Source organism: Nicotiana sylvestris, chromosome 2 (genome assembly GCF_000393655.2).
Source record: "Nicotiana sylvestris chromosome 2, ASM39365v2, whole genome shotgun sequence".
NCBI classification, from domain to species: domain Eukaryota; kingdom Viridiplantae; phylum Streptophyta; class Magnoliopsida; order Solanales; family Solanaceae; genus Nicotiana; species Nicotiana sylvestris.
Genome location: NC_091058.1, coordinates 157,977,217 through 158,049,305, shown reverse-complemented (window position 1 = coordinate 158,049,305; position 72,089 = coordinate 157,977,217). Strand labels below are relative to the sequence as shown.

Here is a 72,089-nt window from a genome sequence, read left to right as displayed (position 1 = left end):
TTCTTTGCCCTTAGGCATATGTAGGCTTTGTTTTCCTCTCGTTAAGAACTTTTTGAAATAATTTTCCTGATCCGTCGTCAGTTTGGGAAGAACCTTGATTTCAAGTCATTTGCAGCGATGTTCGAGCACCTCGAAAGGTTTAGCTCGTAGGCTGAGTAGCTCAAAGCCTTGTGATTTGGAGTTGACATGGTTGAATCTCTTTTGCCTATCGAGAGTAGCCTGTTTAACCGGTTCTTTTCAAAGTATATTCGAAGTAATGACTTGTGATTTTATAGCGATGGTCGGGCATCCCTGAGTCGCATTAATTCGACTGGTACAGCCGTATGACCGTAGTCATTTGTGTTTGGCCAGAGCCATTTTTGATCCCGAGTGTAGTAGTTTAGGCATCTATATCAAGGGTATGCCCTTTCGGGAGTCTTACAAATGCGACATATAGCCTAAACTTTGGGATTGAGTTTATTCATGTAGTAAGGTCTTACAACAATTCCATGCCTTTGGAGGTCTTACAGTATTTTCACGCCTGTTGAGGTCTTACAGTATTTTCACGCCTGTTGAGGTCTTACAGTATTTTCATGCCTGTTGAGGTCTTACAGGTGCAGTTGTTGATACTCGATGCGAGTTTTTATTTGAGTCCGAGTCGGCCGCTTGGGGTCTTACGGCTCCTAGTTTTTTAATGAATGGTGATCGGTGACAGTCTCCAAGTAATCGAGCTTGCTTAGGCCTGGGGGCCGTTACTCATGAGCTCGGAATTGCCTCATTGAGGGCTTATATTTTTTGGAGATTCCGACACTGGGGTCATGTGCTTTCTGAGTTTACGATGCCAGTCTCCGAGTGTTCGGGACATTTTTCCTTTTCGGAGATGCTTCGTAATTTCCGTGTTGCCTTGTTAAGGGCTTATAAGCATGGAGTTCCGACCCTGAGGCCATGTGGGTGCCGAGTTATTGATGCTAGTCTCCGTGTATTCCGGAGCATTCTTGGCGGAGGGATCCTTGCTGTGAAAATGCTGAACTTCCTTTGGAGCACGGGATGTTTTGGCGAAAGATATTCTTTAATAGTTTGGCATAAGTACATGTTGTTTTGTTGTCGTGAGCCCGGCACATCATTTCCTATTAGAACCTTGTTCGTCGTTCCCTGGTTCTTCTGAGTTGCCTCTCAATGGGGCACCCTCCGGTGTTCGGGGTCGATTGCAAAGGAAGCCTTGTAAGCTAGCTGGATCCTCCTTAGGTATCACATGGATATTGCCTCGTTAAAACCCTTGCCGGCGAAACCCTCTTTAGGACGAAAGTTGGGCCAAAGGGAAAGAGTACAACGGATGTCATTAAAGCCTTGAGATCTCCCGGTTGGATTAACACTTTCGACCGCCCTGACCGAACGCCTGCATATGGGTTAGTATAAAATAATGAAAGAGGGAGGTGGTCTTACCTTATCATGGGGTGCGTAGGCGATGTTCCAAGGCCCCATGCATCCCTATTGTTTGTAGCGAGGACTCGGTACGGTCCTCCGTTGTGTTTAATCGGGCTTAGCCGAAGACGTAGTTTGGCTATACTTTGACTCTTTCGAGGGTGGAGATATTGGTGTTGGCTCTACATTACATAACACTAGCACTTCCCCTATCGCGTGTTGCTCCCCATAGACGATTTTAATTCCATCCTTTGCTGGGGATTTCATCGTTTGGTGAAGAGGGGATGGTACTGCTCTCATGCGGTGTGCCCACGGTCATCCGAATAAGGCGTTATACCTCATGTCTCCTTTGATGACAAGGAATTTGGCGTTTCGGTCCGCGCCGGCCATTCTGACTGAGGGGATAGTCTTTCCTCTTGTTATTTTGATCATCGTGCTGAATCCGTCAAGGATTCGAGAGGCGTGCACGAGTCGGTCTAGTAGTCTGACTGCTCTATTACTCTCGATCTAATAATGTTGGTTGAGCTACATGGATTCACAAGCGCATGTTTTATTCGAAGTGAATGAATGAAGAAAGAAGTTACCAGTTCGTTGTTATGAAGCTGGGGTAGAGTTTTGGAGTCTTCCCTGCTGAATGTGAGGGCACCTTTGGGTACGTATCCCCAGGTTTGTTTTTCTCCGGTGACGGATATTTTTGTCCTCCTTTTCACGAGTTCCAGGGGAGTATCGACGCTCCCCCAATATCATGATAGCATGTCATAGCCCATTTGATTCGTCCTTTTTGGCCGCCTTTCTTTCTTGGATCTGAACTTGAGCAACGTTGAAGTTGTATTCCGATAGGCGAGGTTCCCCCGCTGACCTTGTGTATCCATCGAATCTGGCTATGTTGATGAGCCTTCGAGGATATTGTCCTCAATCCATTCTCCGACCGTTGCAAGGTAGGTTGCATCTTGTGGCATTCCTCCTATCTTCGATGTACTGCGGGTATCTTTCTTTGTTTGGTTTTGGTTCCTTTGCCAGGAGCCTGCTTGGGTATATTGAGCCCGAGAGGGATCCCAACTGGTCATCCTCGGCCCTAATTTTCGACTGGTACCGATTGTGGACGTTCGATCGGGTCACGGCTAGATACTCGATCAAGTTCTATTTTAATTGTTTTGAAGCCACCGAGTTTCGTTCGTTCAGACCTTGGGTGAAAACCTGCACTGCCAGTCATCGGAGACTAGCGATATCTCCATTCGCTCCATTTGAAAGCAAGACATGAATTCCCGCAATGTTTCATTCTCTTTTTGCTTAATTTTGAAAATGTTAGATTCCTTGTTGCTACTTTGAGGGCACCGGCGTGCGCCTTTGCAGAGGGGTTTGCTAGCATGTCGAATGAATCTACGGAGTTAGGAGCCAAGTTGTGACACCACACCGCAATCCCTTTCGAGAGTGTTTCCCCAAACTTTTATTTCAATACGGACTCGATCTCATCGCTCTTTGTGCCGTTGCCTTTTGTTGCGCAAGTGTAGGCAGTAACGCGTTCATCGGGGTCTGATGTCCCGTTGTACTTTGGGAGTTCCGGCATTCTGAATTTCTTAGGAGTAGGTTTCGGAGCCGCTTCCTCTGGGAATGGTTGTTGTGCGAACTTCTTCTAATCTACACCCTTCAGGACCGGGGGTGCGCCCGGGATTTGGCCGACCCTGAAGTTATAGATTTCGACCTTCTTGTCTTTGGCTGCTATTATTTTCTTGCTCGACTCGATCCTTTTGGTGAGGTCCTCCAGCATTTTTACAATTATAGGACCGACTACTGATCCGTCGTTGCTCGATCTCTCCGGTACCTGTTCGACCGGAAGAGTAGTCTCTGGTGCTACTATGCTGGGAGTCTTTGGTGGCTTTGCAACTGAATGATATCCAACTGTTGTGCCTGCAACATTTCAAAAATAACATGAAGGCTAACTTCCCGTTCCTCTCGAGCTGGGGTTTTTTGGGCTTCCTGTTGGCCGCCATGTTGTATGCTCATGTCGGCGTGCGAGGTTTCGTCGACCTGTCGTGCGTCTTGCGAACCCGCATCCACTGGAATTGGTCCAGGTGCATTATCGGGGTCCTGTGGTGGTGCACCAACAATTGGAACAACCACACCATTTTCTCCGTGTTCTTCAAGGTGGTCGTTCACAACTCTGTTCAGCGAGCCATACGTTTTGACCTGAAATCAAAGATCTTGGACAAGAAAAAGCCTGAAAGACAACTTGAGTTGTGTAACGAAACCAGCACGAAAATAATCACTATTATTTTTAGCCCCACGGTGGGTGCCAAACTGTTTACCGTGAAAATGGTAATAACAATTAAATTTGTTGATGGGACTCTAAAAATACGTGATCTATTTTTATACTAGTTGTTAGAGCAGTTGATGCTAGATACGTGAAGATAGAAGATGAAAAGCGAGCTATAATCGAACCGAGAGGTTAGTTACTCTGGCTTCGAACTGACCGATGAGGGGCCTCGAGGTTGATGCCTGGTCTCAGGCTCGAGCTATCGGGGATAATCGAGAAGAGACTAACAATTGGAATATAGTTAAAGGAGGCTCTTTATGGTCAATATCAAGCAATAAATGAAGAACAAGTATGAAAGCATTAAATGAAAGTAGTGGTCTCGAGCGAGCAAATTAGAGAGAAAAGAGAGAATTGTTATTGATCTTGTGTAGAAAGGTTAGAGAAACAGTCGAGGCTTTAAAAATTAATAAGGATCCCCTTTATATAGGAGGGGAATCCCGTCATAGTATAAAATACATTAATTTTAAAGGCATGGAGATGGGACGTCTAGATGTGACACCTTGATATAGGCTCCGGGTAGATCGGCTTTGTTAGACTTAGCCGTGTGCCTCGGGAATCCCCTATTTTGCTCTAGCCTAGATCAATATTCTCTTCAAGACGGGCCTCGACGAGCTTCGAGGGAGGGAACTCGGTCACAGCTCCGTGTCCTCGAGGCATTCCTCTGAAATGACTTAATAGCAAGAAATTGGACCCTCTAATTTTGCCGCATACAATGCACCATCTATAGTTGCTACTATACGGGATATAATCCACATATTTATAGCAGGGTTGGCTCCAGAGTTGACCGAGGCGTGTGCCACGCTGCATTGCAGGATAGTATGGATATCTTCAGGATTTAGGCATTTGCCCAGAGTATAGAAAGGGGTAGGCTTCGATAGTAGGGTGCGGAGAGGACTGAGTCAGGGTAGCGTAAGAGGATGAGATTTGCCAGATCTCAGGAGCAGTCTTAGGGTAGTTACAGGCCCCAGTACTTCGAACAGCCACCTAGACCTCCACCAGCTCAGCTATAGGGTTACAGGTATGACCGCTATACTCAGTTAGGACCAGGTGAAAGCTCTCAAGCGTTAGGGTTGCAGCAACAACGAGGTTCGGGGCAGACATGGCCATTCCCGTCGTGGTGTGCTCTCTCCGATAGAGGACACTTGGGCCGAGCCGGTTCTGATACTTGTTATACATGTGGACGTCAAGGGCATATGATGTGAGATTGCCCAAATATAGATTATGGGGGTATGGCGCGACCATCAAATTCAGCAACAGGATCAGCTATGTCCATGCATCCTTCAGGGCGCGAGTGTCAGTCTTCGGCTGGTAGAGCTCGAGGCAGAGGTAGAGGGTCCAGTTCAGGTGGTAGCCAGAATTGTATCTATGCGCTATCAGGTCGACAGGACCAAGAGTCCTCACCAGATGTTGTGACAGGTATGTTGACCATTTGTTCTCACGATGTTTATGCCTTGATACACCCAGGATCTACTTTATCATGTATTACCCCATTTATCGCGAGGAAAATTGGTATAGTGCATGAAATACTAAGTGATCCTTTTACGGTATTTACACCGGTCGGAGAATTGATAATCGCTAGATGCATTTACCGAGGTTGTACGGTATCAGTTTGTGGCCGTCAGACCTCAACTGACCTAGTTGAGCTAGAGATGTTGGAGTTTGATGCTATCATGGGTATGGACTGGTTGGCAGCTTATTAGGCCACAGTTGATTGTCGAGCAAAGATAGCCAGATTTCATTTTTCGGGTGAGCCAGTCCTTGAATGGGTAGGTAATACAGCGACACTTAGAGGTAGGTTTATTTCCTATCTGAATGTGAGGAAATGATCGCAAAAGGGTGAATTTATCATATTGTGCGAGTTAAAGATGCGAATGCTGAGATACCTACACTTCAGTCTATTCTAGTAGTCAAATAGTACGCGGATGTATTTCAAGATGAACTTTCAGGTATTCCTCTAGAGCGAGAGATTGATTTTGGCATTGATTTGCTTCCGGGAACGCAACCAATATCCATCCCCTGCCGAATTAAAGGAGTTGAAAGAGCAGTTAAAAGATTTACTGGAGAAAGGTTTCATCAAACCCAGTACCTCACCTTGGGGTGCACCAGTATTGTTTGTACGGAAGAAAGACGACTCGCTAAGGATGTGTATTGATTATAGGCAACTGAACAAGGTAACTATTAAGAATAATTATCCACTTCCAAGGATAGATGACTTGTTTGATCAGTTGTAGGGAGCTAGATGCTTTTCAAAGATAGATTTGAGGTCGGGGTACCACCGAGTCAGAGTTCAGGAGAAAGATATTCCCAAGACAGCCTTCAGGACCCGATATGACCACTTCGAGTTCATTGTCTTGTCCTTCGGGTTAACGAATGCACCTCTCATATTTATGGACTTGATGAACAACCTATTTTATCCATATTTAGATCTGTTCGTGATAGTCTTTATTGACAATATTCTGGTTCATTCACGTTCAAAGGATGAGCATGTGGACCACCTGCGAGCGGTACTCCAAACCCTCCATGATAATAAATTGTATGCTAAGTTTTCTAAGTGTGAGTTCTGGTTGAATTATGTACCATTCTTGGGGCATATTGTATCCGATGGAGGTATAAAGGTAGACACTCAGAAGATTGAGGCTGTGAAATCCTGGTCTAGACTTACCACTCCGACAGAGATTTGTAGCTTTCTAGGCTTAGCAGGATACTATCGAAGGTTCATAGAGCGTTTTTGTTCTCTTTCAACACCATTAACAAAGCTGACGCAGAAAGCGACTAAGTTTCTGTGGACGAAGGCTTGCGAGCGGAGTTTCCAAGAGCTTAAAAACACGTTGACTTCAGCACTAGTTCTAGCACTTCCAGAGGGTCCAGATGGTTATGCCATGTATTTTGATGCCTCGGGTATCGGGTTAGGATGTGTCCTGATGCAACATGGGAAAGTAATTGCGTATGCTTCAAGCAGTTAAGGAAGCATGAGCGAAATTATCCGACCCACGACCTCGAATTAGCTGCGGTTGTCCATGCAGTTAAGATATGTCGGCATTATTTATATGGTGTTCATGTTGATATATTCATTGATCATAAAATCCTGCAATATATTTTCAAGCAAAAAGAGTTGAATTTGCGATAGAGGCGATGGCTTGAGTTATTAAAAGATTAGGATGTTAAAATTCTCTACCATCCAAGGAAAGCTAATGTTGTAGTAGATGCCTTAAGTCGTTGATCTATGGGTAGCTTAGCACATGTAGAGGATGAAAAAAACAATTAACCAGAGAGATTCATCAATTAGCTTGTTTGGGGATTCGGTTAGTAGACTCTGGCAATGGAGGAGTTGTACTCCAAAATACTGCAAAATCATCTCTCATAGCTGAAGTAAAGGAGAGGCAGTACGAGGACCCACAGTTGGTCGAGTTGAGAGAGCGGGTTCCACAGCAGAAGAAGTCGTTGTTAGAACTCAAAGGAGATGGAGTTATCAGATACAGGGGTCGTTTGTGTGTTCCATATGTAGCAGGGCTACGAGACAGGATTATGTTAGAGGCACATTATTCGTGGTACTCCATTCACCCTAGGTCAACGAAGATGTATCATGACATTAAGGATGTGTATTGATGGAACGATATGAAGAAGAAAATTGCTGAGTATGTCGCTCAATGCCCTAGTTTCCAACAGGTGAAGATAGAGCATCAGAAGCCCGAAGGGTTACTGCAAACTATAGAGATCCCGGCATGGAAATGGGAGGCGATAAACATGGAATTTATCACGGGTTTACTTCGTTCTCATCGTAAGTTCAATTCCATATGGGTGATAGTCGATAGGCTCACGAAATCAGCTCACTTCCTACTGGTCAGATCTACATATACAGCAGAAGATTATGCAAAAATAATATATTAAGGAGATAGTGCAAAGTATCTATTATTCTGACCGTGGGGCCCAGTTTACAGCACATTTTTGGAGGTCATTTCAGAAAGTTCTAGGGACTCAGGTGAATCTCAGCACAGTTTTTCATCCACAAACTGATGGACAAGCTGAGCGCACAATTCAGACGCTCGAGGATATGTTGCGAGCATGTGTGCTGGATTTTAAAAGAAGTTGGGATGAACATCTACCTCTTATCGAGTTTGCTAATAACAGTTACCACTCCAGTATCCAGATGGCTCCGTACAAAGCTTTGTATGGGCGTAAGTGCAGATCTTCTATAAGGTGGTTTGACGTTGGAGAATCTATATTACATGAGCCAGACCTAGTTCAGTAGGCCATAGAAAAAGTAAAACTCATTCGGGAGCGACTGCTGACAGCTCAGAGTCGTCAGATGTCATATTCTGACATGCGGCGACGAGATTTAGAGTTCGGGGTTAATGACTGGATATTCTTAAATGTGTCACCTATGAAAGGTGTAATGAGGTTTGGCAAGAAAGGCAAGCTTAGCCCGCAGTATATTGGGCCTTATAGGATCATTCGGAGAGTGGGCCAAGTAGCTTATAAGTTATAATTGCCCTAGAAATTGGAGTTTGTTCATCTAGTTTTTCACATATCTATGTTATAAAAGTGCATTTGTGATCCTACCCGAGTGGTGCCCACGGATGATGTACAGATTATAAAGAAATTGTCATACGAGGAAATTCCGGTTGCCATCCTAGACCGAAAAATCCGCAAGCTACAAAATAAGGAGATAGCATCTGTAAAGGTTTTATGGAGAAGTAATGTCACGACCCAAACCGATGGGCCACGATGGGTGCCTGAGTCCTACCTTTCAAACACCCCTAAGCATGTGTCTAAGATATGAACCTGAATAACATCTACTGAATTACGAAAATAACATACATGTAGGAAATATGTCAACAAGGCATATGTACGTATACATGTAGAATACAGTGAGCGAGCCGGAAAGGCTACTATAGACAACTATACATCCAAAACTGAAAGCCAACAAGGCCACATACAACCCAACTAGACATACTGTCTACAGACCTCTAATAGAAACATAATTGTACAAAAACGGAACTGAGCCACATCATACTCATATATATATATATATATATATATATATATATATATATATATATATATATATATATACACATACATATATACATACATACAAGCGTATAGTACCAAAATCAAAATTAGCTCCGGATCAAGTGGAGCATGCTATCTCTCGCTGATCAGGAATCCTAAGAAAGGGGGCCGTTAGCTTGCCTACCTGCACCTGCGAGCATGAAACGCAGGCCCCATAAAATAGGGTGTCAGTACGAAAAATGTACTGAGTATGTAAGGCATGATAATTAGTACGTAAAAGACATAGATGAAATATGGAATAAAGAAATACATCTTTAAATCTGAATAACTTTGTAAGTTCTGAAACATTTATAATGTCATGCGTGTGCGTATAAATGTTGTGTCATGCATAGGTATGGGTGTACATAATATCATTAAGCCACTGAGGGCATCCCATCATATCATCTCGACCTCTGTGGGCAACATCATCAACATATACCAGCTGATCAGGTGGTGGTGCGTATATAACGTTGTAACCTTTTCCCATATCCCATATACATATATTTACATATATACACGTATATAACGTCATCTGGTCATGGGTCGATGCACATGTATAAATGGGTTAAATGCATGAAAAATACATAAAAGTCTCAATATTCCTTTTGGATAAAAAATTTCAGCTGTGTATTATTCTCAGACCCATGAATAGAAGATAATTGAGGAATTATGAATATAGACACCCCTAGTATTTCTATGAATAGAGTAATTTATGAAAACTGTGCATTTGCTCGTTTCTTCAATATAATTTGAACCATGCCAAAAAAAAGAAGGGATGGCCTTAACATACTTGGAGTAGGGAAAACTCTGTATAATATTCCGTTGAAAACCTTCGTGGATTGAACTTAGAACCCAAAAATCGGATTAAGCTTCTGCGTTTTGAAATTGATGAACTAAATTAGCTTCTGCTTCTTTGAAATCACTTGAACGAAATTGCTTCAGGCTTTATGAAGCTTTTTGGAATGAGAATTAGGCTTCCAAGGTTTCCTTTTCCCTAAGATTCATGGGTGTTAGTTATCTTTGAGTTGCTTTTTCCCATTTTTGAAGGAAAGTACGTAAGGTTCTTATTATAGACTTTATTAAGTCTCATGACTTTGTCTCTTACAATATTAAGACCTTGTTCCTACATGGCCATATAAGGAAATGTGACTCTTAGTCACTTCTTTCTTATGTGGTCAGCTTCCATGTTTTGGGTAGTGATAGTTATAAATCTTTATTCACTTATTAATTAACTAGGTAATGTCCTGTTACCCGGTAATTAATCAATTACCCACATAATTTAAAAATTATCTCAAATTGCTTAAAATTCAAAATATTTTTAATATACTTCATTTATACTTCATACATTATAAATATCATATTATCGCGGCCATATGGTACCTTGTATGGTACTAGTCCATAATTATTGGGGTATCGCTCCACCCGTATTTTATTCCAAATTGGCCACTTTCAATGAAACTCATTTCTTTTAATTCGTGTATCATTTATCCTTCATGACACTTCTTTATCGCTTGTTATAAATAGGGTAAATACAGATGATATCATTCCCGAATCTACGTTCATTAACTGAAGACCAAACTTTTAACGTACGAAAATGCGAGATGTAACATCCTCCCCCTCCAGAAACATTCATCCTCGAATGTTTAACCTTCCGGGATCTATATAACCTTGGAAGAGTCGCCCTTGGTAACAATAATACAACCAACTCTTCCTATAGAAACTTAATAATTCAACACCACATAGGACCACGACCATTAATAACGACAATGGCCTCACATGACCAATGACTATAACTATCACTAGAATCCATACGCGTACCTTAAGGTTATGACGTCTCAGTCGGATCCTTCTCTTGAGGAGGAAATAAATAGGGATATCTAGACTTCATGTCTCCCTCAGCCTCCTAAGTCACTTCTTCCACATTGTTGTTTCTTCAAAGTACTTTCACCGAAGCTATGTCTTTAGTTCTCGATCTCTGAATCTGTCCGTCTAATATAGCAATGGGAGTTTCTTCATATGATGGCTACTCTATGACCTGAATGTCTTCAACTAACACAATTCTGGAAGGATCTCCGATACATTTATGGAGCATAGACACATGAAAGACTGGATGTACAGACTCCAAGTTCGAAGGCAAGTCTAATTCATATACTACCTGGCTTACTTTGCGTATGATCCTTTATGGTCCCATGTATTGAGGGCTAAGTTTTCCTTTCTTTCTGAACCTTATAACACTTTCCATCGATGATAGCTTTTTGGAATACCCAATCGTCCACCTGAAATTCCAAGTCTTAAATTATCCGCATAAGCCTTCTGACGGTCTTGAGCTGCCAATAGACTTTCCTGTATAAGCTTAATTTTCTTGATTGCCTGCTGTACCAATTCTGGTCCTACTAACGTAGTTTCCCCAATATCAAACCACCCTATAGGCGACCTATACTTTCGTCCATAAAGAGCTTCGCATTGAGCCATCTGAATACTAGAATGGTAACTATTATTATATACGAACTCAATAAGCGGCAGATGATCATCCCAGCTACCTGTGAAGTCTATTACACAAGCTCGTAACATATCCTCCAATGTTTGAATAGTACGCTCAGCCTGCCCGTCTACATGGGGATGAAATGTTGTACTAAGACTTACTTTGAGTCCCCAATCCTTTTTGGAAGGACCACCAGAAGTTAGCTGTAAATTAAGCTCCTCTATCCGAGATAGTAGATACAGGGACACCATGCAATTGTACTATTTTTTAATATAAAACCTTGCATAATCCTCTGAGGAATATGTAGTCCTAACATGCAAAAAATGGGCTGACTTTGTAAGCCTATAAACAATCACCCATATCGAATCGAACTTATGCTGGGTATAGGTAAGCCTACGATGAAATCCATATTGATTACTTCCCATTTCCAAGTCGGAATCTACATAGCCTACAATAATCCACCGGGTTTTTTATGCTCAATCTTATCCTGCTGATAGTTAGGACACTGAGTAGCAAACTCCGTTATATCCTTTTTCATTCTGTTCCACTAATATACTCCCCTGATATCATGATACATCATTGTCGCTCCTAGATGGATAGAATAATGAGAATAGTGAGTTTCTCACATAACCTGTTGATGCAGCCCTGCATCATTAGGGACACATAATCGTTCTCGATATCTAAGGGCCCCATCTTCTGTAATCTCAAACGATGACTTCTCTTTCTGAGGGGTGGTATCCCTATAATGAACTAACACAAGATAGTCGTGCTGGCGTTCCTTTACTTTAGTTACTAAAGAGGATGTTGTCGTATCCTGAATAGTAATTCCAATATCACCTGAGTCCAGTAACCGAACTCCAAGACTAGCTAGCTGGTGGACCTCATGGGCTATTCTCCCCCTTTTTTCTAGCTATAAATATGACAGCCTACCCATAGATCTACGGCTGAGGGCGTCGACTACTATGTTCGCTTTCCTCGGATGGCATGAAATATCAACGTTATAATCTTTAAGTAGCTACAACCATCTTCTTTGACGTAAATTCAATTCTTTATTTTTTTCTTGAAGATATAATGGGGACTCTTATGATCCACATAGATACCAACATGAATGCCATACAAGTAGTGCCTCCACATCTTTAGTGCATGAATCACTAGGGCTAACTCTAAATCGTGGGTCAGGTAGTTCTTCCCGTGCTTTCTTAGTTATCTAGAAGCATAAGCTACAACCTTACCATGTTGTATCAGCACACGACCCAATTCAATGCCTGAAGCATCACAATAGATAACATAACCACCGGTTCCTTCCGGGAGCAGTAGAACCAGTGTTAAAGTTAATTTGTCCTTCAATGCCTGGAAACTCCGTTCACAAGGATTGGTACATTGAAAGTTAGTTCCCTTCTGAGTTAACTTACATGGGTATCCTAGTCTTTTACAATTTAGTAAATTCCCCTCTTAGGAGGCCCAAAATTCATCCTTTATCCATCACAATTACGCCATTATCCCACTATTAGGGCAGCATTTCATCTATTCTAAACGTTACTAGTCTTAGACTCCTTTGAGTTCATTTGGGCTATACTGAGCCTACTATAACTTAGAGGAATCATCAGCTCTCTTATGAACTTATTCCCAAGGACTTACCCATTCTCGTTACCTTTTCACTCATCTTTTCTTATCCTTCCTCCTGTCTTCCTAAAACCTTGTCGCTCTACCATACTTTAGCTTGCGACCTACACATATCTATTTATACTTATTCGCAACCTTTATTCAACTTACTTGCATCATAAATTTCCTTATGTTATTCTGGAACATTAAGCGAGACACCATATACTATTTTGGTTGAAGGTGCTTAGAAGAGAAGAAAATTCCGTTACAAGTTTCCTGTAATAACCTGCCGAACGGAGAAGCTACGAACCTCTGTCGGTGTTGTGGGTCTAGGCGGAGTCTTCACTGCCTCAGTCTCTTGTGTATACACCCGGGTGTCTTCACCTGAAACAATATGCCTAAGGAAAGCTACAGAGTTCAACCAGAATTCACATTTAGGGAATTTTGCATACAACTTTCCCTTTTTGTAAAACTCTGGGTACAATACGCAAGTGATCTGCACACTCAGCCTCTGAACAAGAATACACAAACATATCATCGATAAATATAATTATGAACAGATCTAAAAAAAGGTCTGAACACACGGTTCATCAAGTCCATGAATACTGCTGGGAATTGGTCAGACCGAACGACATAACCCGAAACTCAAAGTGCCCATATCTAGTCCTGAATGTTGTCTTCAGAATATCTTCCTCCTTAACCCTTACCTGATGGTACATGGACCTCGGGTCTATCTTTGAAAAACACTTGTCACCTTGCAACTGATCAAATAAATCATCAATTCTCAGAAGTGGGTACTTATTCTTGATATCCACCTTATTCAGATGCCTATAATCAATATATATTCTTAAGGAATAATATTTATTTCTCACAAACAACACAGGTGCTCCCCAAGGTGACGTATTAGGCCTGATAAAACCTTTTCCAAGTAAGTCCTTTAATTATTCTTTTAACTCTTTCAGCTTTGCGGGGGCCAGTCTATAGGGAGGAATAGATATTGGGTGAGCATCTGGTAGTAGGTCAATAGCAAACTCAATTTCTCGCTCTGGCGGGAGACCCTAAAGTTCATTAGGAAAAATATCAGGAAACTCATTAACCCCAGGGAAGGACTGAATGGGTAACTCTAATTCCACATCCCAAACCCGAACTAAGTGATAAATATAGTCCTTTATGATCACTTCTTTGCCTTGAGATAGGAGATAAATTTACCTCTTGGTGATGCCGTATACCTTCCTATTCTAAAACAGGCTCTCCTGAGGACTGAAATCAAACCATCCTTGACCTACACTTGATGTTAGCATAACAAAAAGCCAACCAATCCATACCTATTATAATATTAAGTTCTACCCAACCTAACACCACATACCTTATCCTTGTTTATTATCAAATCTATCACGGGTCGTTACGACGACATCCATATATATAAGTAACAATATTAAGACATAACTTGCATAACTAATTTAGAAAAAGGTTTATATACATATGGGTCGACTAGACCATAGGCATATCATACCCAAAACTATATACAGGATACTGTCTGCAAAACCTCTAAGTAGTCATAACCATAATATATACAAGTCGGGATGGGGCTCCTTACATCCTCATAAAACAACCTAATACATTTAGAACCCTGACTTGGTAATATTCCAAGAAGAGGTGCAACTCACCAACCAAAAACTGACACTTGGAGGAAGTCTATAGTAGAGGGTCCTTGCCTCGTCCTATATAAGAACCTCGATCAGACACACTTCGAAGTGGAATCTTCATGTCCTTATCAGTTACCTTCCTCCTCTTTGCCCGACTACTATCTTCTTCCTTTGCGTATCCCATAATATATACCAACAACCTAATATATTTAGAACCATGACTTGGTAATATTCCAAGAAGAGGTGCAACTCACCAACAAAAACTAACACTTGGAGGAATTCCATAGTAGAGGGTCATTGCCTCGTCCTATATAAGAACCTCGATCGGACACACTTCGAAGCGGAATCTTCATGTCCTTATCAGTTACCTTCCTCCTCTTGGCCCAACTACTATTTTCTTCCTTTTTGTATCCCATAATATATACCAATGAACCTTGATTGACGGACTCCCAAGACTGTGGAATATCCGGAACCTTAGAAGAGCTGGTGTCCTCAAATACCTTGACATAGTTTTTAGCTTGAGGGAATCCCAATTGCACCAATCCATGCACTACTCCCCTCATACCTTGATCAACGGGTTATGAAACTAAGGGCCTTGGTAAGGTCGGATCTCCTCTCACCCCATCTACTACCGGAGTGGTCGAAACAGCTCGAACGGATGACTCATATGGATCCTCGGATGGATCCTCCTCAATAGAACCCATGATCTCTGATGTGTTTGAATCCATAGTATAACTTATCTCTCTTTCTAACACCTTCGTAGCCTTCTGACCCATGCTAGCCGCTGTAGTCTTTGGAGGCATCGCTAAAAACGTAACACATCCTTAGAAACATGAATGCTTATATCGCACGATCTATAATAAGAAGAGAGGATAAAATCCTATATGTCCTGTAGCCTCATGTCTATAAGGGTGGTGCAAAACATACCCATAAACAAGACTCTACTAGACACGGTCTATAGATAACCCTAGGACAGAACTGCTCTGATACCACTTTTATCATGATCCAATTTGATGGACCGTGACGGGTGCCTAAGTCCTACCTGTCAAACAACCCTAAGCATGCGTCTAAGATATGAGTCTTAATAATATTTGCTGAATTACAAAAGTAAAATACATGTAGGAAACCTGCCAACAAGGCACATATAAGTATACATGCAAAATACAGTGAGCGAGCCGGCAAGGCTGATATAGACAACTATACATCCAAAACTGGAAGCCAACAAGGCCACATACAACCCAACTAGATATACTGTCTACAGACCTCTAATAGAAGTATAACAGTACAAAGATGGGATTGAGCCACGTCTTACATATATATGTATATATATATATATATATACAAACGTATCATACCAAAATCAAAAGTAGCTCCTGATCAAGTGGAGCACGCTAACTCTCGCTGATCAGGAATCCTATGAAGGGGGACCATCAGCTTGCCTACCTGCACCTGCGGGCATGAAACGTAGGCCTCGTAAAATAGGGCATCAGTGCGAAAAATGTACTGAGTATGTAAGGCATGAAAATTAGTACGTAAAAGACATAGATGAAACATGAAATAAAGAAACACATTTTTAAATCCGAAAATTTTTGTAAGTTCTGAAACATTTATAATGTCATGCACGTGCATATAAATGTCGTGTCATGGGTGTACATAATATCATTAAGCCACTGAGGGCATCCCATCATATCGTCTCGGCCACTATGGGTAACATCATCAATATATACCGGCTGATCAGGTGGTGGTGCATATATAATGCCGTAACTTTTTCCCATATCACATATACATATATTTACATATATACGTGTATATAACGTCATCTGGTCATGGGTCGATGCACATGTATAAATGGGTGAAATGCATGAAAAATACATAAAAGTCTCAATATTCCTTTTGGATAAATTTTTTCAACTACGTATTATTCTGAGACCCATGAACAGAAGATAATAATAATTCACATGGGGAATTAAGAATATAGACACCCCGAGTATTTCTACGAATAGAGTAATTTATGAAAACTATGCATTTGCTCGTTTCTTCAATATAATTTGAACCATGCCAAAAACAAAAGAAGGGATGGCCTTAACATACCTGGAGTAGGGAAAACTTCAGATAATATTCCATTAAAAACCTTCGTGGATTGAACTTAGAACCCAAAAATTGGATTAAGCTTCTGCGTTTTGAAATAGTGAACGAAATCAGCTTCTGCTTCTTTGAAATCACTTGAACGAAATTGCTTCTGGCTTTACGAAGCTTTTTGGAATGAGAATTAGGCTTCCAAGGCTTCCTTTTCCCTAAGATTCATGGGTGTTGTTTATCTTGAATTGCTTTTTCCCCTTTTTGAAGGAAAGTACGCAAGGTTCTTATTAGAGACTTTATTAAGTCTCATGACTTTGTCTCTTACAATATTAAGACCTTGTTCCTAGATGGCCACATAAGGAAATGTGACTTTTAGTCACTTCTTTCTTATGTGGTCAGCTTCCACGTTTTGGGTGGTGATAGTTATAAATCTTTATCCACTTATTAGTTAACTAGGTAATATTCTGTTACCCGGTAATTAATCAATTACCCATATAATTTAAAAATTATCTCAAATTACTTAAAATTCTATTTATTTTTAATATACTTCATATATACTTTATACATTATAAATATCATATTATCACGGCCATATGGTACTTTTTAGGTACTAGTCCATAATTATCAGGTAGTATCGCTCAACCCGTATTTTATCCCAAATTGGCCTCTTTCAACGAAACTCGTTTTCTTTAATTTGTGTACCCTTTATCTGTAACGACCCGACCGATCATTTTGAGCTTTTGCACTTTGATCGTCAGCTCTCGGGCATGACTTGCCCCGTGTGGTGACTTATGACTTATGTAAATCATTGGTTTTGGTTTCAGGTTAATCAAAATGAATTTTGAAGAACAATTCTCAGTTTGTACCTTGAAATCTAAAAGGTTTGAGCAAGATTTGACTTGTTTGTATATGATCTCGGATCGGAATTTTTATGATTTGGTTAGTTCTTTTGGGTGATTTGGGACTTAGGAGCATGATCAGAATGCATTTTGGAAGTTCGTGGAAGGTTTAGGCTTGAATTGGCGAAATTGAGATTTCGGCATTTTCCGATTGATAGGTGAGATTTTTATATAGAGGTCAGAATGAAATTCCGAGAGTTTTAGTAGCTTGGCTGTGTCATTTGGGATATGTGTGTAAAATTTCAGGTCACTCGGACGAGGTTTGGTTGGGTTTTTTATCAAAAGCGTATTTCGAAAGATTTTAGAAACTTAGGCTTGAATCCGATGTGCTTTGGGTGATTTCATGTTTTTTAAGGTATTTTGAAGAATGGTACAAGTTTGAATAAGGTTTTGGGATATGCCAATGCCTTTGGTTGAGGTCCCGGGGGCCTCGAGTGAGTTTCGGGTGGTTAAACAGATCAAATTTGCATATTAAAAGTTGTAGGATTTGGTTTCAGTTCTGTTGCAGGTTTTTCTTCATCACGATCGTGTGAGGAGGTTCGCGATCACGTAGAGTTGTCTCAGGGGGCATCCAGGTTGTTCTTCACATTCGCGTAGATAAGGTTGTGATTGCATTTGTGTATGTTTCTGTGAATTGCGATCGCGTGGTCTCATTCGCGATCGCATAGTTGTAAGGCTTTGGGCTTCGCATTCGCGTCAGGATATACACGATCGCGTAGAGTGAATTATGGGTTGTGCTTCGCGATCGCGATGGGTTTTCCACGATCGTGATTAAGTAAAAATGAGAGCTTGGCAGAATGTTTTAAAAGCCCATTTCCACGAATTTGAGGCTAAGTTCCTCCATTGTTGGTCAATTTTTTAAGCTTTTTGAAGAGGATTGAAGAGGGATTCAAAGGGAATCACCTGGAGGTAAGATTCTTGGACTAAAAGCTCGATTATTATATGAATTCCTCCTAGAAAATCATGAAAACTAAGCCTAAAATTGAAGAACTAGGGCTTGAGAAATTGGACTTTTGATTTGGGATTTGAAGGACCATTTGGGGTCGGATTTGAGAACTTTTGATATGTATGAACTCGTGGGGAGATAAGGAATCTATTGATGTGAAAATTTCTGAGTTTTGAGAAGTGGGCCCGGGGCTCGGGTTTTGGTAATTTCGGGATTTGTGCCCTTTATTGGTTGTTTTCGCTTGGGCTTCATTCCCTTAGCATATTTTTGACATATTCATTCTAATTTTGGATAGATTCGACGTGCATGGAGGCCGAATTGAGGGGTAAAGGCATCGCGAGCTAGAGATTTAGCCGGTTCGAGGTGAGTAATGATTGTAAATAATGCTCTGAGGGTTTGAAACCCCGGATTGCACATCGTAGTGCTATATTGAGGTGAGGCACATGCTTGATGAAGAGCGTGGGGTCGTGCACTAATTGGGGATTATGACTTGGTCTGTCCCGATTGATGATTTTACCGCGTATTTGATTGAAAACTATTTTCTATCATTATTATTTGGGCTGAATTCAATATTTGGGCCTAGTGCCAGCTATTTGAACCCTTCGGGGATTTTTGTTGATATTTCCTCACTGTTTTGACTTTATACTTGAACTCAGTCATATTATTCTACACTGTTTTCAAAACTCAGCCAAGTTTATTTTGCTTTAACACTTGAAATGATATTTCAAATAATATTTTGGGTTGAGCATCATGTTTTACTATTGGCCGAGTGGCTTTTGTGATTTTTGACTGAGTAAGGTCGAGGGCCTGTATTGTGAGGATACTTTTGGGTCGGGCTGCATTCCGCAGCAGTGACATACTGATTTGATTATGAGGCCGAGGGCCTGAGATATGTACGCCACGAGGTGGCTTGTTGATATTGATATGAGGTCGAGAGCCTGTTTATGATGCCATGAGGTGGCTTGATATTGCGTTTGGGCCGTAAGGGGCCCCTCCCGGAGTCTGTACACCCCCAGGGGTACCCATTGTGATGTGATATATAGTCTAAGGGGCTGATACTGTTCAATATGATAGCCCGAGGGGCTGGTATTGTTCTATGTGATTTGCCCAAAAGGCTGGTACCGTTCTATGTGATTGCCCGAGGGGTTGTTATTGTTCTGAGATATTTTCCGAGGGGCGGAGTTGTTGACATTATGCCTGAGGGGCGAACCTTTATGTGTTTATATTTCATATGTACTTGTCATTTACCTGTTAAATTATGAGATTTGTGCCCGAGGGGCAGATTTTTGTGCTTATCTGCACTAACTATTTTGTATTCATTTGCGTAACTGTTGAAAAAGCCAATTTCAAAGATGCTTAAACTGAGCTAAGATGTTTTAAGAGATTTTTTGCAGCTTCACTGCTTTCTTACTAGTTTTTGAACTGCTTCTATACAATATCTTGATATGCTTTATGTGATTTCTTACCATTCAGGCTTTAGTTATGATTATTACTCACTGAGTTGGGGTACTCACTTTACTCCTTGCACCTTGTGTGCAGATTCATGAATTTATACACCCGATAGCGGGTTTTGGCTGATCAGAGGCAGAGTTATCGGAGTTTAGCAAGGTAGCTGTCGACATTCGCAGCATTGCTTCTCTCTCTCTTCATTCATTAGTCTGTATTTGTACACTCCAGACTTTCAGTTGTATTTATACCTTAGTAGATGTTCGTGACTTGTGACACCCCGGTTTGGGCTGTGTCGGGTTGTATTTCTGCTGCTTATGATCATTAAATCATGATTTGACTGCTTTAATATTGTTTAATTGTTTTAAAAGGTAAATTGGGTTTAATTGGCTGGCCTTGTGTTCACGAGAGGCGTCATCATGACCGGGTTCGGGGTTAAGGTCATGACAAGTTGGTATCAGAGCCTAGGTTACATAGGTCTCACAGTCATGAGCAGGTTTAGTAGAGTCTCGCGGATCGGTACGGAGACGTATGTATTTATCCTCAAGAGGCTGTAGAATCTTTAGGAAAAAAACTTCGCATTCTTGGAATTCTTATCGTGCGTCCTTGTTTCATCTTGAGAAGTAACTCTTTGAATTCCCTCTACGTGTTCATATGTGCGCACGAGCGCTAAGTATCAGATGTGCATTGATGGCTTGTGATTCCACGATCGAAGGGTGAGATGTGATCTCTGTGTGTTGATATTGGGCCAATCTAGAGGACTTCAGGCTGAATTTTTGCCTATGGCTTGAGCACTGAGGTGTTGATTGTGTGGACACGTGTTTTTGAATTTATATGTTTGGTAGTGTCCCTATTTGTAGGAGTGATGACTGGATGGATCCGTGATGAGTATGTTATGACTGCGAGATGTATCCGTACGAATTGGAAGCAACGAGAAGGGTCTGTTGGAGGATAGAAGAACTATTAGGTGCTTAGACTCCATCTTGATTTGAGGTATAACCCCGAGTTATGGGCGTGTGAAGAATCTTTTCATGTTTCCTAGTGGGAGTGAAGTAAATTTCATATTACGGTATGAGTTCTGACTCAGGAAGACTAAGTGACTGCATAAAGTTCATGATGGTGGAAGGCATGTAGAAAAGGCTAGTTCGAGGCGAAGCAGGTGGGTTATCTCCTGCGGAGTGTTTAGAAGTCTATGTGATCTTATATTGTCTGTTGGAAGATGTCATTTGCAAGTGCAACATATGTGTTGTAATTTAAATTGGGTCGCTTAAGAGAGTGGGTGTAACTATTGCGAGAGTGAATGCGAGATTTGCAGGAGATTTAAAGTACTAGATGATCTGTGTTTGTACTAGCTTACAAAGGATTTGAGTTTAATCTCACTATGGTATTATGGCGGCAATAGAGTATATGTGTTATGAGTTATTGAGTGTGTTTTGATATTTGGCTTCGAGCCAAGTGGGGGAGTCTGCTATTGATTAGTTGATTGCACGGTTATGTGCTATGTTGGTTCCAATTTGAGACGTTCGGGTGAATCAGTTATGGCCTACGGAGGTTGAGACCGAGGATGGCTCGAGTAGAGGAGAATTTTGATGAAGGTTATATTATGCTTCATAAGTGTGTGAGAATCACGGGGTGTCTTTGAGTTGTTGTTGGCAAGAATGCTCGGTGCATAGAGCAGGAAGTTGCTTGGTTGTACTAGAATGAGGGTACAGTCTGCGGTGTCAAAGTGCTAATGAGACACGGGTTATTCGGTTTGTTTGATCAGGCTAATTGCAATTTGCATAGAGTGGATAACTCCTGGGAATGGTTCTAATAGGTTCAAGACTTTACATATTACAATTGGATATCTTCAAGTTTTATATATGGTTAGAGACTGAGTTTTCATGGGATGATGTCAAGACCTGTGGTATTTTCTATATTAATTGTGGGATTCCATGTATCAGTATCAGGAAGGTAAAGGTAACGGATTTAGATTCGCAAGAAGTTTCCTCAGAGTAAAGTATTTTGAATGTGGTGCTTTTAGGAATATTTAAAAGAGTATTCAGCGGCTTATAAGCCTCAGACAGTTTGGTTTATGCTTGGGTCTTGTGTGCTAAGTCTGGATTGAGGAATTGTGATGTTATAACAAGAAGGAGTATCAAGTCGAAGGTAAATCAGAAGGGAGCTCCGATGGATGGGATAGCTTGGTAGTAGGTCAGATCGGTAGGGTAAGGATATGATTGGTTCATTAGGTGTTTTCGAGGTAATGAGTTTCTACAGGTATTTCGCAGCAATGCTCTTGGATTTTAGTGGCCTGCGTAGGTTGATTGAGCTAGGAAGATTCAGTCCTGACGGACTTGTTTGTGCAAAAGGAAATCGGAGAGTTCTTGTTGATTTCTACCATGGCTAGAGATATATATTTCTGCTGGCGTGAGGAGCATAGGGTGTATAGTGATTTTCTTTCTAGGTTGGGCTCAATGGAAAGTTCTTGGTTGGTTGAGTACATAGTGGCTTGTGGCTCGGAAGAGATATGAAGTTCTCACGTTATCCTAGGATAGTATGGCATATGCAATATGTTGTGGAGGATTGAGATTGTATGTGTAAGGTTACGGTTCAGTTCTGAAAGGAAGGTCATAAAACTCTTAGGCAGCAGGCAGCTTCAGACAATTAGAGAAATGAGCTTCAGATAGTTAGATAAAGGGTCTTCGGATGATTAAGGGAATGATATCGCTAATTAGAGTGATTTGGCGAGGGTATATGTTTCAGAAAAGGCAATGTGATTAAGTTGATGGTACTTTGGTAGTATTGTGGTATTTTCTTGTTAGATCGACTGTTGATTTTCGAGTTTGCTTGGTGGCACAGAGGAATTCTAGATTATCTCTCGTGGAATGATTGGGTATTAGCGGTGTGGTATGCATTCGGAAAACAAAATTGGGATCGGATATGGTGATTCATGTGCCACATGGATTTAAAGACTGGGAGTTCTCATGTTCAGGCTATGTTGTGGTTGTGGGTCGCATGTATCGGCACTATTTAGTGACTATCGGGGATTTGGAGACCCGAGCAGATCTGTTGTTGCTTGGAATGTTAGATATTGGATGTGATATTGGGTTCAGACTAGTTGTCTCCATGTTGTGTCATTTTGGATTATTGCGCTAAGGTGACGCTGTTGGCTATGCCGGAAATGCCATAGGTTGAGTGGCGAGGTTCGACGGATTATGTCCTAGTAGAGTGGTTTTATATTTCGAAGAGCCAGCGGATGACTGGGAAGGATTGTCTTTCTTATTTGGGTTGATGGATGTCAGTATAGAGGCTCCTCATATTGATTCAGTTTCGGTGGTGAGGAACTTTTCGGATGTGTTTCTTGTGGTCGGGCATGTCGCCAGGAAAGGTTGTTGATTTCGGTATTAATTTGATGTCGGGCACCGTATCGTATGGCGCCGGTAGAGTTAAAGGAGTTGAAGGATCAGCTTTAGGATTTTCTTGATAAGGAGTTCCTTGGCAAGACAATGTGGATGCATGTCCAATTTGAGTCGGCTTGGTTGGCTCCGGACTGTATCGTTGAGGGATGTGTTGATTCAATTGTTATTGAGCCTATTAGTAATCTGGAGAGGTCTATAAGTTACCTTTCTATATTGCGAGGTGTTATGACTTGTTGGTTATAGGCACATATGGTGCGGTGCTATTGGGATCTCATAGTGGAAGTCGAGCGGGAAGAGTAATTGGGTGTTACTCGGTGAATAGCATATCGGTTATGTTCTATCGGGTTTGCGTGGTGTATGTTATTTGTTTCACCGTGGGTCCAATGATTTGCTTTGGTTCCAGACATCAAATTGTGTGTGGTTGTCGATTTCGAGCATAGTGACTTGAGGTGTTTCATGTGGAGCAATGTTTGGATAGGATCGCGCATTCGCAGTGAAGCTATGTGGAGATATGACCTTGCGGGTTAGATTCGTGTGTTTTATTTTTATGAAGTGAGACGGGTTCTCAGCTTTGTGTTGTGGCGGTACTGGTGAGCCTGAGGTACAACTCTTTCATTTGAGTCATTTTCATGATTTGAGTATGTTCGGATCGTTGCTTATTGGTACGCGTATTATGCAAGTTGTGGCTTAGGCCTATATTGATGTGTCATATCACCAGAGTAGTGTGTTGAATTAGAGGAGATTGTTTGGGTCATTAATGAATACGAACGGATTTGATTTCAGAATGTTGGAAGGATAATATCAAAGTTCGGCTCGGAAATTTGCTATGGTAATTGCCAAGGAGAAGTGGCTTCATGAATGGTTGATCTGAGAAATGGTTATGGCTTACTGCGTGTTTTAGTTATCATTGGCAGTATATAAAAGTGTTGGAATGAACCTTTAGTTGATAAGAGGTTTTCTACCGGTATTCGGGTGTTGTGTGCAGCTGCTGTGAATGGAAGTTATCGCTACATGTGTTTGAGTTATGTGGTATATCATATAATTGTACCTGAGGTTGCAGGCATGGGTTATTATAGCCAGTTCGGGCCTATTCAGAGTATAGATGTGAGGTTTTGATCGTATTGATGGTTTCAGAAATGGAAATGTGGTTCTATGGTTTATGGGCTAGATTGGATTGTGTAATTTCAGTTACAATGTGTTATTGGACCTATATGAGATAGGGTGATGTGGGATCACCCCCGGGTATATGCATGGTGAGTTTATTCAGCGATTGGTTGGCTTTTGGAACAACTTTGGGCACGTTCGAGGACGAACATATGTTTAAGTGGGGGAGGATGTAACGACCCAACCGGTCATTTTGAGCTTTTGCACTTTGATCGTCAGCTCTCGGGCATGACTTTCCCCACGTGGTGAATTATGACATATGTAAATCGTTGGTTTTGGTTTCAGGTTAATCAAAATGAATTTTGAAGAAAAGTTCTCAATTTGTAGCTTGAAATTTGAAATGTTTGACCAAGATTTCACTCGTTTGTATATGATCTCGAATCGGAATTTTTATGATTTGGTTAGCTCTATTGGGTTTGGGACATAGGAGTGTGATCGAAATGCATTTTGGATGTCCGTGGAAGGTTTAGGCTTGAATTGGCGAAATTGAGATTTCGACGTTTTTTGGTTGATAGGTGAGATTTTTATATAGAAGTCGGAATGAAATTCCGAGAGTTGCAGTAGCTTAGTTGTGTCATTTGAGATATGTGTATAAAATTTCAGGTCATTCGGACGTGATTTGGTTGGATTTTTTATCAAAAGCATATTTCGAAAGATTTTGGAAACTTAGGCTTGAATCCGATGTGTTTTGGGTGATTTGATGTTGTTTAAGGTGTTTTGAAGAATGGTACAAGTTTGAATAAGGTTTTGGGATATGCTAGTGCCATTGGTTGAGGTCCCGGGGGCCTCCGTGAGTTTCGGATGGTTAAACGGATCAAATTTGCATATTAAAAGTTGCAGGTTTTGGTTTCAGTTCTGTTGCAGGTTTTTCTTCATCGTGATCGCGTGAGCAAGTTCGCGATCGCGTAGAGTTGTCTTAAGGGGCATCCAGGTTGTTCTTCACGTTCGCGGAGATAAGGCTGCGATCGCATTTGTGTATGTTTCTGTGAATCGCGGTCACGTGGTCTCATTCGCGATCGCATAGTTGTAAGGCTTTGGGCATCGCATTCGCGTGAGGATATACGCGATCGCGTAGAGTGAATTATGGGTTGTGATTCTCGATCGCGATCGGTTTTCCGCGATCATGATTAAGTTAAAATGAGAGCTGGGCAGAATGTTTTAAGAGCTCATTTCCGCGAATTTTAGGCTAAGTTCCTCCATTATTGGTCGAGTTTTGAAGCTTTTTGAAGAGGATTGAAGAGGAATTCAAGGGGAATCACCTGGAGGTAAGATTCTTGGACTAAAAAGTCGATTATTATGTGAATTTCACCTAGAAAATCATGAAAACTAAGCCTAAAATTGAAGAACTAGGGCTTGAGAAATTGGACTTTTGATTTGGGATTTGAAGGACCATTTGGGGTCGGATTTGAGAACTTTTGATATGTATGAACTCGTGGGGAGATAAGGAATCTATTGATGTGAAAATTTCTGAGTTTCGAGAAGTGGTCCGGGGCTCGGGTTTTGGTAATTTCGGGATTTGTGCCCTTTATTGGTTGTTTTCGCTTGGGCTTCGTTTCCTTAGCATATTTTTGACGTATTCGTTCTGATTTTGGATAGATTCGACGAGCATGGAGGCCGAATCGAGGGGCAAAGGCGTCGCGAGCTAGAGATTTAGCCGGATCGAGGTGAGTAATGATTATAAATAATGCTCCGAGGGTTTGAAACCCCGGATTGCACATCGTAGTGCTATATTGAGGTGAGGCACACGCTTGATGACGAGCATGGGGTCGTGCACTAATTGGGGATTGTGACTTGCTCTATCCCGATTGATGATTTTACCGCGTATTTGATTGAAAACTATTTGCTATCATCATTATTTGGGTCGAATTCCATAACCCTTCGGGGATTTTTGTTGATATTTCCTCACTGTTTTGACTTTATACTTGAACTCAGTCATATTATTCTACGCTGTTTTCAAAACTCAGCCAAGTTTATTTTGCTTTAACACTTGAAATGATATTTCAAATAATATTTTGGGCTGAGCATCATGTTTTACTGTTGTCCGAGTTGCTTATGTGATTTTCGACTGAGTAAGGCCGAGGGCCTGTATTGTGAGGATACATTTGGGTTGGGTTGCATGCCACAGCAGTGAGATACTGATTTGATTATGAGGCCGAGGGCCTTAGATATGTATGCCAAGAGGTGGCTTGTTGATATTGATATGAGGCCGAGAGCTTGTTTATGATGCCACGAGGTGGCTTGATATTGCGCTTGGGCTGTAAGGGGCCTCACTCGGAGTCTGTACACCCCCAGTGAGCGCGGGTACCCATTGTGATGTGAGATATAGTCCGAGGGGCTGATATTGTTCTATATGATAGCTCGAGGGGCTGGTGTTGTTCTATATGATTTGCCCGAGGGGCTGGTACCGTTCTATGTGATTGCCCGAAGGGCTGTTATTGTTCTGAGATATTGCCCGAGGGGCGGAGTTGTTGACATTGTTCCCGAGGGGCGAACCTTTATGTATTTATCTTTCATATTTACTTGTTATTTACCTGTTAAACTATGGGATTTGTGCCCGAGGGGCGAATATTTGTGCTTATCTGCACTAACTGTTTTGCATTCATTTGCGTAACTGTTGGAAAAGCCATTTTCAAAGAAGTTTAAACTGAGCTAAGATATTTTAAGAGAATTTTTGCAGCTTCACTGCTTACTTTCTGGTTTTTGAACTGCTTCTATACAGCATCTTGATATGCTTTACATGATTTCTTACCATTCAGGCTTTAGTTATTATTATTACTCACTGATTTGAAGTACTCACTTTACTCCCTGCACCTTGTGTGCAGATTTAGGTATTTATACATCCGGTAGTGGGTTTTGGTTGATCGGAGGTAGAGTCATCGGAGTTTAGCAAGGTAGTTACCAGCGGTCGCAGCACTGCTTCTCTCTCTCTTCATTCATTAGTCTGTATTTGTACACTGCGGATTCAGTTATATTTATACCCTAGTAGATGCTCGTGACTTGTGGTACCCCGGTTTGGGCTGTGTCGGGTTGTATTTCCACTACTTATGATCATTAAATCATGATTTGACTGCTTTAATATTGTTTAACTGTTTTAAAAGGTAAATTGTGTTTAATTGGCTGGCCTTGTCTTCACGAGAGGTGCCATCATGACCGGGTTCGGGGTTAGGGTCGTGACATTATCCTTCATGACACTTCTTTATCTCTTATTATAAATAGCATAAATACGTTAACGTCAAGATGATCTCATCCCCGAGTCTACGTCAATTAACTGAAGACCAAACTTTTAATGTACGAAAATGCGAGATGTAACAAGTAAGAATGTGGAAGAGATGACGTGGGAAATAGAGGAAGAAATGAAGTCTAAATACCCCCACCTATTTCAAACCGGAGATATGGCTCAAGATTTATGGGATACCTCAACACAACTCTATTCAGGCTAGTAGGTCATCACGTAGCTCTCATTTTGACTCTCAGAATTTATGATGAACAGTTATGTGAAGCCAAGTTTTGCTATTTATAGACAGTGGCCATGTGTGGCATGTATAGGATGTTTTCTAGCTGCGTACAGGTTGGTTTTAGTCTAGTGTACGGAAGAGACTCCGGCAAAAAAAATCCAAAATATCTAAGAGTAAACATTCGAGGACGAATGTTTCTAGGGGAGGGAAGGATGTTACGTCTCGCATTTTTCGTACATTAAGGTTTCGTCCTCAGTTAATGGACGTAAACTTGGGGATAAGATTATCTTGAGGTTAGCATATTTATGCTATTTATACCAAGCAATAAGTAAGTGTCATGAAAGAAAGGGTACGCGAATTAAAGAAAATGAGTTTCGTTAAAGATTGTCGAATTTGGATAAAATACGGTTCGAGCTATAATAACCCATACTTATTGACTAGTACCATGCAAGGTACTATATGACCACGGTAGTATGATGTATAAAGTATATTAAAAATAAGTAGAATTTTAAGTAATTTGAGATAATTTATAATTATGTAGGTAATTAGTTAATTATCGGGTAACGGGACATTACCTAATTACCTAATAAGTGATAAAGATTAAATAAAAAACCCACCCCACCCTAAGTGGCAGCAAGCCACTAGCAAGTAAGTGACTCATGGTCACATTAGATTAGGTGTCATCTTGATAAATTAGTGGCAAGGCACCTCTACTTTAAAGCTTTCAAACAAACCTTGCAAATTCATTTTCAAATGTTTCAATACCAAGAAACATTGAGCATTCTGATAGTTCAACAACGTGAGCATTCTGATAGTTCAACAATGCAACGTGATTTCTATAACGCAACATGATTTCTATAATTTCAACAATTCCACAAGAATTTTTAAAATTTTAGCAACGGAGAAATTTTGTGATTCTAAAGAAGTACGGTGTAACTTTTTTCAAGGATATCATACGGATTTTTTCCTACTCCAGGTATGTTAAGGCTAAGCTCTTCCTTCATTTTACATGATCTCGTAATTACACGAGTTTGATAACAAGGCATAAAGAAAAGTTCATATTCCGAAATTTACGTATATTTTCCTTGTCTTGTAAGTGATAATATCCTCCTGATCGGGACTTCATATTCAATTGAGTATTTCCTTCTTCTAGTCAAGAGAGTAGAGAGTTTATATATACAGTATTACAGTATTTTCATTACCATCGAGTTATAATCGATGGGCAGACCCCTATTGGGCAACCTCTAATCAGATGGTAAGTTATACACCGAGCCTACTGAGGCAGAGTGCCTATGAGTGAGCCCAGTTGGCCGAGATAAAAAGCCTAGTATGGTTGAGCGCCTATGAGCGAGCCTACTATGACAGAGCAGATATTATATATATATATACACCAAGCCTTATATGGTCGGACAACTATTTTACTTATTATATTGAGAGAATTGAGTCAGTATCAGCAGGTAAGCATATGTTCAGGTTATTAGTTCAGTTTCAGCTTTCAGTATATTGCCTTACATACTCGGTACATTATTTCGTACTAACGTTCTTTTTTGGGGGTGTTGCATTTCATGCATGCAGGTTCGAATAGACAGACGGCTAGACCTCCTCAGTATGTATTTGCCCGAGTTCAGCTTTATCGGTAAGCTCCCCGTCCTTTGGAGTTGCTAGGTCTAGAAGTTTGGCGTACATCTTGTGTATATATGTAGATAGGTTATAGGTAGATTGGGGACTTGTTCCGATCACGGTACATCTACTCTTGTAGACATATCCTGTCAGTTAGTGCAGTATGTTGGGCTTGTATGCCCTATATGTATATTTTGTTGGCTTCTCAGTTGTAGTAATTATGACGGCCTTGCTGGCCCAGCTTTATGTTGACATTTAGTTAACCTTAGTCACCATTTAGTTTTATGTTTTGCATCGCACATTATCTTGTAATGTGGCCCATGGACAAAGTATGACATTACATATTCAAAGTCTCTTAGTCGCAAGTAATACGCAAGGATAGGTGAGGCACTGGGTGCCGGTCTCGCCCCCAGGATCGAGGCGTGATAGATATGCACAAAAATGTGCAGAAGTATAGTATAAGTATACCACAGCGGTACCTAGTAAGTATAAAACTAACCTCAGTGGAGTAGTGACGAGGAACGGTCAAGACACCTACTAGACTAAACAACCTGAACGAGTATAAGCATGTGAACAACAGAGTATGATATCTACATAACGACTATGCGAATGACAAGTAATATGATAGTCACAGTAAGAAAAGAAAACAACAACTATCAGCGGAAATACCATAATAATAACATAGAAGAATGAACGGAAACAGAACCTAAATCCGACAATCACAGATAAAGAAAGACAAATAATACCCCAACTACAACAACCGCTTTCACATCAGGTTTCAGTTAATAAACTCTACAAGGTACCGAACCTCAGCCTATTCACACTCACAGGTCCCAATAGCTGAACCCTAACATTTGGCATCATGTGCCCTCATTTCACCTTATAACCGTACTAACGACTCACGTGCCAAATAGAACTACTCTCACATAGAAGCCAAATAAACCAAGGGTATCTATACTCCACAATAACAAGGAATCCCCTTAATCCGATAAGATTGCTTAACTACGTGCATGCTTGTGCAAGTATCCTAACATAGTTCAAACCAGCTAGTAAGAATAAGAAAAGGAACGGACAACACATAGAATATTTTCTCACAACTTTCACAAGATAAAGCTCACACATGTAAGTGTAACACTACACAAATATCAACAACAAGAATGCCCCAGGCCAACACAAGTCATCACAAAGCAATCCCTGACACAACCCACCTTGTCTCGCCACGAGTACAATAGTAAAGAAAGCGCCTGCGTTGTCTTACCACACATGCATAACAATGTTCCCACCTTGTCTCTCTATATGCGCAACCCACATATATATCCCGCCTTGTCACGCCGCATGTGCAAATATCAATAGTAACAATAGCACGGCAGAAACCTTGTGAAACCCCATATAAACAACTGCACGATAGAAACCTCGTGTATTACAATAATAACAACTGCATGGCAGAAACCTCGTGCATCACCACAACAAGTACAATAGCAACAATGACAATAATACAAAGTATGGTAAGTAAATCAGCTCAAGAACCTTTGATCATGAGAAATGATAAAACTAGTTCACAAGGAATAACCATAATAAAGAATGCTAGGCGTAACAAGAACAGCTCAACAGGGAAGAAAATAATATGTAACAATAGCCCCACAGTGTACGATCCAACAACAAGAAACTAACACGAGTCAAATAATTCCAATTAAGGGCGAGTCCACTGAGTTATAGGATATCTAAGATTTTTTTAAGTTTAGACAATTACAGGAGAGATACAGCCAATTCAAATAAAGGTAGGCAACAAGAAGATTACCAAAACCTCAATTAAGGGAGAACATTTACAAAAGGGATAACTTCAACATCAAATAAAGATAAGCAGTCAAGGAAAATATAACATGGCAATGGAAGAGATAACAGTTTCAATTAAGGCACATATGAATCAAGTAATAATAAGAAAGGATCATGAAGCAATTGAATCTAGTTAAGCATGTAAAGGTGAAACTAGTAATTAAGGAACGTAATCATAACAAGAACGACTGCATATTTAATGAATACAAGGACCTAGGAACTCTAAGAGGCCAATTTCTACAAATAAGTCCAAGCACGTACTCGTCACCTCGCGTACACGGACTATGATCAACATAGAAGACTCAAATCCTAGGAGGTAGTTTTCCCACACAAGGTTAGGCAAGATACTTACCTTAAAGAAGACAAATCGATACTCTAAATGAACTTTTCGGGTGAAATGACCTCCGGATGGCTCAAATCTAACCAAATTAAATTCAAAACACAAATAAAACTCATAAGAAGCTATTCCGGATCATAAAGTCTCAATTTTTATCAAAATCTAAAAATTAACCCAAAAGTCGACCCCCGGGTCCGCACCTCGGAACCTGACAAATTTTACAAAACCCAAATATCCATTCTGATACGAGTTCAACCATACTAAAATTATCAAATTCCAATACCATTTTGTCCCTCAAATCATGATTTTTCATTTTGAAAACTTTCTTCAAAAACCATCATTTTCCTCAACTCAAAACACAAATTAAATGATAAAAATAAAGATAAAATCATTGAATATATAAAATTCTAGGTGAAGAACACTTACCCTATCGATTTTCTTGAAACCCCCCCCCCCCCCAAAAAAAAAGCTCCCAATAATGTGGTCTAAAACTCAAAATATAAAGAAAAAGGCCAAACCCTCGACTTAAATGACTTTGCCAGGATTTCTGCATCTGCGAACAAGAAGGCGCACCTGTGCACACGCATTTGTGTGAAGGATTCTGCATCTGCGAACTCAGCTAACCAGGCTTCGAACCGCATCTGCAGATTTACAGCAGCACCATACAAGCGGAGGGGGAAACGCAGAAGCGAGCTTCTTCGCATGTGCGATCGCTGGACCACAAAAGCGGCCTTTGTACCTGTGTGCCAGCCTCCACAAAAGCGAGCGAGATCCCAAGATATCATGACCTTAGAAGTAGCCAGGCTCATGCAGAAGCAGAGCCGCACCTGCGCTCCAAAGGGTCGCAGGTGAGAGACACTAGAACTAGACCTGACCAAGACTATGACAAACATTTGAAACTCGTCTGAAACACGCCTGGGCCCCCGGGACCCCGTCCAAGAATACCAACAAGTTCAACAACCTAATACGAACCTTCTAAAGGCCTCAAATCACATCAAACAATGATGAAACTACGAACCGCACCTCAAATCGAACTTATAAACTTTCAAATCTTCCAACTTCTAAAACTCGTGCTGAAACCTATCAAATCAACCCGTAATGGAATCAAATTTTTTAGACAAGTCCCAAATAACATAACGGAGCTATTCCAACTCTTGGAATCGCATTCCGACCTCGAAATAACAAAAGTCAACTATTGGTCAAACCTCTCCACTTTTCCAATTTCCACTTTCACCGAAATGCTCCAAATCACCCTACGGACCTCCAAATCTAAATTCGGACGCACAACTAAGTTGAAAATAACCATAAGAAGCTTCTCAAAATCAAATACCGCCGAATGGAACTTAAATTCTCAAAATGATCAGTTGGGTCGTTATAGACAAGTGCAAAAAAGAACGCGTATACGGAGCCAAATAGATGTTGGTGATACCATTTATGTGCGTAAATGTGGAATATGTTCCTAAATAGGACACGAGCGTCGTAAATGTCCTTCAGCTGGTTTGGGTAGCGGTGGTAATTCAGCTCCCGGTGGAAGTTCATCCAATATGCCCAATTATCAAGGATACACAAAGTGTTTTGTTGTAATAAATGTTGTAAAATTTCGGCTTGCAAAATGTATGAAATAAAATTATGATTCCAATGGGGCTAAATCTAATTGATATTTAGCATTAATACTAGTACAACAATTTAACATACACCCCCGAAAAAAACAATAGTCATTCGTCATTATCGTCGCTGTCTGCCACGATTTCAATATTACTGTCTTCATCTTCTTTGTCAACATTATGTACGCACCTTTCGGGAATGAGGGCATCGTAATCTAGACCCCAAGTGACACATATTTCTCGTATTTTATCGCTATCATCAATAAGACTACTTGCTTGATTTCTACAACAATATAGGACTCCAACGTCCAACATCTATGGTAGAAACTTAGGTTGTCCCTCCCACTCGACAACTGTTGGGAAAACAGGATAATCATTGTCTCTATGCAATTTTTCATTTTCGAATAAATCCCAGTACCGATCCTACCTTCCTCCCAGGTAGTTAAGATCATCCATTGCATGATGAACATCTAGTGTTTTTTCCATCTCTAGAATATCCTTCATCAAATGTCGAATCACTTCTGGTTCATCTTTGTATGTGTTTAGTAGGAAGGTTGAAGACAGTGCTTGTGGCACAACAAGCCCATGACAGTGACATAGTACTTTATAATAACATCGTTTTGAATAAAGGGGAACCCACTGTAGTTTTTCGCCCCAAATTCGCATACCTTCAAGCTTTGTAGAATGCACTTCACCCTCAATAATGTGCCCTGCAACCTTGAGATCAATGTGTATATTAATAGGCTTATTTTCCAAGGGATGTAGAATACCATACCACTTGTCATCAACCAAGTCAGTATAGCAACCTAGCATGTTTTTTTCACGGTAGGGATCGATAGTGTTAAGACGCGTTCCATGGGGATCTGTTGAACTACCTTCACCCTTCTGCCTCTTTTTGAACCACTTATTAAATGGTAGTGGCATTTTTTAAATGGTTGTTGTAATATTTCTTCAAATGGTCTTTGAATACAGATTTCTTGGTTTAGTTTAAGAAGTTGTCTTATACCCCAAAGAATCATTATCACGCGCAACATAGCGCACCACCAATATGCGTTATGTGTATTGTCTTGTCGAACGGAAAAATGTGTCGTTCTAGAAAAGATGTATTGTACCCTATAGACTCATTATCACACGCAGCATAGCGCGCCACCAATATACGTTATGTGTATTGTCTTGTCGACCTAAAAACTTATCGTTCTGAAAAAGTTGTATTGTACCCTAAAGAATCATTATCATACGCAGCATAACGCGTCACCAATATGCGTTATGTATATTGTCTTGTTGACCTGGAAAAGTTGTCGTTCTGGAAAATCTGTATCGTACCCTAAAGCATCATTATCACGCGCAGCATAGCGCGCTACCAATACATGTTATGTGTTTTATCTTGCCTATAAAAGCCTAGCGCGTTTTAGTTATTATTTGCGCTTAACCAAAACAAATAGAAAAACTTTCCATAAATTATTCATTTTTCTTGCCTTAAGAAATGTCTGGACACAATGACGTATCAATGTGTCATTGTGGCAAACGTGCGATTTTGAAACCAAGTTGGTCACATAGTAATGTGGGGCACAAGCGCTGGATATGTCAACAACTTATAAGTTATTGTTTTGGAAAAAATATTTGTTACTATTTTTTATATAACATGGTAACTAATAGTGTTGTGGTATAATCCCATTGGTAGGACAGAAATCAATGTAGATTTGAAGATTGGTATGATGAACCCATTAACCAGGAATACTACAAATCATGTTTGTGGTATGTTTGGAATATGACTCGTGAATACGAACTCCAGATCTTGAAACTACAACAATAACTTGTGGCAATGCAGGAGAAATTAAAAGAGGCGGAAGAAGAAAAAAATAGGTTGGAAGAGCCATTTAAGTGGTTGAAGCACAGAATAATGGGCGATAGTGACTAAAAAAATACATGGATATGTTGAGTGTAGTATTTTATCTTTATGTTTTATGTGTCATGTATTTTCATTAATTGTACCGAAATGAAATTATGTTAAGTTGTCATTTTTGTTTTTGTGTTATAGTATTAGAGTAATAAATAACCCGAGAAATAAAAATACATGCGCAAATAATGTAAAACATAAATAATGTTGCTATTATATAAAGAATGTCATATGTATAGATAATAAAAAAATGTCAATGTGTCCCACAGTCTGTATGCTTTAAAGCACTGGCTGGCATGAGGCACATCCCATCCCGCCAGGCTACACTATCAGGATCATCCTCATTACGTCGTCTCTTTATCAGAGGATGCGCTACAGCATGATCATCGGTAAGGCTGGCATGCTCGGTAGAAGGGGTCATCGGTCCAGCAGTAACCTACAGAATAATAAGATATTTTAGTATATGAAATATATATTACTAATGTACGTGTTAGCTAAAAAAATTTAATGGTCTTACCATGAACTCAGTGGGCTCCTGAATATAATCATCCATCTTGGGCCTGTTAGTATCGTACAAAGTGGCCTCCATGACGGGCGAGGATGATGCCTTTAAAAAAATAAAAACGTTTTAGATATTGATGACTAATCAATGAGATAAAAACAAATATAAATAATAGTAACACAAACAAATCTGCACCTATGAAAGATCCTCAACATCCCTCGATGATGGCTCATAACTCAGTCGGCGCCCACTATGCACATCTCGTGTCGAACGATCATCAACAGCCGTCGATGGCTCTAGGGGACAAGGAAAATACTGATCCCATTCTGTCGCATAATGGTCATGCCCGCGATCAACAATGGAGTTGACTGGGTCACCTGCGAAGTCCCTAGCATCAGCTGAAGGCTGAATGACGACATATCATGAGGACCATCGTCTGGCTCAAGGTGGTCACCTAGATGATCAACTCCAAAATCCTCAACAGGTGGCTCAACACCCCCTTGTTGGGGACCACATCCTCGCCGACCCCCACGACCTCGCGGGATACCTCTTCCTCTCTAGGAATGCATGCCACGTCGACCACGTTCAGGATCTACTACTGGCCCACAATGTTAATGCTCTGGAGGTAGATAATCATCCTCGTTTCCTAAGCACTCATTATCTCAGGCTCGCCTCAATGTCCGAGAAGCCAGAATTATAACCTGGCTGTCATACTCGTGCAAAGTTGTCGCTCCCTCGCTGGTATGCTGTTGGATTTGCAGCCCCAACTGGTAGAAAAGATGTAAGCCAATAGCCTACACAACATGTAAAATATTAATTACGGAATGCTTGGTTAACGTTATAAGTAATTATAGATAACATACTAGTGCCTCATGCCTCCCGGCGTATGGAATGTACCGACCACCGGCGCGATAAACAGGATTCCCAAAGAAAAGTCGAGTAATGATATGGTTCCAGTCCATATACTCATGCTCACCATGTGTACGCTCAGGTGGAGGGGGTGGCAGAATTAGGTCATGCCGACGGTCCCAAATATCAATATGTGCCTCTAGTCAGGCTACGTATGTCTGGTCAACCCTGGAATAATCATCCCACTGGTAATGTGTCCTAAGCCAAACGGGCGGAGTAGGTACAAGTTGGGGTCGACCAAACTGGCGAAAGACTCACTCGGTGGCATGATGCTCGACAATATCGAGACACATCAATGGGACGGAAGAGCTCCACATAAGTCTGCCGCTCGAGCAATAATCGGGCAAATCAGCTATTAGCTCGTCATTATATGACCTCCATATGAACCATTAAGTAAAAACAGGAATCGTGAGTAAACGCAATAAAGATAATGCCAGGCCAAGTAAACTTAAGTATACATGTACTTGCGCGCCCTCCAGAAATCCAACAAATCCCTGCAATAGGGGAGATTATGTCGAGCCCCGACTTCGCGTCTGTAGCCTTGCCTATAAACCCACCTCCTAGCTAAAGGGAGAAACGGTGGAGGTAGTGCATCCGGAGCGATGGGTGGTAGAGGTGGCTGCAACTGTAGGAACTGCTCCCAGTCCCAAACCTAATATACAATGTGGACATAAAATTTAAGGTATATTTTTACTATATATGTTATAATCATGAAAATAATTGACTATGCTTTTACCTACAGCAACGGCAAAAATCCGGCAACATCTCGCTCGGTGCCCATGCTCGCCCATCACATATGCCTATACAAGTAACCTAGAACAGCTGCCCCTTAGTTGTAACCAGGTAAATCATCTAGCCGCTCAAGATGATGAAGAAATCTCAAGCTGACTAGGTTTCCCGAAGTGTTCGGGAACAATACCCCACCAAACATAAGCAGCAACACCAATCTCGTATACCGGTTGATATGAAGATCCAGTGTATCATCCATAATGTCCGCATCAATCGCTTCCAGATGCAGCCGAACGGGCGGCAACTGCAAATGATTGGCCCCACTCAATGCTGCCTCCTCCGCTGGCTAGAACCCGATGAGTCGCTGCAACATTTCCAGGTACTGCAATCCCGTAAAATCTTTGAGAGCATGCGGGTAAGCTACAAGATGTCCATCAACCGGCAGCCTATATAGAACCTCCACGTCTTGAAGCGTGATAATAGCCTCGCCAATGGGTAAAGGAAATGTGTGCGTCTCCGGTCACCACCGCTCTATCAAAGCCGTGATAAATGACCAGTCCAACTACAACCGTCCGATCTCAATAATCCTGTAGAAATCCGTATCCTGAAGGGGTCTGACTATATGAGTGGGCTCTAAGAAAGTCCCATATATCGTCTACCCATTTAGCGTGGAATGTCTGTGCCAAACACTGCCCCTCCCATATGTACGAAGACATATGCTCGGCTTATAGTAACAGTAGCTCTAGCGAGACAGGTCCGGGATGCACATGCGGAACCTCCGTGACGACTACTGTAAATTGAACAATATTAATTAAAGTATTTTTCTTTATCATTGCTTAACATATTTAAATATATTGTAATATTTTTAATATTAAAATTTATTCAATATTTTTACTAAATTGTTCATCAGGTTGATACATTTTCTATATTATAATTTTATATTATATATGTTAGTTTGTTATTTTATATGTTACTTTAATATTTATAAGTTAGTTCACTTTTTTATATGTTTGTTTATTATTTAATATGTTTGTTTATTATTTTATATGTTAGTTTATTATTTTATATATTATTTTTATTATTTAAAATGTTAGTTTATTATTTTATAGGTTTGTTTGTTACTCACCTATTTTTGACTATAATAAAATTAAATAATTAATTTTCATAACTATATAGGATTTAATTATTAAATATTCATATAACAATACTTAGTTTGACAAATATTGTTGTTTTCTAATGTTATTTTCTTACATTTGTTGATTAGAATTCGAGAGAGTTTTTGTTTTAACTATCAGCTTTTTTCAAATATTTTTAGGTTTAACAGATAATTAAATGATTAATTTCAATAACTACAAAGATACTACGTTAAAGGGCATTACATTTTACTATGCTAAAAGGACACTACATTACAAATACGAGCACTGCATTAAAATTACGGGCACGACATACCACTACAGGAACTAAAGTCACATATTCATATATGTACAACAATAACATCTAAATAAGATTAATTATTCCAAAATTAATAATTTATCTATTTTACTAGTCTTTTAGCAAATAAATAATCTAAACCGAATAAAAATAATAAATTAATTTAATCACAAAATAATAAAGAAAAAATATATACCACAATAAAAATTAACTAACTAATATTTTTTTAACAACTAATAACAATAGCTTTATTTTACTAATTTTTTTAGCACACTAATAGTATAATCCGGATAAAAAATAAGAAACTAATTAAATCGCAAAACAATCATGAAATAACACAGAGCACAGTAAAAACAACTAATAGGCATTTTTTATACATGAGTTTTAACAAAAACTAAGTCGGAATACCTGGAAACTTGAGATTTGATGATTTGGAGCCGAAACAAGCAACCCACTACGAGATAACGCTTTAGCTAGGATGTGGGACCGAGAATATACACTTTTTATGCGACCGATAGGCTCCAACAAAGTTTTTTTTGGTTAAAAATAGGGGACCGACTGATTTTCGTTTTTTCAATGGGGGAAGGTTCTGTTCGTGTGGTGGGGAAGGTGAAAGGACATGCTTATTTATATAGCTATAGCGCGGTATATAGGCGTTATACCTTCTCGCCCATTTAAATTCAAATAGAGCGTTGTATTTCACCGCGCTATACCTTAAGTCCTTAACGGACAAACGACCATTACGGTATTGCACAGTGAAATACCGCGCTATACATATTATGGTGGCCAATTTTTTCCCGTACATTATGATTGTTTGAGTTCAAAACAACCACACCTTTGATTCTGAACTCCTACTTTACATATCTATCTGATTAGAATAGAAGTACACAAACAGAAAAAATCTAGTCAGTCTCTGTCACCATATCGAGCGGTGAAGAAGTAGGAGTCCGGAACCAAAATGTGATTTTTTTTTACTCAAAATACGCAAATAAGTATTAAAAAAAAGTTACCAAACTATAAATAACGCCACAAAAAGTGGCGTTATACAGTAACGGTAACTGCACCATTACTTTATAGCGCCACTTTTTGTGGCGTTATATATAGTAAAACTGACACATCTTACATAGCGCCACTATTAACGGCGCTATACCCCAAAATCCCATCTTACATAGCGCCACTATTAATGGCGCTATACCCCTTATTAAAAATCCTTCCATCTTCTTCTTCTTCGTTTCATCTCCATTATTTTACTCCCTTTTGGTCCCCCCGATTCTGCCCCATTTTAAAAATAAAAAAAAATTGGGTCCCCCCGGCACATAAAAGTTGAAGATTGGTGGTCCCACAGTCGAGTAGAGCTTCGTGTTATTGTGGATTCACTCTTCCGGAGTCAAAATTTCGATCTATTTACATTCCGAAAATTCTAAATCGAGGTATTTCGATTTATTTTAAGTTGAAACTTTTATAACAATGCATATTACTTGATTTGTATGTGTTCTATTTCGGTTTGTGTTTATTTTTTCCGAAACTAGCATGTTAAATTTTATCCGGATTTAATTTTAGTGTTGTATAAAAATATGTAAATTAGTCTAAAAAATGTGTTTGTTAATATCCTCATCAGGAAAAAGCATCCCCTTTGCAAGCACCGTTGGTCTAGACTCATCCCACATTGCTGTCCGGATTTCATCAAAATCCCTTGTGAGAGCTTCCACATCCGGCACGGCTGGCAAGTTATCAATATAAGGAATCTCCCTTGAATGAAACGGCACTTCAGACTCGTACACTTTTCGTCTATGGGGGGCTCTCTTCAAATCGGGTCCTTCCTCCTCGTCCTCTTCATCACCATCCTTACGAGCAAATGGTGTCTCGTCTCCCGATTCATCGGCATTGTTATCGTAATCGCTGTTCTCTTCCTCACTCTGTGCATCTGCCAGATCCTGATGTAATACGTCATTTTCGGGCAATTGAGTGAGTACTGGTAGTTCAACTTGCTCGTTTTCACTGCACATTTCAACAAAAATATAAGCTACTAAATTAATAAATGCTTTATATATGGCTATATCATTTCATTTACAAGTCGTAATGTGATGACATTCCATGATGGACGTTTTCAGTTAGGTGATGACTACCGGATGGGCCACTTGTAAAATTCATATCCGGCCGGTACCCCCTATTAAATAAATTAGCGTTAAAATTAATTCAATACGCCAAAAATATACATAATTAACATAAATGAAAATTGAAGTTTACCACTCTTCTTGTGAATTATGGAAAGCAGGGTATAAATTATTTTCTCGCTGCTCATTCGCCGACGGTGATAAATTTAAATCAAGAAAAAATCTTTCATCCGGAACATGTCCGGCAAAAACTGATCCAGAATAACCACCCGATGACTGGGGGTTATCTCTACTACGCACAACCTTGTTTTTTGGAACGTCTTCGACCTTCACGCACATCTCCAACATTGTGATTACAAGAAATTCCCGGCATTCGTCCGGAGTCCTCAGGAAATCACTCAAAGTGTCATCATCGTCGATGTTAAACTCTGAGTAAAAAGCAACCCCTTGCGGCGTAACGGAATACAGATATCTTCCGGTTACTTTGAGTATCACTGAACGTTTTCTCACACTCATTTTTTTGCATAACAACGATATCAATGTTTCGTACTCCATTGAAAGTGGCAATTTAACATTACACTTAGCAGGTAAACTGTAGCCCACAGAGTTATTCTCCATCACAACCTCACCCCCCCCCCCCCAATATAATGATACTCTTATTCTACGTTTTTCAGACATAATGAAAAAATGCTGGAGAATTTAACAACAATAGAAACCAACAAGAGTTAAAAAAAATTTTGAATGAAGTTGTGGCGATTCTACGATATTTATATAGGAAATGGCTAGCCGGGGAGGTTTTTTTTTTGTTGTATATAGCGCCACAAAAAGTGGCTTTATACGCTTTTGAATTATTGAACCCAAAAATTATTGGTGGGGTCATGTAATAAGGGGTATAGCGTCATTAATAGTGGCGCTATGTAAGATGTGTCAGTTTTACTATATATAACGCCACAAAAAGTGGCGCTATACAGTAACGGTGCAGTTACCGTTACTGTATAGCGCCACTTTTTGTGGCGTTATATATAGTTTGGTAACTTTTTTTAACACTTATTTGCGTATTTTAAGTAAAAAAAAACTACATTTTGGTTCCGCCCTCAAGAAGTAGACTATACTTTTTCCTTTTCTTTTTTTGGAACTTTTTCCGTCAAAGTAGAAATATACGGCCCTCTCATTTCACACGTCTTGACGTCACTTCCCCCTTTCTTATCAGGAAAATTAAGAAGAAAAACGTCACTTCCGTCTCTTCTGGTGCCAATCTAATTAATTGTTATCTCTATCATCGTCTTATCCGCCGACATCTCGATCCAAGAGAATTCCGCTCATCACAATCTTGTTAATTGTTATCTCCGTCATCATCTAATACGCCGACATCTCGATCCAAGAGAATTCCGTTCATCACAATATTTTGATGTGATTTCTGCCTGCGGACAGATGGAAAATCAACGTAATCCTAACTGCGACAGATCGACACAGCTAACGGTGTCGGAAGAAGGAGAGTTCGTCGGCAATTCGTCACCTTGTCAAGTATGTGTTCTTCTATTGATTTAGATGGATCTTTGATAGCAAACAATTTTATGCTTTATTCTTTCAAATGAGATGGAATTCCCATATTTGTGTTTAATGTTATCTACTCGCAGAAATTTGAATCAAGGCTTGTCTTTCTCTTGTATCTATATTCTATAAGCAAATCTCAAGTCAATATATGTAATTGATGCAAAAAAAAAAAAATGGTCTGTGGAACTTCCATTTGTAACGGAGGTACAAACAGTTACACAATGAACTTTACCTTGTGGTAATGACAATAGTAATGATGCAAGCCATGAAGTACCATGCATTGAAAAACTTTAGGAGATGGGCAGATTTTGGAAGATTGGTCTTTTAAGTGTTTGTTCTCTAATTTCAGATGTTAAGCTTTACTTAGAAGTCACACTCTAAATAAGCATATAGAGAAGAGAAGATTTTACACTGAGTTTCACTAAGCTTAAATTTTTCGTGAATTTTAGGCTTGTAACATTAGGTAATGGACTTTATATTGGTTGGGTTGTGAAACTTTTTAAAAGTAAAGATGAGGCTAAGTTTAGAAGGGGAGTCCGGTTTGGAGTCTATGGGTTCGAAATTCTAGGGGTTTTAAGCTAGTGGATTCTAAATTAATAATTTGTATATTAAATAGATTTCTTAAGACAAATACAAGGTTTGGACCAAACTGACTTGGTTTGGTGGAACTCGTACGGTCAATGCTAGCTAGTTCTTTCTTGGATTGTTTAGACTCCCACGGGTTTATATTTTCCTTCTTGGATTATAGACACCCTTGGGATGCAGTCCTTCCTCGAACCCTAAGTAAACGCGGGATGCTTTGTGCACCGGGCTACCCTTATTGTTCCGGGAGTGATTCCTTCACCATTCCTTTTTCCTCCTTTCTTTTATCTTCTTCATTGTTGATTCTCGTCACTGTTTTTCCATCCATAAATCAGCTCACACAATTTAGTCTTTTCCAAGCTCTCTTTTTGCCTAGGCCTTTCTAGTAAGATACAAGCCAAGATGCAAAATTTTATTCCAGCAACAACATAAACGAGAATGACAATTGCAGCTCTAGTAGTAGTAGTAACAGTGATAACGATAAGTACAAATATTTTAAACTAAATATAATTCCATATGAAGTAAATAAAGGAACCAAAGCTAATAAAGGAGGTATTGCAAGAAGGAATTTAACTAGGTGCATATGAATAGTTATACCCAATTAAATCTTTAATTTATTGTCCTAAAGAGGAGAAGCATCTTCATGTGCTATAAAGATTGGAAAAATTGTAGATCCTCCTATATTCACTCACCATTAAAACGGGTGATTAAGGTTTGTTGCCTTTAGGGAAGCCAACGATGTGGTGTTTTTCTTTTCTATCTATCAGTTTCTTAGTAGGTCTTTGACCTAGTTTCACTCCACACTAACATGCAAGGGAAGAGAATAATCTGAAAGTGATATGTTTAGTTTTTAGACAAGAATTGTTTCTCTTTATACGATCTACAAGAACCAGACCCCGTTTGGTGGGATTTCACCGGGTTTGTTGTTGTCATGCGGACTGCAAGAAATGATGGGAAAATTCCAAATTGACTCGGCAGGCATTTGACGACAAGACTTGATAGGATACCTCTACAAACCATTCAAGCTAAATGTCGATAATTGTCATAAAAATGGAAAATCTGTTTAGAAATACATAGATGAGGATTGTATGTATGTCCTTTTGTTGGAACTAAGAACCTTAAGTACACAAGAATGAAATAATTGGAAAATCATGTTAAGAGTGCCTTGCAGTTGCATTGCTTTCCCTCCCCCCGCACACCCCGAAACAGAAAAGAAGAATAATATGCAAAAAAATTCCATAGCTGAAATACACCTTTTCCCACATTAAACGCACCATGTTGAATTTGGGGAAAAACACATTAATTATGCTGAAAATATTCTTGCCTTTGTTTTCCAGGCATGCAAAGTAATTGACAAACAAGCATGGTATTACAATACTTACCATTTCTTTTATTCTTAAAACCTAGTGCAATTAATTAATTCAATCAAAGAAACTGAATCTCAAAACTTTCTCATAATCTCCTGTGACGCGCAACTACGATGCAGAAGGAAAGAATCCATGGTGGATATTCTTCTTATAGTGAAATATTCACCATAGGGAAAATAAAGTTGCCTTATTTTCTCCTTTATTGTAGTTATTTACAGCTAGTTGTTTTTCGTCTTAGGAAATTCTTTTGAAGTTGAATTTGGTAATTGATAGCATGCAGTAGCCCACACATATCCATTGGTGAGACAACCTTATGTAAAAGCAATAGATGGATATGTTATTTCTCAGTTTCATTTCTCATCATGGTGATCCTTCCTCTTGTTGTACCAGGTGTCTTATTCCCCATTTTCTTTGCTGCTGTCTTATTCCCCATTTTCTTGGCTGCTGGAGGTGCTTGATTGAAACACGCACTTCCTGTTGCAGGTAAAGCTTCTCTGCAGTGTGATTCTTAACTATCTGCTGATGACTCCAAACGATTGGCATTACTTTTTATTTCTGATTTTTTTATCATTACACCATACACTTTTTTAGAAGTGTGCATGAGCGTTTCCATTTATAAATTATAGAATTCAGAACTTTGATATTGTTAGACCATCGTAGAGAACATATCATAGCAATTACCAGTTTCAGATTCATTTAAGTCAGATTGGTAGGAGAAATGAGTTTCTCCGACAAGAATGATTTTTATTCATTAGAAGGTTGATAATCTATTTTTGATATATATATACACACACATATACATACCTTCACCGAAATGAGGAATCAAGATGATTGATAGACCCATGTGCTATGATCCTCAAACACCGAGCCATTGGCTTCTCTAAACCAATGTATTATCAAGTGCCAAAGTCTGACTGAAGGGTAACCCACCATTGAAATGCAACACCTTGAGAGAACAATAGTTTCAACAGTTACGAGGCAGTATGTCTATTGATGAGTATTTTGTCTCAAAACTTACTTGATTTGGACTTGAGAAAAGGGTTTGGTCAACGAAAGCCATTATTTTGGTCATATAAAGTGTACCGTGATGAGTCAAGATCTTGAGTCGGGATTGATGTTCGAGGTATTCAATGTCAGTATGGGGATTCATGAATGAAGTCTGAGTTCATCAAGAATTTTATAGCTATGATTTGAGGATAAATTTGTATGGTCAATGAAATTGCGTGAAATTCACATGCGCATACACTCGAGAAGACCCCTATCATTCGGTACAAGTTGAATCGACAAGTTCTAGTCTTCGATAGTCATCGATTTGAACTGAATCCTAATCATTCTCTTCGTGAAATAAGCAACAAATCATTCTTTCTCAGATTTGTAAGGGTGTAGAGAGATCCTACTCCAAGAATTACCATGCCATTGAAGGCAAAGATGAATCTCGAAGTTCCTTGTCCATGCATAGGTTAGTTATTCTCCATGTGTACTGAAAAATTATTCTTAATAGAGCTTTTGAAAAATCATTTTGCTTATTTATAAAAGTTGTCCCTCACAGAAATAGCAAAGGGGTTCCTACTTTAAACAAACTACCACTGACAAAAACATATCTTACAAATAGCAAACAAAATCTAATATATAGATTATCAAAAGCTGGTCTATTGCTCAAAAAACTATCGTCTGAAGTTAGTCTAACCGGCTACCGAAGTTCTTGCAAATTGTTTGACCCTTTGAGTATGTCTTATACTCATTTATCTTATGTTATTTTCTTTCTATTTGTGGACTAAATTCAGGTTATTTGCATAGAAAGATATGAAGTTAGCATAATAACATGCATAATTTCTTGAGCTTTACAAGACTGTGGAAAGGAACATGGAAAAATAATATTACTGATATCTTTTTACAATATAATACAAGAAGTCCTATTTATAGCTACATTCTACGTAGTACATACTACTGCAATTCCAATATGGGACTATACACACTTATATACATAATTATCTAACATTCTCCGTCAAGCCGGTGCATATAAATCATATGTATTCAGCTTGTTAAAAATATAACTATACGAGGACCAGTAAAGGAACTGGTGAAAATATCTGCAAGCTGATAATTCGACTTCATAAATTTTTTAATAATATCTCTTGAGAGTATCTATTCTCTGACGAAGTGACAGTCAATCTCAATGTGTTTAGTCCTCTCATGGAGCACTGGATTTAACAGAATATGAATAGAAGCTTGATTATCACACTTCAATTCTATCTCATTGATTTCTCCAAATTTTAATTCCTTGAGTAGTTGTTTGATCTAAACTAGCTCACATGTTGCCATACCCATTACTCGATATTCTACTTTTCCACTAGATCGAGCAGGTGCATTTTGCTTCTTGCTCTTCCAAGACACCAAGTTACCTCCTACTAAAAGACAATATCCCAAAGTAGAACGTCTATCAGAAGGTGATTCTGCCTAATTAGCGTCTATGTATCCAACGATCTGCTCATGGCCTCAATCCTCGAACAACAGTTATTTGCCTAGGGCTGATTTTATATACTGAAGAATTCAGCACACTCACAAAGAAGGAAATATAAGGTCTAATCATTGTGAGGTAATTCAACTTACTAACCAGCTGCCTAGATATTGCAGGATCACTAAGAGGCTCCCCTTGTCCTGGCAGAAGTTTGGTATTTGGATCTATAGGAGGGTCAATGGGTCTACAACACGTCATTCATGTCTCTCAAGAATATATAAGGCATACTTTCGTGCTCAGAGTTGGTTGAATTTAAAGGTAATTTTAAGAAGCATACAAGACTTAATAAAGAGTTAAATAAGTGGTGATAAATATGCATTTCCTTGCAGTAATGGTGAGCTATCATAGGGCTAAGTTGGTAGAACTTTGGCTACTCTATCGAAAGATCAGAGTGTATTGTGATCGTGTAGTCTACTAAAAAGACGAAAAATGAAGGTATGTTTGTGTCCCATTTTAACTTATCAAGGAAGGTCTGTTTGCATTTCATTATAACTTGAAAATGAAGGTATGTTGCCGGAAGGAAAATTGATGCACGGGAACTTCTGGCTGTATTCTGGTTCCTGAATGTGTTTGACCACCACTGCTCTTCACGGAAAAATAATATTATTGATGTTATTTCACAATATAATACAAGAAGTCCTATTTATAGATATACTCTATGTAGCATATATTAATTCGTATTTCAGTGTAGGACTAGACACACTTATATACACAAGGATGATGCTTGTAAGCTCTAATTTAAAAACATACAAGAGCTAATAAAGGTAATATTTTGTCTTGTTTAGAAGTGTACAAGAGCTAATAAAGGTAATATTCTATCTGATTTAAAAACATTCAAGAGCTAATAAAATTAAGATTTAGAAACATACAAGAACAACTGAGTTAAAATTTTAGAAACATCATCCATATCAAACCAAAAGACGGAAGAGATAATATCATATTGGATCAATCATATACATATAGAAACTTTTGTAATAACATATATGTAGAAACTTATTTAACCATAATAGCATGAAATATTTCTTTTGCTAGTCACTCACATTTTTGTTTGCAGCTTCGGACATCCTTGGTACCTAATCTTTAATGTTCATGTTGCCTGGTTCGACAAGTATCAAGGTCATACAATTCCAGACATGAGTTCTAAGCATCGTGCTCAGAGTTGGTTGAATTTAAAGGTAATTTTAAGAAGCATACAAGACTTAATAAAGAGTTAAATAAGTGGTGATAAATATGCATTTCCTTGCAGTAATGGTGAGCTATCATAGGGCTAAGTTGGTAGAACTTTGGCTACTCTATCGAAAGATCAGAGTGTATTGTGGTCGTGTAGTCTACTAAAAAGACGAAAAATGAAGGTATGTTTGTGTCCCATTTTAACTTATCAAGGAAGGTCTGTTTGCATTTCATTATAACTTGAAAATGAAGGTGTGTGTCATTTTAACTAACTAAGGTAGGAATGCGTGTGTCTCATCTTAACATTTTGGGAGTAAGGCCACAACTCACTGCACATTCCAATAAAATGTTCAAAATAATGAGCAGAGCATGACCTGATTGAGAAGGTGTCTTATCAGATCTGAAATGTCATGAAGTTATATTCATTTGTTGCAAAATATCTAATTACACCCAGGGGCGGCTCAAGCACACACGGGGCCTAAAGCCAAAGTTAAATTTAATATGAGGCCTACACTTTTAAAAGAAAGTTATAAGATATGTTTTTATTTGAAGTCTATTCTTTTAACTTTTTGAGATATAAAGTTGTTAATAGTCTTTTTATAATCGATTTTCTCTAATAATTTTTGCTCGATTGATAATATAGCCAACCTATCTAATCTTTCTTGAGATATTATTGATCTTAGATAAGATTTTACAAAGCAATAGAAGTATGGAACTACTGGAAGCTTAAAGTTATTGTTGAACACCTGAACTAGTGAAATCTTGGAAAAAAAACGTGAGTAATGAAATCTTGGAGAAAGAAGTGAGTAAGAATATTAAAGAGAAACACACAAAATATGTAGGGTTTTTCTGAATTGGAAAAAAAGAAAAAGAACTATTGACTTGGACAAATTAAGGAAGAGAGAGCAAATTTTTTAATGGTGTAAAAATGAAAAATTAAAAGTTATGAAAACTATTCATCTACACATTTTTAAGTAAGTCAAAGTATTCTTTTATTTATATATCTAAAAGGTATTCTTTTCTTTATATTAAAAACTCTATTTTGTATTGAAAATACTAAATATTATTTTTTAAATACCTATGAACCTATTATTTTAAAAAAAAATGGGCCCCCTAAATTTGGGGGCCTAAGGCACACACCTTACTCCACATAAGGTTGGAGTCAGCCCTAACACTCCCTAAACTTGGCACCGCTTACTCAATCCACACTTGACCTATGAGAAGTCCTACGTAACCTCCCCCCCCCCCCCCGCCCGGACCCGGGACAGTCTCATCTAAAGGAAGTGAGAGACGCGCTGTCACGTGAACTTTTTGTGCACGTTTCCTTTTAATAAAATATATTTTTATCTTTTAGACTTTTGTTAGTCTTTTAGATCATCTTGTTTTGGTCAAATTTGTAAAATACTTGGTTGGAACTCCGTTATTAAGGTCGGTTTTTTTATTTTGCTAAAAAAATGGAATTCCAGTCAAACTTTTCATTTGGATCGAAAAAGAAGAAATATACAATTTAAATAAATAGACTTTGCAACTAAAGACGAAATAAAAAGATATACGCCGTTGGGGATCTATTATTATGGCTAAAAAAATTTGTTTGGCATGGAGTAATGGAGTCCTAGCCAAGTTGTTTTTATAGATCCGACCTTAAAGAAATACATAGTTGTAAGAAATAGCTATTGCATGTACAGAGATTAAAAAGGTACACATATGGAACTCCATTGTTGTGGCTAGAACAATTTATTTGGCTAAAAATTATGGAGCTCTAGCCAAGTTTTTTTTAAAAAAATAAATAATAATTTGGTCCGAAAAATAATAAAAAAATACACAATTGGAATAAATAGTCATTGCATCTAAAGAAGAAATAGAAAAAGATATACACAGTTGGAACCCCATTATTATTCTGAAGTAAGTTATTTATCTTATTATGTTATTATTAGTTAAGAATTAATTGGATTGAGGATATGGCGTCATCGTTCGCTGGAATTGAAATATCTGCGAGATTGAGGTATCGGTTAAACAAATTGTTGGAATTCCTAAAGTAATACACTTCCACAAGGCCGTATATTCTTCATTCTGATCAACGATGATTACAATATCGGTTAACCCTGTCATATATTTTATCTCGCCCAAATATGTTTGCAAGCAAGATTTTTGTTTAGTTAAAAGAGCGGACTTCTAGCCAAGGTTTTGTTAATTATTTGGCCCAAAAAGAAAAAAAAGTACTCAACAACAACAACTATGTCTTTGTCATCTTCATCATTACAAAAATAAATTAAAGGTGAAAGTAAAAAAAGTTTATATAAATTATAGTATTGAAAGTTCTCTACCAAGTATAAAACCTATTCCCAACTAGTTGATATCACCTATATGGATCTTTCTATTCCATGTTGGCTTATCTTTAGCTAAGTCTACATTGATTCCAAGAATCCGTAGGTTCAAGACAACATCTTTCCATGTGATTTTAGGTCTACCCGTTTCCCTTTAACACGTTTCCTCATCATAATTTCACACCTATGGCACTCGATTATTTTGACTAAAACTTCTTCAATTAGCTAAAAATAATGAACTTTCAAACTTCTATCATTTGGCGAAAAAAAATATAAATGTATAGTTGGAATAAATAGCGATTGCATTTAAAGAAATAAAAAACGAAAATTTTGGGTAAAATATGGAGTGTATATTAAGTAGTAGCAAGCAAAAATACACAATTGACAAATAAATCATCATCTATAAATATGTCACGATTAACATTTGGAAAATACCCCACCCAGACACTTGCTTTTCGAATTTTTATCGCTTTCACGCACGTGAAAAAGAGCATGTCCACGCTCTTTGCCGTGCCCGTGTCCGGGGGATAAAGGCTATTAAATAACCAAGTTTTAAGGGGATAATTAGGATTACGAGCAGTTTAGCACTGCACCATGTATATGGTGCCAAGTTAGAGGGAAACATGTAAAAGCATAATAGATCCTAAAGGTGATCAAGTTCTAGTATTTTGTAGCCCCCGAGCTTTGGTCTAGTGGTAAGAGCATAGCACATGATGTGTGGATTAGGTGCATGTATGTTCTAACCCTATCGCAAACAAAAATTTTGTATGTAAGTAGGGAAGGGTAGAAGAGCGAGATCGTTATTCAAGCTCATGATAGCTCATATACGTGATCAGGACAAAAAATTGGTATGCAGGTAAGGAAGGATAGAAGAGCGAGACCGTTATCCAAGCTCATGATAGATCATATACGTGATCAGGTTCTGGTATTTTGTAGCCCCCGAGGCTTTAGTCTAGTGGTAAAAGCATAGCACATGATGTGTGCATATAATATGTTGTAAAGCTATCGCAGACAAAAGTTTGGTATTTAAGTATAGAAGAATAGAAGAGCGAGCCCATTATCCGCTGAGTTTTGAAATGTGCACCACTGACCCTTTTGGGATTTTCTTATTATCTAGTATTTTATAGTTTGCTGAATTTTTAGCACCTAAGAGTGTAGCTAGTGGTCAACCAAGTTGGAATAGACCATGGGATATCGGTGTTCGAATTCCAATGATGACAAAATACATTAGGGGACATCTATCCCTCTATTTAAGCACGGTGAATAGAGTTACATGATATCTTTATAGGTAGGAAGTAATATATACCCAGTAGAGTATCCAAGTGCGCATAAGCTTGCCCAAACATCATGATTGTTAATTAAGTGTTAGTTCTAAAAGTTGCCCTCGAAGAGATATCAAAGGAGTACATACCTAATAGAGTTAGTCAAAGTGCACATAAGCTGCCCCAAACATCATGATTGTTAATTAACTGTTAGCTCTAAAAGTTGCACTCGGAGATATAGCGAAGGGGTTTATATTTTAACTTCCACTAACACTAACATATCTAAATAAGCGCAAACGAAATCTAAATATGGTCAAAAGATCTATAGCTCCAACAAAATATCATCTCAAACTATATTCATTCAGTTGAAACTGATGTGGTATAAGATAATATTCTTCATCAATGTCCTTCAAGCACCTTTGGATACTTGCCTTACCTCCTTCAACTTTGTTCCTTGTAAAAAAAAAAATAGGGATTAGATTTTAGATAAAGCTAATTCATAGTTGATATCTACTTTGCATGGTGGTCTTACATTTTCAAGTATGGCATACGACCTTTTCACTATGCCAAGGGCGGATGGCCGATCGCTCACTGGCTTTCGGATGCAATCTAAACCTAGATTAATTATCTTGGCTCTCATTTGGTCGTCGCATCCACTGTTCTTCAATTTTTCTGTGACAATATCTTCACCTTTTTTCCAATTTATCTTTTATTTTGCCCACCATACTTCCGTTGATCTCGTCTGGATCATTCAGAATTTGAAAAAGCGTCGCCCCATAGCTATATATATCAACGCTTGGACTTGCCTCTATATTACAAATAATTATAAAGAATTAAGCAAGTAAGGAAGAAGTAACTGTTAATTGAAAAAAGAAGTTAATAACACAATATTCAGCAAAAAGGTTCAAGATAAAAAATACATAGCTCTTTTACTAACTAACATGTCTTCTCTGGAAGTCATTGGCAGCTTGTTCAAAGTGCTAGGATTAGATCAGACTTCATTTGGGTATTGTTCAAGTTTAATTGTATAGGGAAATTAACTGGCGAGCAAGTTTACCAAAGTCCTCCATTCTAGCCAAATTGAAGAAGGGGGTGTTATGAATTGATTGCCAGGTAACAAAGTCTATGAAGCTATCCATTGTGGCCAAATTGAAGAACATGGTTTTCTCTGTCTTTCTCTCTCTCTATGTGCGGGGGCGGGAGGAGGGGTTTACACATGATTTATGAATTGATAGCCAGGAAACAACATAAATCAAAACTAGTTTTCCTAAGTTTCTATTCTTTTATTCAAAGTAGAAAATCTTCTATACTTGTAGTAATGACAAATATAAGTTACTGTATGAAAGTATGCACAATATGATTGTATTCCACCGGATAGGAAAAAGGTTTTTGATGTAGACTTTTTATTTCCAGTGTTTGCAAAAGTTTCCATGTAAAAGTTGCATAAGTGAAGAGAGCGCAAGGATGACACATTGGATAGTTTGGTGGAAGCATTATAACGTTTGTCTTTTGGTCGAAAAGTCAAGTATAATCGAGGGTTGAGATAAAGTAGAATAAAATATTCAAAACTAGAGTGTTAATAGAAATTTTGAGAAACAATCTTTGAGGTTGTTTAACGATAATTTTCAGCACAAAAACACTTGAAATATTTGTGTCATTAGCCGCGACATGAGTTTAATTATGTGAAGAGAAATTCACTATTTAAAACATAAGCGTCACATGGATGCTGCACAAATTTGAGAACAGGGTATAGGAGATAACAAAAGGAAGATAACTATAGTCATTTAAGCCTAGATGCTTGAATTATCTTTTTCTCTTCAGAACGGGCAAATAAGAGACTTAGAAATAGAACATTTATATATGTTCTTTTTTTAAAAATATATATGTATGCTAACTTCCATGCCATTAATTAGTTAATTAAGGGTAAGATGTCACAGAGATCTTCGTGTCACTGCCGTTGAATATTTTTCTTTTGTTCTTTTTATTGCTATAGTGAGTGCTAAAGTTTTTACCCGTGCTAGTGTGAATATTTGAGGTAAGTTGTTTCCATATATAGTTGATGGAAGTTGAGAGTAGTATCTATATCAGTAAAATTGTTGTATACTGCCCACATATATTACTCATAATAAGAGAACAAAGTACAATAAGCTCTTTTTACTGTGTATCAGTGGTTATTGTGAAAATTTCTTCTAAGCTTCAGCACAATAAACTCTTCCAAAGTCACTTCTGCAAAATCTTCTTCACCTTATTCAACCAAAATGGATTTACCAATCTAACATTAATGGCATAGTTTTCCCAAGGTCCTAGTATTCGCTAACAACATTCAGTTTGAAAAGGTAATAGGCATGTCTTTACGTCTTTCAATTCCATATGCATATCATGGAGTATTTTCCATATCTTACGAGCGGTGAGAATTAAATCAAAGTAATATTCATAGGTTCAACCTTTTATAGCACAATTTGGAAGAAAATATCTTCTAAATTTATACAAACACAAGTATGAATGAAGTAACTTTGACTCTGCTAATATATATTGTTTGTTTAAAAAACATGAATAGTTATTCTGTTATAGTCTTTGCTTCAATTATTACTTATTATACGCACGCATTCAGACCGAAAGATACTTGAAGGTGTTGGTTTATGTTTAGTCAACAATGGCATGCCAATTGGAAGAGTTGGTGGAAAGAGTTGGTGTGGATGCTAGGAGGAAGCTTCCTCCTTTATGTCACCCATGACGTCAAGAGGAGGTCTTTACCTCTATAAATAGATGCACTCCTTCATTTGTAGAAATCATCCCAAAAATAATACAACACATTGTAGTGAGTAGAGAGTTAAGAGAGAAATTCTCTTAAGTGTAATTGGGAACTCTCCCCTTCCTTTGTTAATATTAAAAAGGCAACTGTTCTCTGGTGGACGTAGGATTATTTTGATCCGAACCACGTTAAATCTTGTGTTCTTTCTTTTACGTTTCCGCTAACAATTGGTATCAGAGCAACATGATTCTTTAACGATCCAACGAGGAGGAACAAGCAAAGATGAGTTCCATGAAGTTTGAAATTGATAGATTCAGTGGACGCAACAACTTCAATATCTGGAAGACCCAGATGATGGCGTTACTGCGGAGGGAAGGTTCAATCCATGCTATTGACGGAAAGTATCCTAAGGATATATCAACTCCCGATAAGGAGAAGATTGAAGGGGATGCATTGAGTGCAATCCAGCTATCCCTTGCACCTAACGTGCTTTGTGAAGTGAATACGGGTACCGAAGAGACGGCCAAACAGTTATGGGAAAAGCTAGAAGGGCTATACCAAGACCGATCAGTGACAACAAGGATGTTGTTACAACGGCGTCTTCACACATTTAAGATGGGGTCAGGTACTTCGTTACAAGATCATTTAGATGCGTTCAATAAACTTGTCATGGACTTACAGATTGCAGGAATTAAAAAGGAGGAGGAGACGCTTGCATGTGCTTTGCTATTTTCATTGACTTCAGGATATCGTGATATTGAGAATTCAATGATGTATAGCAAGGAGCCTATCAAGCTTGAGCAAGTGCGGCAGGCACTTAACTCTAGTGATGTGCGGAGGCACATTGAAGGAGATAGAGATGACCAGGCAAGTGGGCTCTTTGTGAGAGGCCGGACTAGCCAACAGGGAAAGAGAAAATCAAAGCACAGATCAAAGTCTCGTGTGAACAAGAAGAATACAGAGTGTTGGGGTTGTGGCAAGAAGGGGCACTTTGAACGAGACTGCCCAATGTCAAAGTCCAAGGAAAAGGCGAGTGCATCCACAGTTGAACAGGTACATGATTTTGATAATGATTATGTACTAACAACATCGTGTAATAATAATAGTAGTTATGGAAACAAATGGGTGTTAGACTCTGCTTGCACTCTGCATATGACGTTCCGAAAAGACTGGTTTAGCAGCTATGAGAAAAGTGGAGGAACCGTAGTAATGGGCAATAATGCAACTTGTGCAATAGTTGGCATTGGCTCAGTTCGGGTTCGCTGCCATGATGGAGTCGTGAGGACTATTACACAAGTCCGTCATGTTCCTGATCTGAAGAAGAATTTGATCTCCCTGAGTACTCTGGATGAACAAGGCTACAGGTACATGAGCGAAGCAGGAACTATAAAGGTGACTAAAGGTTCTTTAGTCATGCTGAAAGGCAAGCTGGAGAACGGCCTTTACACATTGGCCGGAAGCACCATTGTTGGCTCTGCAAATGCATCTACAGTGCAGTTATCTAATGATGACAAGGCAAGACTATGGCACATGAGACTGGGTCATATGAGCGCACGTGGACTGGAGATGTTGAGCAATCGTAAACTTTTGGAAGGTGAGAAGATCAGCACGCTTGACTTCTGTGAGCACTGCGTTCTAGGGAAGCAGAAGAAGGTCAGCTTCAGCACTGGCAAACACAAGACAAGAGGAGTGCTAGACTACATCCATTCAGATTTATGGGGTCCTTCTAAACTTCCATCGAAGGGCGGAAAGAGGTATCTTCTCATTTTTATTGATGATTTCTCACGAAAGGTTTGGGTGTATTTTTTGAAGGCAAAAAGTGATGCTTTTGAAGCATTTAAAGAGTGGAAGATTTTGGTTGAAAATCAAATGGAGCGGAAAATCAAGTATCTTCGCACAGACAATGGCTTGGAGTTTTGCAATGAAGAGTTTAATGAATTCTGCAAGGTTCATGGGATCTCAAGACATAGGACTGTCAGGCATACCCCACAGCAGAATGGAGTTGCCGAGAGAATGAACAGAACTCTTCTTGAAAAGGCTCGTTGTATGCTCCTACAAGCCAAAATGTCCAAAGTATTTTGGGCTGAAGCAGTTCACACTGCTGCTCATATTGTCAATCGATCTCCAGCATCGGCAATTGACTTTAAGACTCCGAATGAGGTATGGTCAGGTGAACCCTCTAACTATTCATACTTACGAGTATTTGGGTGTCCAGCTTATTATCACGTTAATGAAGGAAAGCTTGAACCAAGGGCTAAGAAGGCCATATTCGTAGGGTATGTGGATGGAGTAAAAGGGTACAAACTTTGGTGTTTGTCTTTACTCAAATTTATAGTTAGTAGAGATGTCACCTTTGATGAATCCTCTATACTTGATCCCCGTAAAGTTTCCGTGGAGTTTTCAGGAAACAAGAACGACGAGCAGGTGGAGCTTCCGGTGGAGCTTGCCAAGGAAAAGGATCAAGAGACTCAGGTTAAAGATGAGTCAGAAGATGTAGACCTTGAAGAACTTGCTGTCAATGAACCATACACAATTGCAAAGGGGAGAGAGAAGAGGCAAACACGAGAACCGGAACGCCTTATAAATCAAGCAAACTTGATTGCATATGCGTTCGTAGCTGCACAAGAAGAGATTAAGGATCTGGAGCCCTCCTCGTATATTGAAGCAACTTCTTGCAAGGATGTTGTACAATGGCGGTTAGCCATGACTGAAGAGATGGAGTCTCTTCACAAGAATCAGACATGGGTCTTAGTGAAAAGACAAAAGGGGAAGAGGACAGTTGGATGCAAGTGGGTCTACCGAAAGAAAGAGGGAATTCCTGAAGTGGAAGATGCTAGGTTCAAGGCGAGATTGGTTGCAAAAGGATTCAGTCAGAAGGAGGGAATTGACTACAATGAGATTTTCTCTCCAGTCGTGAAGCATAGCTCAATTCGCGTGCTACTAGCATTGGTTGCCCAATTTGACTTGGAGCTTCAACAGCTTGATGTCAAAACTGCTTTCTTACACGGTGATCTAGAAGAGACAATCTATATGGATCAGCCTGAAGGTTTCCTAGCTGAGGGAAAAGAAGATCACGTATGCCAACTAAAGAAGTCTTTGTATGGTTTGAAGCAATCCCCTAGACAGTGGTACAAGAGGTTTGATGCATTCATGACTACACATGAATTCTCAAGGAGTGCATTTGATAGTTGTGTGTATCACAAGAAGATGTCTGGTAACTCAATGATTTATTTACTGTTGTATGTTGATGATATGCTTATTGCTGCTAACAACATTACAGAGATAAATGCTTTGAAGAAACTGTTGAGTAAGGAATTTGACATGAAGGATTTAGGAGCTGCAAAGAAAATCCTTGGTATGGAGATTTCAAGAGAAGACGGTGTTGTACATCTTTCTCAGAAGAGGTGCATTGAAAGGGTTCTCGACAGATTCAATATGCATACGTGCAAGCCTGTAAGTACACCATTAGCTCCTCATTTTAAACATTCAAAGTTACAAATGCCTCAGTCCGAGGATGAGGTGGAGCATATGTCAAAGATTCCTTATGCCAGTGCAGTTGGTAGCATTATGTATGCTATGGTATGCACACGTCCAGATATTGCTCAATCTGTAAGTGTGGTAAGTAGATACATGTCCAGCCCAGGAAAGAGGCATTGGGAAGCTGTCAAGTGGATATTGAGATATCTCAAAGGAGCTTCTGGTGTTGGTCTGACCTTTCGAAAAAGTGGTGGAGGTATTTCAATTCTCGGTTATGTAGATTCTGACTATGCAGGAGATCTTGACAGAAGAAGGTCCACAACTGGATACATCTTTACCCTCGTTGGCAGTGCCGTTAGTTGGAAGTCGACTCTGCAGTCGATTGCCGCTTTGTCTACGACAGAAGCAGAATACATGGCAGCAGCGGAGGCGATGAAGGAAGCTATCTGGTTGAAAGGTTTAGTAGCGGAATTGAGTTTAGTTCAGCTGGAATCAACTTTTAGATGTGATAGTCAGAGTGCTATTCATCTAATGAAAAATCAGAGATTTCATGAGCGCACTAAACACATTGATGTCAGATTTCATTTTATTCGAGATGTTGAAGAGGGAACTATCAAGGTGTTGTTGACCAAGATAGTCCCACTCGCTAAGTTTGCACACTGCAAGGACTTGGCGGGGGTGTGCATCAACTGATGCAACGCCGAAGAGAACAGTTGTTAGGTGGAGGTGGTATGTTCAACAATGGTTTGATTCTTCTTGTTTCTTACAACGGGGTTGCCCAGTAAGCTTAGAAGTTTTGGCCAGAGTTGTTCACATGCACGCTCGAAACGCAAACCAAGGTGGAGATTGAAGGTGTTGGTTTATGTTTAGTCAACAATGGCATGCCAATTGGAAGAGTTGGTGGAAAGAGTTGGTGTGGATGCTAGGAGGAAGCTTCCTCCTTTGATGTCACCCATGACATCAAGAGGAGGTCTTTACCTCTATAAATAGATGCACTCCTTCATTTGTAGAAATCATCCCAAAAATAATACAACACATTGTAGTGAGTAGAGAGTTAAGAGAGAAATTCTCTTAAGTGTAATTGGGAACTCTCCCCTTCCTTTGTTAATATTAAAAAGGCAACTGTTCTCTGGTGGACGTAGGATTATTTTGATCCGAACCACGTTAAATCTTGTGTTCTTTCTTTTACGTTTCCGCTAACAATACTTTACATGGTTGTTTTTGTGGAGTAACACTAAGCTTGTTTAGTATCTAATTTTGTGAAGTCTTAGCAATTTTGCATACCAAATTCGTATTTTCAACAATATAAATGTAGTTGGTTCTTACCCGCGGGGTTGTCATGATACGCTTCTGTCATACCTTGAGCAAACTTCAACGACTCAAATGTTGTTCGAACTGAGCCAAGATCACAGATTAGTCCACTGCCATCCTGCAAGTTTAGTTAACATCAATCAGATTTACCTCATGTCTTGTCATTTGTTTTTTGTTATTTCCAATTGAACTAAACCAAAATTATGTTTTAATGATAAAATAAACATACATCATCAATCAGTATATTGCGTGGTTTCAAATCGCAGTGAACCAGGAAAGTTGTGTGCAATAGATGTAGGGCGTATGCAACATCCCGTAGTAACTTCAGTGCTTGTGGCCAATCCAATGCTACACAAAGTGTAAAAATGCATGTTAGAAGGGATAATGTTTGTGCATGAGCTTTGTGACCACCTTAATACCTGGTGTGCCAAAAATAACAAGAGTACAAAGATCAAACCTGTAGAGCTTCTATGCTAGCAAGTGGTTTTGTAGTCAATAAGATTTGTGAAACAACAATTAGTTCTCATGTGTTGTTAACCATTCATTGTAATCAGTCAATATTATGGAGAATAGTTAGGAGAGTAAACTTGACCATATCACTCAGGTCCAAAGAAAAAGAGGAGGATATTTCAATGATGGGAGACTTTTCTTAGGCATTTTATAGTAGTTGTCATTTGATGTCCTAAATTTCCTTTTGTTATGTCAGTTAACTTTCCTTGATCTCGTTGTGCTATGTTGATCTTCCAATAACGCCATGCCTCCTGTAACTGCCTGCATTATGTGCTAGTCTATTCGAGATGCATGATCAAAAAATATAATAATCAGATGCATGAACTATTCGAGAAATTCTTCTTCTGCAGGCTTAGAACCAATAACGGCTATTACCCTCCATTTCTTTCGACTCAACACTCAGCTCCTGCCTCCTTGCAACATCCCTCGTATTTCAGGTATATGAACTTTTCTAAAAAGATTTTCTTTTTTAAGAAGTAATTGGTTTCATTGGCATCAAGGAAAGAGCAAAATAGTCACAAAAGTGAAGAAGCAAAAAAGGCAGTTGTTAGCTCCATTACAGATGTTCAGATTAAGACTAGGAAGCTAACAAAGTTCAAAAAACCATCAGGTGAATCTGGGTATAAATAATTGCACTGAATAAATAAAAGAAACATATAGCTTTGAGAGATTGGTAAGTAGTTGATAGTCCATCAAAGCATCTTTTGTTCCTTTCCTTCCAAATTTTCCTAGAAAAGATGTCATATGCATCTTATTACTCTGGTTATCCCATATCTTCTGTCACTTCAATTTCTATGTATATGGATGATTCTTAGCTTGTACTTATTTCAATCAATGCCATCATTCTGCAGGAAAGTATGAACCAAGGCTTTTAATAGCTTCTTGCGATGCCCCTATTGGAATGCAGTTAATTTCCATGTTTCTAATGGTGAAAAGGATGAATTGAGTGTTATCTTCTAACATTTTACGACGATGTGAAACTTGTTCTGCTGGAAACATTTGTTTGAGAGTAGCTGATTTTGGTGGTTAGCTGTATAAGTGATGAGCTATCTTACTATAGTAGGACGAAGGCACTTTCAAACTGAAAAATATGGAAAAACTTCAGGGGTTAGAGGTGTTAGTTCTGTGTCTGGAGAAGACTACTCTAATATAGTCCCTTTTTGTCCATTTTAGTTAAGCTCCAATTTACCATTTGGGGGTCGATTGAAGAGTTTTTTCCCTTTAACTGACATATTGCAAGTGGAATTTCGTGATTTTGAGAGCATGCAGCCCATTTAAAGAGTTTCAGTTTCCTCTTCATTGTTCTAAATCTATCCACCAATCTAAGAGATTGACTCACTCTGAGCTTGGACCAAAGATAAGACTAAAAAGGACGAATCGACTTGCACTTGTCTAACTTCTATTAACAGAGCTTAGAGCAGCTTTCGAAATAAAATGCTAGCTTCTGAACCAATTTGGTATTCAAATTATTCTGTATTCATTTTGTTTATTTTTAGAGAGAATTTGTTTTTGCTAGAAGCTAAATCCTAGTTGTTACAACGATCTCACAGACTTTTTGCATGTAGCCAACAAACTGCAGGGCCTAAAGCTCTAGAATGGAGAGATCCGGATTCTATCTAGCCGGAGAGAACTTTGGTGTTAGTCGACATTAGCAATGACTACTCAAACTGGTACATGCTAATAAAAAAGGTAGAAGAATCACCAGCAGAATCAAGGTAGACGGTGAAAATCTGAGATGGTCCTACTAAGCCTTGAAACAAGCATCTGATAGACGGTGAAAATCTGAGATGGTCCTACTAAGCCTTGAAACAAGCATCTGATGGCACCAAACTTTGCAGAAAATGAGGTAGAAACGTACAAATTTATACATGCAGGATGGTGCTAAATTTCAACAGCTTCGGAAGATACGTCCTACTTGAATCTTGGCTAGGTGGAAGCAGAGTAGTGGTGATTGTCCCAGAAATTTGAAACAGATGCAGGTTGGACAGAATATGGCAACAAGATTTTAAAATAATTGGAAGAGTTGATGGGCAGAAACGAACAAAACCTATTCAGAAGCTGCAGCAACACAACTGTGGCAGAAGAGGAGATTCGAAAGAAAACAAAGGGGATACCAGAAGGAAGAGTTAGTGTATATGAAGCAACTTTTGGTGGACAGAGAAGAGTATTTAGCCTAATGCTTAGTGGCTATCTCAGCGACCAATTTAGTCCCAACCCAGAAGCGGTGGTGCTACAAAGTTGTTTTCAACAGTGCAGGAAAGTACCGACAGGTCTCAAAGTCGCAGAGGTGCGCTCCGGAATGTACTATTTTTGATTTCGTATTGTACATTGACAGCAAACACTTCAGAGCAGGGAATGGTTTTGGAAGGGAAGAAGGCTGGAGATATGACCTAAGTATCTGGCCAGAATCATCGTCGAAGTTAACAAAGATGGCAAAGTAAATTGCCGGCAACAATCTGATGACTGACTATCCGAATTTCCAAGAGGAGACCAGTCATCCAAGCTGATAAAACAAGGGGAAACGAGACGGTGATGACAGATCAGCGAATTACGTGGCTGGCTGATTTTCAAAACTTGAAACTGAGCCATTCAAGCACTTGATTCCAATCAATGAACAAACAAACTTGAAACTGAACCATTCAAGCACTTGATTCCAATCAATAAACAAACCTGGTCCAGAATTGAAGGAATGAAGGAAAACTGGAGAGAAATCACCCTTCCTTCAGAAACATGGGTTGTGCTTGTTATGACCCTTGTATTTTTAACATGGGCTCCTCTTTTTCAACCTAATGCAATTATCATCCTGTAACACAGGAAATAGAAGTCCAATTATCAAATAAAAATACTCCAACACAAAAGAAAGAACAGTCAAGAGCTCTTATCCCTTCCAGACCAGCTTGTGACCCCAACATTGGATACCATGGACAAACAGTGGACGAAGGAGCAGACCAATCAATGTTTTTGCATGGAAGAGAGATGATGCCAACAGACACAGAACAGAAACAGAATCAAATATGGATATATGCTCCTTGGAAAACTGGACATCCTATGCATCAATTGGGGCACCGTCTTTACCATGGTATGATGAAACAAACAACATGCAAGGTGGTATGAGCTCTTCAACAGAAACCAAAAGTGTGCTAACAGCTGGGAGTAGGTGTGGGAGGTTTTGAACAAGATCTATTGGGCTTGCCGCTACGAGTAGAATACATGAGGATGCAGAAAAATCAAAATATCATCATAAAGCCACCAGCACCAGACAGTGAAAAGAGGAAAAGAAAGAACAAGGTGAAAAAAATAGAATTCAAAGTTGAGTATGGGAAAGTGAAGGGAGAACCAGGCACAGGAACAACGTAATTTTAGAAGATTAAGATTCTAAGTTAGAACTTAAGGGGTGTAAACATACTAGGAAGGGAAGATGCTAAGGTCATTAATACAGAGATGGAAAACAGGTATCCTGTGTTTTCAAGAAACAGAATTGGAAGAGTGGTCAGGCAGCATAATCCGGCAAATTTGGAGGAATAGATGGGTTGACTGCGTTGTCTCAAAGCCTAAGGTAATCAGGCGGAAGAGTAATACTATGGGTTAAGAGGAATGGTCTTGCTTGAATGACAGAACGGGGTTCTTAGGCCCCATTTGTTTGCACTAAATGGAGATCTGAATCCTAATCATTCATATCTCAAATATTAAGAGCGTTTGTTTTTAAAGCCTGAATCTTAATCATTCAGATCTTACTCATTAAGTGTGTTTGTTTGTTTTCCTTCACAACTACTTAATGGGTCTGAATAGGTCTGTATGATTAAGATCTATAACAAAGACTTAATTTCATTAAGATGTTATCATCTACATTCATTACTAACTGTCGTCATCGTCAATCATTATCAACTACCACCATCAACAATTGTAGGTCATTAATACAGAGATGGAAAACAGGTATCTTTTGTTTTCAAGAAACAGAATTGGAAGAGTGGTCAAGCAGCATAATCCGGCAAATTTGGGGGAATAGATGGGTTGACTGCGTTGACTCAAAGCCTAAGGTAATCAGGCGGAAGAGTAATACTATGGGTTAAGAGGAATGGTCTTGCTTGAATGACAGAACGGGGCTCTTAGGCCACATTTGTTTGCACTAAATGGAGATATGAATCCCAAACTTTGCAGAAAATGAGGTAGAAACGTACAAAGTTATACATGCATGATGGTGCTAAATTTCAACAGCTTCGGAAGATACGTCCTACTTGAATCTTGGCTAGGTGGAAGCAGAGTAGTGGTGATTGTCCCAGAAATTTGAAACAGATGCAGGTTGGACAGAATATGGCAACAAGATTTTAAAATAATTGGAAGAGTTGATGGGCAGAAACGAACAAAACCTATTCAGAAGCTGCAGCAACACAACTGTGGCAGAAGAGGAGATTCGAAAGAAAACAAAGGGGATACCAGAAGGAAGAGTTAGCGTATATGAAGCAACTTTTGGTGGACAGAGAAGAGTATTTAGCCTAATGCTTAGTGGCTATCTCAGCGACCAATTTAGTCCCAACCCAGAAGCGGTGGTGCTACAGAGTTGTTTTCAACAGTGCAGGAAAGTACCGACAGGTCTCAAAGTCGCAGAGGTGCACTTCGGAATGTACCATTTTTGATTTCGTATTGTACATTGACAGCAAACACTTCAGAGCAGGGAATGGTTTTGGAAGGGAAGAAGGCTGGAGATATGACCTAAGTATCTGGCCAGAATCATCGTCGAAGTTAACAGAGATGGCAAAGTAAATTGCCGGCAACAATCTGATGACTGACTATCCGAATTTCCAGGAGGAGACCAGTCATCCAAGCTGATAAAACAAGGGGAAACGAGAGGGTGATGAGAGATCAGCGAATTACGTGGCTGGCTGATTTTCAAAACTTGAAACTGAACCATTCAAGCACTTGATTCCAATCAATGAACAAACCTGGTCCAGAATTGAAGGAATGAAGGAAAACTGGAGAGAAATCACCCTTCCTTCAGAAACATGGGCTGTGCTTGTTATGACCCTTGTATTTTTAACATGGGCTCCTCTTTTTCAACCTAATGCAATTATACATCCTGTAACGCTGGAAATAGAAGTCCAATTATCAAATAAAAATACTCCAACACAAAAGAAAGAACAGTCAAGAGCTCTTATCCCTTCCAGACCAGCTTGTGACCCCAACAGTGGATACCAGGGACAAACAGTGGACGAAGGAGCAGACCAATCAATGTTTCTGCATGGAAGAGAGATGATACCAACAGACACAGAACAGAAACAGAACCAAATATGGATATATGCTCCTTGGAAAACTGGACATCCTATGCATCAATTGGGGCACCGTCTTTACCATGGTATGATGAAACAAACAGCATGCAAGGTGGTATGAGCTCTACAACAGAAACCAAAGGTGTGCTAACAACTGGGAGTAGGTGTGGGAGGTTTTGAACAAGATCTATTGGGTTTGCCGCTACGAGTAGAATACATGAGGATGCAGAAAAATCAAAATATCATCATAAAGCTACCAGCACCAGACATTGAAAAGAGGAAAAGAAAGAACAAGGTGAAAAAAATAGAATTCAAAGTTGAGTATGGGAAAGTGAAGGGAGGACCAGGCGCAGGAACAACGTAATTTTAGAAGATTAAGATTCTAAGTTAGAACTTAAGGGGTGTAAACATACTAGGAAGGGAAGATGCTAAGGTCATTAATACAGAGATGGAAAACAGGTATCCTGTGTTTTCAAGAAACAGAATTGGAAGAGTGGTCAGGCAGCATAATCCGGCAAATTTGGGGGAATAGATGGGTTGACTGCGTTGTCTCAAAGCCTAAGGTAATCAGGCGGAAGAGTAATACTATAGGTTAAGAGGAATGGTCTTGCTTGAATGACAGAACGGGGTTCTTAGGCCCCATTTGTTTGCACTAAATGGAGATCTGAATCCTAATCATTCATATCTCAAATATTAAGAGCGTTTGTTTTTAAAGCCTAAATCTTAATCATTCATATCTTACTCATTAAGTGTGTTTGTTTGTTTTCCTTCACAACTACTTAATGGGTCTGAATAGGTCTGTATGATTAAGATCTATAACAAAGACTTAATTTCATTAAGATGTTATCATCTACATTCATTACTAACTGTTGTCATCGTCAATCATTATCAACTACCACCATCAACAACTGTAGGTCATTAATACAGAGATGGAAAACAGGTATCCTTTGTTTTCAAGAAACAGAATTGGAAGAGTGGTCAAGCAGCATAATCCGGCAAATTTGGGGGAATAGATGGGTTGACTGCGTTGACTCAAAGCCTAAGGTAATCAGGCGGAAGAGTAATACCATGGGTTAAGAGGAATGGTCTTGCTTGAATGACAGAACGGGGCTCTTAGGCCACATTTGTTTGCACTAATTAATACTATGGGAAGGCCCCATTTGTTTGCACTAAATGGAGATATGAATCTTGATCATTCATATCTCAGATATTAAGAGCGTTTGTTTTTAAAGTCTGAATCTTAATCATTCAGATCTTACTCATTAAATGTGTTTATTTTTCTTCACAACTACTTAATGGGTATGAATAGGTCTGTAAGATTAAGATCTATAACAAAGACTTAATTTCATTAAGATGTTATCATCTACATTCATTACTAACTGCCGACATCGTCAATCATTATCAACTACCACCATCAACAACTGTAGCCGGCATCGCCCACCATTATAAATTACGACCACCCACCATAACCTTCTTCAATCACAACCACAACCACTACCCACCATTATTAACTATCACTACCCACCACCACCATCCTTAAACAATAAACATAATCGCTATCGCTACTAATATAATCACTAGCTACTATCTAGAAATACCACCATCAACAAAAAATACCACCAATCACTGCCTCTAGTCGCCACTCAAAGCACATATATATATATATATATATATATATATATATATATATATATATATATATATATATATTCTATGTAGTCGGATGTTTAAAAAGCAAACAGTCTTAATAATTTGGTATTCAGATCTTAAAACAAATCTTAATATTCATATTCAAATATCTTAATTTTAATACACATCTTGATATTCAGATATGCATTAAGATTCAGACGTCTTAATCTTATAAAAACAAATGGGGCCTTACTATCTCATGTTTGTTAAGCACAGCTGAAAAATTCAGATAGCTTTACGGGAGTATATGGACATCATCACGATGAAGAAAGGGAAGGAACTGGAAGGTGGAGACTTAAAAATAACGAGGTTTAAGGGGAAAAAAAGCTAAACTACACTAAAAATTCAAAAGAGTTATTCATCTACCTCGCAGAAAGGAAGACGAAGTCTTAAAAGTAATCAACACACCAGTCTATTGTAATTAAGAACCCAGATCAATCTTTGAGGCTTGTTCATTCTTCTCCTTCTTGACCATGTGAAGTTATTTCTATGAAAGATCTTTGTAGTGGTAAATGAACTATTAGCCTCATACCATCTTACTTGATGAGTTCCGGCAACAGTAGATAACTTACTGTGGAACATGTTTGTATGCGAGCACGCTAACTAATAGGAATGGAATCCTCAGCGCTATATAGTCAGGCTCAATCTAGTTGAACTGGTTTTTGAAATAATAGAAAGAAATGGATTCGTTTGCTAATTGTTTATAACGGTGTTATCAAAGCCAGCTTACATGGTAGCCAGCGTAAAAGTTGGGAGTTATGTGATAGAAGAATGCCAACTAAGGTGAAAGGTAAGTTCTGTAGAACATCTATAAGACCGATTATGTTGTATAGTATTGAAGCGTATCCACAAGATGAGTGTTGTAGAAATGTGAATGCTAAGATGGATGTATGATCATACAAGATTAAATAAGATTAAAAATTATCACATTTGCCAGAAGGTGCAAGTAGCACACATTTAGGATAAAATGAGAGAAGGACGTTTGAGATGGTTTGGTCATGTTCTGTGTCGACTTACATATGCACTACTCCATAAGTGTGAAGCTATGGTGGGAGAAGGTGTAAAAAGGGGGACGGTGTAGACGTAAAATAGATGGAAAAAAATTGTATCGAAAGATCTACAAATTCGTAAAATCAATGCAGACTTAGCTAACAATAAGATACAATGGAAGAACAAAATACAATAGGTGATACATACTAGTTGACTTGGTAGAGAAGTTTCATTATTGTAATAATAAAATTGTTAATATTATTATTATTATTACTATTATTATATTTAGGGAGGTTGGATACACAAGCTATTCTTAGAGAGGAAGTTTCAAGTATTTTGGGCCTATCCAGGTAATGGGAGATCGACAATGGTGTCACACATCATATTGGAGTAGTTGATGAAATGGATGCTCGTTTCCGGCATCTTATCAAAAAAAATGTGCCACAAAGACTTAAAAGATAAGTTTTACAACGTAATTGTTAAACCAACTATGTTGTACGGGCGGAGTGTTGGCCTGTCAAGGCATCGCATGTTCTGAAGATGAAAGTAGCAAAAATGAGGATGCTAAGATGGATGTGTGAACATACTAGGAGAGATACGATTAGGAATGAAGATATTGTCGACAAGTTAGGAGTGGTCTGTGTGATGGACAAGATGCGGAAAGTGAGGCTGAGATGGTTCGAGCATGTGAAGAGGAGATGCATAGATGCCCCAATGAGGTGTGAGAGATTGGCTATGACTGGTTCAAGAAAAGATAAAGGACATGACACATTTTCAGTTTACCAAGGACATTGTGGAGGTCGAGGATTAGGGTAATAGGTTAGTTAATAGTTGAATGTATTTTGTTTTTATCATGTATTTTTTTATATAGTACTATTATTATTCTCGTATTTTCTATTTTTAGATTTTTGTTACTACCTGTTGTTTCTTTTACTTTAGTTATATTATTTTATTGGTTGTTTCTACTTCTCTCTCCGTATTTTTGTCATAACTACTTTGGTTATGCTTTCCTTGAGCCGGGGTCTATCGAAAACAATCTCTCTAGCTTCACAAGGTAGGGGTAAGGTCTGCATATATGTTACCCTCCCCAAACCCAGTGTTAGCGAAAGAGCTCGCTTCCTCGCTTTAAGCGAGAACCGATGCAAAGCGCCACAGTTCCCACTTCCCCGTGTGAAGCGACTCAGATATAACAAAGCAACCGCTTCCCACTAAAAAGTGAGAAGCGACCAAGCATAGCGATGCAAAGAAAGCAACCGCTTCTTTGTTTTAACAGAAGACAGGTCCTATTTTATTAAAAACGAGTTTCGGTGTATTTAGGGTTTTCAGCAAGAGCATCTTCAACAGCGACTAGAGGCGACTAGGGTTCTTTTTCTTCTTAAGTCTTCAACAGCAACAGGTAGGTTTTGATTTTCCTCCTTTTTTTCTTTTTCTTTCACTGTTTCAACGTCCAAATAGCAGCGAAATGCTAGCCAATTTTTTTTTACCTTCGATTCTTTCTCAGAATTGATGTCAATCCTTGGGTTCTTCTTTCTCTGCCCAGTTTTTAACAGGGAATTATTGCCCTTCCTCTAATTTTTATATCTTTTATTCTTAGTTCTTATTTCTTTTCTTATGTGTTATGTAGTTATCTATGTAGTATTTATTTCAATTTTTTTTTTAAGATTCCGCTTCACTTCAAAAAAGTGTGCGCTTCGCTTCTCTCTTTAAACGAAATGGGGGTTGTCGCTTTTTCTCGCTTCACGCTCTTCACAACACTGCCCAAACCCCATTTGCTGGAATACACTAGGTGCTATGGTGGACAAAACGGGAAGCAAAGCTGAGATAGTTCAGGTATATAAAGAGGAGATGCATAGATGGCCAGTGAGGAGGTGAGAGAGGTAGAGGACATATCTTCAACTTACTAAGGACATTGTGAAGATCGATGATTAGGATTGTAAGTTAGTAAGTAGTCGAACGTATTCTATTTTCAAACCTGTATATGTAGTACTAGTGTTATTCTCGCATTTCCTATTCTTAAAGTTTTATTACTACTTATTGTTTATTTTGCTTCAATTATATTGTTTTTCTGGTGGTTGTTAATGCTTCTTTTTTCGAAATTGTCATATGAGTTGAGCCAAATGAAAAGAATGCGGATTCATTCATCGACCCTGTCCGCCTGCCACATCATCTCTTATTGGAGTAATGCTTTCACGTCGAACAAGAAAAGGAGTAAGGGGACGCACTTTCAAGACAAGTTAGAGGCCAAGTATTTATTTATTTATTTATGAAAGTGGGATATTATTAATAATTTCGTCTATGTACATTTGACTTTCAAAGTTTAATTGTAAAATATTAAAAAATGGGAGAGAAGATTATATATTCATTTAGTGACACAGCTTATGGTATATGAAACACTTTAGCGCTCAGATTACATTATCGCGATTTGAAATGTTTTCCAGGAAGTCATTGCTTAGGAACCAGATTTTGGGTCCAATACATATCAGCCGTGCTATTATCCTTAATTAATTATCTAAAGCAACCAGATTTTGGTCCTTGAAAACTTTTTAAGAGCAGCAATGGCGCCAGGTAGCTGTCTCTAGTGACCCTATTTAAAACATAAAAAATTATTTAAACTTATAGCCTGTTTTGGCAGACTTCATATTGAATTTCCATTTTTAAACTACTAGTTATATACAATTGTGATACAAGTATGATACAATTACGTTTGACATATTGATATATCTGATACAATTTAAATACAATTATGATACATTTATCATACAATTCCTGAATATTTCTTCATTTTCAGTGTTGTCCGGTCTTCCAGCAAAAGAACGATGCAATTAATGATTTAATAATATAAAATTATCGGCAACAATGGAAAGAAAGGAGATGGAGATTCTGGGCATAGATTAAGAAATTTTGTTGTAAAAAAAAGGAGAGAGAAGAGGAGAGGGGGAAAAAGGAAAGTATATAATTGAATCCTTTATTGAAGGCACTAATAATGGGACGGGCCTTTTAAGGAACAATCTACACAATTTGTAAGAAAAACCTACATAGTTATTAAAATTACAAAATATAGAAAACATTAATAAATAAGTTTCTAATATAGTATAACTAGGTAAAAGTCCCTATAAATTTATACTCCCATAGAGTATACCGAGATAATATTCATGTTTATTTGGTTACTATATTTGTCATTTTTTAAGAGTAGAAAGGAATTAATGAGCATACTGAACTGGGCTTCACTATATTCCTTAATCATACTGAAAATATTTTAAATGCCATTTAAATGATTTACCTATATATACCATATATCAAACCTTATTACCAAAAATGTTCATAATTTGTTATTTACCCGTGTAGTCCACACTTTTACTACAAATTATATATCAATCCAAAAATAGATAGATTTTGCCATAAAAACGCGCTAAAATGAAGGCACCAGATCTGCGTGTGATTCTGTCAACATTAAATTCGAATTGCTGCGTAATTCTCTCCTTCCTCAACGGAAAGAGATCTCTCTTCTGTCACTCAACTACAATTCTCAAAAAACGCAAGCTACTGAAGCTCTAGCAATCAAACGGAAAGGAGATTTCTGTTCTTCATCTTCATCTGTTCTTCCATATATTTTCCACCATTGATAGCCATTAAAAAGCTTGAAAGCTTTGAATTCAAATTTGGGTTTTCAAAAATCATTATTTGTTTGGATTGGGTGTTGTTGTAAATAATTCGGAATATATTTAGGAGTTTATATCTCAATTTTCAGGGGTTTTGGTGAAGATTAGACTTGGTTTTGACTGAATTTTAGATTGAAACTCCAAGAAGAAGAAGACGTATTTCCATAAATTGTAGATAAATTGTAGTTAAATTGTAGAATTGTAGATATATTGTAGATAAATTGTAGATAAATTGTAGATTGGGAAGACTAAAACTTCTACAAATCTTCTACAATTATGTCGAAATGCCAATTATGCTACAATTGAAATGAGAATTTGGATATTAAAATTCAATGTATCTATTATTTTTCTAATTTGACTACAATTTGACTACAAAATATCTTCTTCTTCTTCCTATTCCTCCTCTTCTTCCTCCTTCTTCCTCCTTCCTTCTTCTTCCTTTTCTTCTTCTTCTTCTTCCTTCCTCCTCCTCCTCCTCCTCCTCCTCCTCCTCCTCCTCCCTCTTCTTCCTTTTTCCTCCCTCCTCCTCCTCCTCCTCCTCCTCCTCCTCCTTCTGCTCCTCCTCCTCCTTCTTCTACTTCTACTTCTTCCAGTAACCTTCAACCACTGCCCAAAAAAAAAAAAAAGAGGTCAAAGAATTTCGAACTCTCTGTCATTATTATTTCCAGTGAGAATTCAAGTGGTTCGATCAAAGAATTTAAAATTTTCTTGTGAATCTGAAAATATGATATTCTTCGACGGTGGTGGGCAGTTGGGGATGATCAACGAGAGGAAGCATAGGAGCATCGTGAGTTTTG

General features: G+C 38.8%; 2 protein-coding genes and 2 long non-coding RNA genes across 7 annotated transcripts in view; 2 read left to right on the top strand and 2 right to left on the bottom strand.

Moving 5' to 3' along the window:
• Positions 1-4,944: 4,944 nt before the first annotated feature.
• LOC138885852 (uncharacterized mitochondrial protein AtMg00860-like) lies at positions 4,945-6,678 on the top strand. Its single transcript, XM_070166840.1, has 2 exons — positions 4,945-5,131; positions 6,140-6,678. The coding sequence occupies exons 1-2, from the start codon at positions 4,945-4,947 to the stop codon at positions 6,676-6,678; spliced, it is 726 nt and encodes a 241-aa protein (XP_070022941.1).
• Positions 6,679-42,060: 35,382 nt separating this feature from the next.
• On the top strand, positions 42,061-65,816 carry LOC104218255 (uncharacterized). 3 transcript variants are annotated; one of them, XR_011405517.1, is made up of 8 exons: positions 42,061-42,387; positions 44,757-44,849; positions 46,992-47,142; positions 47,214-47,319; positions 47,939-48,059; positions 48,131-48,236; positions 60,041-60,127; positions 61,256-65,816. It is a non-coding gene; the product is annotated as an uncharacterized lncRNA (long non-coding RNA). The 3 variants fall into 3 exon arrangements; XR_011405516.1 differs by lacking the exon at positions 61,256-65,816 and adding an exon at positions 60,542-60,977 and having other exon boundaries at positions 42,062-42,387; positions 47,001-47,142; XR_011405515.1 differs by having other exon boundaries at positions 42,063-42,387; positions 47,001-47,142.
• LOC138886540 (uncharacterized) lies at positions 52,270-59,497 on the bottom strand. The gene is made up of 3 exons (XR_011405518.1): positions 59,410-59,497; positions 59,196-59,298; positions 52,270-52,448 (listed from the first exon to the last, which is right to left on the bottom strand). It is a non-coding gene; the product is annotated as an uncharacterized lncRNA (long non-coding RNA).
• A 6,014-nt stretch (positions 65,817-71,830) lies between the features above and the next one.
• LOC104231708 (uncharacterized) overlaps positions 71,831-72,089 on the bottom strand; it is a 13,136-nt gene continuing 12,877 nt past the window's right edge. For both annotated transcript variants that reach the window (XM_070168288.1, XM_070168289.1), the window contains one exon: positions 71,831-71,898. In XM_070168288.1, the coding sequence (XP_070024389.1) occupies positions 71,873-71,898 (26 nt within the window). In that variant the 3' untranslated portion in view covers positions 71,831-71,872. The remainder of the gene's footprint in view (positions 71,899-72,089) is intronic.

Excerpts from the sequence above, each read along its gene's own strand:
- LOC138885852 (XM_070166840.1), top strand. The coding sequence starts at position 4,945 with ATGGCGCGACCATCAAATTCAGCAACAGGATCAGCTATGTCCATGCAT. Across the intron at positions 5,132-6,139 it reads CTCACCAGATGTTGTGACAG|ATCTGTTCGTGATAGTCTTT; the intron begins GTATGTTGACCA and ends ATCCATATTTAG.